This window comes from Rhinoraja longicauda, chromosome 25, assembly GCF_053455715.1.
Source record: "Rhinoraja longicauda isolate Sanriku21f chromosome 25, sRhiLon1.1, whole genome shotgun sequence".
NCBI classification, from domain to species: domain Eukaryota; kingdom Metazoa; phylum Chordata; class Chondrichthyes; order Rajiformes; family Arhynchobatidae; genus Rhinoraja; species Rhinoraja longicauda.
In genome coordinates this window covers 3939175-4010723 of record NC_135977.1, presented here as the reverse complement: position 1 = coordinate 4010723, position 71549 = coordinate 3939175, and the positions used below count along the sequence as shown (strand labels likewise).

Here is a 71549-nt window from a genome sequence, read left to right as displayed (position 1 = left end):
AGGGGATATGGGCCAAACGTAGGCAGGTGGGATTAGTGTAGGTGGGGCGTGTTGGCCGATGTGGGCAAGTTGGGCCGAAGAGGCCTGTTTCCACGCTGCATCACTCTGACAGAAATAGAAATAAGAAGGGATGATTTGGCAGCCATTCAAGAGGCAAGGATTGGGAGTCACACCTGAGCATTGAAAGGTGAGTGACGTTTACATAGGTCAGGCTGATCAGAGGCAGGGGAGGAGGGGTGGCACTGTTAGTTAATGATGGATTAAGGGCTAAAGGGAGGAATGGCATGCAGGAGAGCAGGATGTCGAAGCGGTTTGGGCGGAGATAGTAAAGGCAAGATGACAATTGCAGGAGTGGTGAAACCAAACTGTAACCACTCCCACATTAGGACAAGGTGTTCAGGAATCAATAATGGGTTATGGAATATAGTACATAAATGAATAATACTGCTAATATGTACTCGAACACAATACTCCAAATGCAAGGCCTTGCCAATGTCTTGCACAATATCACATACTGTAACAATAGACAATAGGTGCAGGAGGAGGCCATTCAGCCCTTCGAGCCAGCACCGCCATTCAATGTGATCATGGCTGATCATTCTCAATCAGTACCCCGTTCCTGCCTTCTCCCCATACCCCCTGACTCCGCTATCCTTAAGAGCTCTATCTAGCTCTCTCTTGAATGCATTCAGAGAATTGGCCTCCACTGCCTTCTGATGCAGAGAATTCCACAGATTCACAACTCACTGACTGAAAAAGTTTTTCCTCATCTCTGTTCTAAATGGCCCACCCCTTATTCTTAAACTGTGGCCCCTGTAACGTGCCAACTTCTGTGTGTGGGAAGGAACTGCAGATGCCGGTTCACACCAACGATAGACACAAAATGCTGGAGTAACTCAGCGGGACAGGCTGCATCTCTGGAGAGAAGGAATGGGCACGTTTCGGGTCGAGGCCATTCTTCGGACTGAGTCACGGGAGAGGGAAAGAGAGATATGGAAGGGTAAGGTGTGAGAACGAGAGATCAAAGAGGGTGAAGCTCAAGGGGGAGTGTAGAATGGATCATTATTAGCTGGGGGGAAGGTGACAACGAGGCACATAATTTGTATAAGAAAATAACTGCAGATGCTGGTACAAATCGAAGGTATTTATTCACAAAATGCTGGAGTAACTCAGCAGGTCGGGCAGCATCTCAGGAGAGAAGGAATGGGTGACGTTTCAGGTTGAGACCCTTCTTCAGACTGAGGCATGTAATTTAATCAGGAGGACAGTAGAAGCAGTCGGAGGATTGGGGTGGGGGAGGGACGGAGAGAGAGGGAAAGCAAGAGTCACTTGAAGTTGGAGGTCATTATTCATAGCACTGCCTAAGTGAAATATGAGGTGCTGTTCATCCAATTTGTGTTTGGCCTCAGCCTGACAGTGGAGGGGGCCCAGTCACAGGGAAGAGTTTGCAAATTCCGCACGCACAGACATCACATGAGGTCAGGATGAATGTGGAAAAGTACAGGACAAGAACAGGCCATTCGGCCCACACTCCGAACCCGGGTGCTGTCTTTGTGGAGTTTGCACGTTCTGCCCCTATCCTGTGGAGTGAATCGAGCAGCAGGTTGTCTACATTGTGTTATTGGTCACAACCAACCCCCGGTCATTCCTCCTTCTCCCCACCCCTGCCCCCGCCCCCGCCCGGCATAAGGTACAGGAGCTTGGAAGCGCGCACCACCAGACTCACAAACAGCTTCTTCCCCTCTGTTATTACTCAGGCTTCTGAACGGCCCTTCCATAAGCCAGGGCACTGTCCGATTCACCTCTACCCCATTGCGGACATTGGACTTAGTCTCTGGAACTGGTGCGCTACAATGCTGAGAACCATATCCTGCTCTCTGTATCTTCCCCTTTGCTCGATCCGTCGTTACTGGATTGTGAACTGATTAAACCTAAATTTGCATTTGGCACTGACTTGAAGCAGGAACGCCCGGTGACTTGACCTTCTCTTCCACTCTGCCTTTAGTCCTGATGCGTGAGGGAGGATGCCTCAGCCTAGAGTGAGGTTGATAGTGACCGGCGACGACTTTGGTTACTGCCGGAGGAGGAATCGTGGTATAATGGAATGCTTCAAAGCCAAAGCCATCTCCAACGCATCCTTGCTGGTGAATGGGAGCGCTGCCAAGGAAGCTGCTGCCATGGCTACCAGGTGGGTTTGACAGAAGCATATTGTCTACTAGGTGGTGCAGCGGTACAAATACTCCCTCGCAGCGCCAGAGACTGGGTTTGATCCCGACCACGGGTGCTGTCCGGATGGAGTTTGTACGCTCTCCCTGTGACCCGCCTGGGTTTTCTCCGGGTGCTCCGGTCTCCTCCAGCATCCCCAAAGACGTGCGGGTTTGTAGGCCAGATTTTTTTTAGATTTAGATTTAGAGATACAGCGCGGAAACAGGCCCTTCGGCCCACCGAGTCCGCGCCGCCCAGCGATCCCCGCACACTAACACTATCCTACACACACTAGAGACAATTTTTACATTTGCCCAGTCAATTACCCTACATACCTGTACGTCTTTGGAGTGTGGGAGGAAACCGAAGATCTCGGAGGAAACCCACGCAGGTCACGGGGAGAACGTACAAACTCCGTACAGACGGCGCCCGTAGTCAGGATCGAACCTGAGTCTCTAGCGCTGCATTCGCTGTAAAGTAGCAACTCTACTGCTGTGCCACCGTGCCACCCTACATTAGTAGAAACGAAGACCTGTAGATGCTGGTTTATTACACTAAGGATAGACACAAAATGCTGGAGTAACTCAGCGGGTCAGGCAGCATCTGCAGAGAAAAATGATGAATGGCGTTTCGGGTCGGGACACCTTCAGATTGCTTCTGTAAATTGCCCCTCGTAGGTAGCTTACAGCCCAACGGTATTCACATTGAAACGTCGCCTATCTATGTTATAGACAATAGACAATAGGTGCAGGAGTAGACCATTCGGCCCTTCGAGCCAGCACCACCATTCAATGTGATCATGGCTGATCATTCTCAATCAGTACCCCATTCCTGCCTTCTCCCCATACCCCCTGACTCCGCTATCCTTAAGAGCTCTATCTAGCTCTCTCTTGAATGCATTCGGAGAATTGGCCTCCACTGCCTTCTGAGGCAGAGAATTCCACAGATTCACAACTCTCTGACTGAAAAAGTTTTCCCTCATCTCAGTTCTAAATGGTCTACCCCTTATTCTTAAACTGTGCCCCTTGTTCTGGACTCCCCCAACATTGGGAACATGTTTCCTGCCTCTAACGTGTCCAACCCCTTAATAATCTTATACGTTTCGATAAGATCCCCTCTCATCCTTCTAAATTCCAGTGTATACAAGCCTAGTCGCTCCAGTCTTTCAACATATGACAGAGCCATTACCCGATAGCACCAGAAACCTGGGTTCCATCCTGACCTCGGGTGCTGTCAGTGTGGAGTTTGCCCGTTCTCCGTGACCGCGTGGGTTTCCTCCAGGTGCTCCGGTCTCCTTCCGCATCCTAGAGACGTGCGGGTTTGTAGGTTAATTAGCTTCTGTAAAATCCCTCTAGTGTGTACAGAGTGGATGCGAAAGTGGGATAGCATAGAACTAGAGTGTACAGGGGTGATCGCTGATCGGCATGGACTCGGTGGGCCGAAGGGCCTGTTTCCAGGCTGTATCTCTAAACTGAACTAAACGAATGAAGTACGAAGAGTGTAATCCACCATTTATTTGTGTAGGATGTTGTAGGAGGCACGGTGGCGCAGCGGTAGTGTTGCTGCCTTACAGCGAATGCAGCGCCGGAGACTCAGGTTCGATCCTGACTACGGGCGCCGTCTGTACGGAGTTTGTACGTTCTCCCCGTGACCTGCGTGGGTTTTCTCCGAGATCTTCGGTTTCCTCCCACGCTCCGAAGACGTACAGGTTTGTAGGTTAATTGGCTGGGCAAATGTAAAAATGATCCCTAGTGTGTGTAAGATAGTGTGAGTGTGCGGGGATCGCTGGGCGGCGCGGACCCGGTGGGTCGAAGGGCCTGTTTCTGCGCTGTATCTCTAAATCTAAATCTAAAATCTCAATATAGTTATGTTTCTCTCTCTCTCGAACAGAAACAAGGTTCCTCTCGGCCTTCACGCCAACCTCTCGGAGGGCTTACCTGTCTGTGAACAGCTCAGAATGGGCTCCTCCCTGGTCAACAAGGACGGGTTCTTCCATGGAAAAATGGGAATTAGGGAAGTGCTGAAGAGTGGACTCATCAACCTAGCTGAGGTATGTGTTCAACCCAAAGCCTGGTGTCCATGGTACACAGTGTTTAACAGCAGCTCTGTGACATTTGTAATATCTCTACAGTAAAACACGACTGCAGATGGACAATAGACAATAGGTGCAGGAGGAGGCCATTTGGCCCTTCGAGCCTGTACGCACCGCCATTCAATGTGATCATGGCTGATCATTCACAATCAGTACCCCGTTCCTGCCTTCTCCCCATACCCCCCTGACTCTGCTATCCTTAAGAGCTCTATTCACAATAGATGTATGAGCTAACCTTGCAGTACAGCACAGGAATGGGCCCTTCAGCCCACAATGTACGTGCTGATCATGAGGTCAAGTTAAACCAAACTCATCTGCCTGTATGTAATCCCGACCCCTCGATTCCCTTCCCTTCCCTGTGTCTATCCAAAAGCCTCTTCAACGCCATTATCGTACCTGCCTCCAGCACCACCACCCCTGGCAATGTGTTCCAGGCACCCGTCACACTCTGTGTGGAAAAATACACTCGACCTGCACCTCTCCGTTTAACTTTCCCCTCTCACCGTACAAACTCCGTACAGAAAGCACCCACACCCGTGGTCAGGATGGAACCCAGGTCTCTGGCGCTGTGAGGCAGCGACTCTACCGCTGCGCCACTGTAACGCCCAGTGATATGGTGGATGGCACACAAGCAAACGCTTTCACTGTATTTCGGTGACAGTAATCCAGTAGCGGCGCGGTGGCGCAGTGGCAGAGTTGCTGCCTCACAGCGCCAGAGACCCGGGTTCCATCCTGACCACGGGCGCTGTCTGTATGGAGTTTGTATGTTCTCCCCGTGACCCGCGTGAGATTTCTCAGAGTGCTCCGGTTTCCTCCGGCACTCAAGACGTGCAGGTTTGTGTTGTGGTGGTATTGTATCACAAGGACTACTTTGTTTGCCCTTGTACTAACATGTATATAAGAGAATGAGGTGATTTGGTGGTCACTCTGGTTCCAGGTGTGTTCCAGGAATAAGCAGCCTGGATTTAAGCTCTAGCTTTCTAACCTTTTAAACACGTATACTTGTGGTCTGTCCAGAGTCATAACAAAGGTATAACAGATACCGGACCTTAAAGTACTACTACAGTTTGTAGGTTAATTGGCTTGGTATAATTGTAAATTGTCCCTAGCGTGTGTAGGATAGTGTTAGTGTGCGGGGATCGCTGGTCGGTGCGGACTCGGTGGGCCGAAGGGCCTGTTTCCGCGCTGTATCTCTAAACAATAAACTCTAGCTGTGGGAAATGCTTTCAGTGTTCCTGGTGCGGTCTCACCAACGTCATAGATAGCTGCAACATGATGTCCCAACCCTGCTACAGTCACTGATACCGTGGCTTGTCACCACATCCTGTACCACTGGAACTAACTCAACATTATAATTGCGTGCAAGCTGCTTGTCGCCAGGGGCAGCCCAGAAGTCAAATCCCTTCCCACACAATACAATGTCATTCATTATCCCTTGCTACTCTTTCCATAACTCGATGAACATGACATTTATTCCCACCAGGATTGGTGGTGTGAATGACCAACACAAATAGCGTTGTGTAGGAAGGAACTGGAGATGCTGGTTTACACCGAAGATAGACACAAAATGCTGGAGTAACTCAGCGGGACAGGCAGCATCTCTGGAGAGAAAGAATGGTGACGTTTCGGGTCGAGTCACTTCTTCAGTCTGCCCGTCCCGCTGAGTTACTCCAGCATTTTGTGTCCAGCTTCGGTTTAAACCAGCATTTGCAGTTCCTTTCTGGATTATCCATTTTGCTGGTCCAATAGACGTCACGGCGGGTGCTGTCTGTGCGGAGTTTGCACGTTCTCCCCGTGACCTGCGTGGGTTTCCTCCGAGATGCTCCAGTTTCCTCCCACATTCCAAAGACGTACAGGCTCATAGTTTAATTGGCTTCTGTAAATTGTCCCGAGTGTGTGTAGGATAGCGTTAACGTGCGGTGATCGCTGGTCGGCATGGACTCGGTGGGCCGAAGGGCCTGTTTCCGCGCCGTATCTCTACACTAAACTGGACTTTAAAAAAATCGTAATAAATTCTAATAATTCAATGTAATAATTCAAGTTAGAGCTAGATAGAGCTCTTAAGGATAGCGGAGTCGGGGTACGGGGAGAAGGCAGGAATGGGGTACTGATTGAGAATGATCAGCCATGATCACATTGAATGGTGGTGCTGGCTCGAAGGGCCGAATGGCCTACTCCTGCACCTATTGTCTATTGTCTATAATAATGCATTGTACAATATATATTTTAAAAAGCAATTCAAAAGGTGGAGAATGGTTGTTTTAATGTTACTCTAAGAGATTTGTCCTTAAACACACACACGCACCAAACAATATAGGTGACTGTGTATTCATCTTTCCAAGCTCCAGGCACTGATTTAAGATAATTGACCAAAGATCCAAAGGTGAAATATAGAACATTTCTCATAATTTTCTCACAGTGGAAGCAAATTTAGCAGTAACTTTCCACAGGAAACTCTATAGTTCAGTTCAGAGATACAGCGCAGAAACAGGCCCTTCGGCCCACTGAGTCTGCGCCGACCAGCGATCCCCGCACATTAACACTGTCCTACATTGGGTCCATTTTACTTTTATACCAAGCCAACTAACCTACAAACCTGCATGCCATTGGAGTGTGGGAGGAAACCGAAGATCCTGGAGAAAACCCACACAGGTCACGGGGCGAACGTACAAACTCCGTACGGACAGCGCCCGTAGTCGGGATCAAACCCCCCAGGACTCTGGCGTTGTAAGGCAGCAACTCTACCGCTGTGCCACCGTGCTGCCCGTAAGGCTGTTGGGAATTAATGGAAAAGTCTTTCAAAGAACAGGCATGTGATCCAAATAGTCTCTTGTGTGATTCCTTAACCACAGAGCCAGGTTATGTGTGTGAATAATATTGATGGCATTTATTATTGGTTTGCGTTCACTCCATGTTTAAGAGGTGTTGCATTAGGATATCTGCCTTCTATATTTTCCTTTCAAGGAGAAAGTGAACAGGGCAGAGTTGAAAACAATTGCTATCAGCGACTTTGGAAAAGTTAATATTCCACCAGAGATAATCTCGCACACGAAGAAAGTTGATATGGTTGATAAGATTACTCTTGTGTTCCATGAACTTTATCGCTAATAACACATTTAGCCTGCTGATAGGGGAAATGCATAGTTGGAGTTTAAAAATATATTGGCTCAAAATCGTAGTCACGTAGTGTGGAAGGCCCTTCGACCTAACTTGCCCATCTGCACTAGTCCCTCAAAACCTAAGATAGACACAAAGTGCAGGGGTAGTTCAATGGGTCAGGCAGCATCTCTGGAGGAACAGAAGTGAGATGGTTGTGAAAGATTGCAGCAGGAACTGGATCGATTGGCCAGGTGGGCGGAGGAATGGTTGATGGAATGCAATACAGAGAAGTGTGAGGTGTTGCATTTTGGGACATCGAACAAAGGCAGAACCTAAACAGTGAATGATAGGCCTCTGGGTAGTGTTGTAGAGCAGAGGGATCTAGGAGTACAGGTGTATGGTTCCTTGAAGGTCGAGTCGCAGGTAGATAAGGTGGTCAAAAAGGCTTTTGGCACTTTGGTCTTCATCAGTCAGAGTATTGGGAGTATAGAAGTTGGGTGGTCATGTTGCAGTTGTATAAGACGTTGGTGAGACCGCATTTAGAATAGTGTGTTCAGTTCTGGGCACCGTGTTATAGGAAAGATATTGTCAAGCTTGAAAGGGTTCAGAAAAGATTTACAAGGATGTTGCCAGGACTAGAGGGTGTGAGCTATAGGGAGAGGTTGAGCAGGCTGGGTCTCTATTCCATGGAGCGCAGGAGGATGAGGGGTGATCTTATAGAGGTGTACAAAATCATGAGGAATAGATTGGGTAGATGCACAGAATCTCTTGCCCAGAATAGGGGAATCGAGGACCAGAGGACATAGGTTCAAGGTGAAGGCGAAAATATTTATTAGGAATCCGAGGGGTAACATTTTCACACAGGGGGTGGTGGGTGAATGGAACAAGCTGCCAGAGGAGGTAGTTGAGGCTGGGACTATCCCATCGTTTAAGAAACAGTTAGCCAGGTACATGGATAGGACAGGTTTGGAGGGATATGGGCCAAGCGCAGGCAAGTGGGACTAGTGTAGCTGGGACATTGTTGGCCGGTGTGGGAAAGTTGGGCCGAAGGGCCTGTTTCCACATTGTATCACTCTATGACTCTAAACGGGATGGGTGGCGTTTCGTGTCGAGACTCTTCAGACTGGAAGGACTCCCTCTAAACCATCTTATCCATGAACTAGTCCACACGTTTGTTTAAACGTTGCGATAGTACCTGCCTCCACTACCTCCTCTGGCAGCTCGTTCCATGCACCCACCACCTTTTATGTAAAATAAAAAGTTGCCCCTCAGGTTTGTGTTAAATCTTGTTCCTCTCACCTAAAACCTTTTGCTTTTGATCCCCCTACTCTGAGTAAAAGACTCTGCATTCACCCTATCTATTCCCCTCGTGATTTTGTACACCTCCCTAAGATCACCACTCAGCCTCCTGTGCTCCAAGGAATAAAGTCCTAACCTGCCCAACTTCTGCCTTTAGCTCAGTCCATCAAGTTCCAACCTGATTGAAAATAGCCAATGAAACAGAAAACTGCACAGATCCGTTTTTGTCGCATGTACTGAAGTGCAGTGAAATTCCTTTTTCGCATACAGTCCAGTAAAAAATATGACTATACGTAAGCACAATCACAAGTGTTTCGGAATAGTACACTTGTGTTTCCAAAGGGCGCCATGTTTTGGTTCATGAGTTCATAACTCGGCCATCAAGGCCCCTTGTCCCGGCCTGTCCTGAATGTGGGAGGAAACTGGAGCACTCGGTCACGGGGAGAACGTGTAAACTCCACAAAGACAGCACCGTGGTCAGTATTGAACCTGGGTGTCCGGCGCTGTGAGGCAGCCGCTCTATCGCCGCGCCGCCGCGCCGCCGTGCGCCAAAGTTGGGTCTCCACCTGAAACGTCGCCCGTTCCTTCTCTCCAGAGACGCTGCCTGACCCGCCGAGTTGCTCAGGCTTTTTGTGTCTGTCTTCGATGTAAACCTGTGCAATCTCTGCCTCAGAAGGCAGTGGAGGCCAAGTCTCTGAATGCATTCAAGAGAGAGCTAGATAGAGTTCTTAAGGATAGCGGAGTCAGGGGGTATGGGGAGAAGGCAGGAACGGGGTACTGATTGAGAATGATCAGCCATGATCACATTGAATGGCGGTGCTGCCTCGAAGGGCCGAATGGCCTCCTCCTGCACCTATTGTCTATAAACCGGCGTTTGCAGTTCCTTGCTCGCTTGTCCTTGTGGGCAGCTCCTCGGTCAAGCAGTCTGACATAGTGTGTTGTTTGTCTTTGCTTGCTAGATAGATAAGGAGCTGAGGCAACAAGTCGACCTGTTCTGTGAACTGACCGGTCACTTGCCCCATCATATGGATGGACATCAACACATCCACGTGTTGCCAGGTAAGAGAGCGTACATGGCCCCCTCCCGCTTCCCAAAGCACTGATACCGCGCGGCACGGTGGCGCAGCGGTAGAGTTGCTGCCTCACAGCGCCAGAGTTCCGGGTTCCATCCTGACTACGGGGCGCTGTCTGTACAGAGTTTGTACGTTCTCCCCGCGACCTGTGTGGGTTTTCCCCAGGATCTCCGTATGCCACCCGCACGTTTGTCCCGCCCCTGCCATCAGTCTGAAGAAGGGTCTCGACCCGAAACGTCACCCATTCCTTCTCTCCCGAGATGCTGCCTGACCTGCTGAGTTACTCCGGCATTTTGTGAATAAATTCAATAAATTCCTCAGCAGTGGTCAGCTTTAGAGACATTTGCAGTTCAGTGAAATGTTCATTGAAGCTGTACATGCTGTGCGGGCGTGTACCTCCAAGTACAGTTCCCCACAGATCGATCTGCAGTTGATTAACATTCAACCACGGTGGTAATTAGGATCATTCACGAGCTGCTCACGGCGCACCTTACTGCACCCCACCTGCAGCACAGATGGTAGAGACAATAGACAATAGGTGCAGGAGGAGGCCATTCGGCCCTTCGAGCCTGTACGCACCGCCATTCAATGTGATCATGGCTGATCATTCTCAATCAGTACCCCGTTCCTGCCTTCTCTCCATACCCCCTGACTCCGCTATCCTTAAGAGCTCTATCTAGCTCTCTCTTGAATACATTCAGAGAATTGGCCTCCACTGCCTTCTGAGGCAGAGAATTCCACAGATTCACAACTCTCTGACTGAAAAAGTTTTTCCTCGTCTCCGTTCTAAATGGCCTACCCCTTATTCTTAAACTGTGGCTCCTGGTTCTGGACTCCCCCAACATTGGGAACATGTTTCCTGCCTCTAACGTGTCCAACCCCTTAATAATCTTATACGTTTCGATAAGATCTCCTCTCATCCTTCTAAATTCCAGTGTATACAAGCCTAGTCGCTCCAGTCTTTCAACATATGATAGTCCCGCCATTTCGGGAATTAACCTAGTAAACCCACGCTGCACGCCCTCAATAGCAAGAATATCCTTCCTCAAATTTGGAGCTGCTGCCTCCCAGCGCCAGGGACCCGGGTTCCATCCTGACTACTGGTGCTGACTGTACAGAGTTTGTACGTTCTCCCCGTGACCTGCGTGGGTTTTCTCCGGGTGCTCCGGTTTCCTCCCACACTCCAAAGATGTGCGGGTTTGTAGGTTAATTGGCTTCTGTAAATTGTCCCTAGTGTGTGGGATATTGCTCGTGCCTGCTGGTCGGTACGGACTCGGTGGGCCGAAGGGCCTGTTTCCACGCTTTATCTCTAAACTAAACGTGCCAGGCTTTGTCCTGCCCCAGCACCAGGGAGGTTGAACTCTCCACCAGCTTTCTCCCCACTACTACAATCAGTTTGAAGAAGGGTCCAAGATTGCACATTGCACTTGGAGTTTTGATTGAACTCTTCGGCTAATGAACCCACAAACCCGCACGCACGTCGTTGTGATGTGGGAGGAGAGCGGAGCGCCCGGGGGGAACGCCACAGGTACACGGGGGCTAGTGTTGGATGACGTGTGACACAACGGTGTTGTGCTGTGTGGGCTGCAGGTATCCGAGACGTCTTTGCCCAGGTGCTGTCAGATTACGGCATCGTTTACACCCGCATCCCAATCGAGCCTGGCCTGCACTGCTGCGACAGCATAACTCAGCAGCTGATGGACTTCTACCTGCAGGTTGAAAAAGATGCATTCAATTCCATCGATGTCTTTCAGCGACATGGGATTAGGTAAGCAACAAGTAAAGCAAAGAGCTATAGGTTCAAGGTTCAAGGTGAAGGGGAAAGATTTAATGAGAATACAGAGTGGAAACAGGCCCTTCAGCGCTACTTGCCCACACCGGCCAACATGCCCCGTCCACACTAGTCCCACCTGCCCACACCGGCCAACATGCCCCGTCCACACTAGTCCCACCTGCCCACACCGGCCAACATGCCCCGTCCACACTAGTCCCACCTGCCCACACCGGCCAACATGCCCCGTCCACACTAGTCCCACCTGCCCACACCGGCCAACATGCCCCGTCCACACTAGTCCCACCTGCCCACACCGGCCAACATGCCCCATCCACACTAGTCGTCGTCCCCGCCCTCGTTAGCTCCATATCCCTCCAAACCTGTCCCATCCATGTACCTGCTTAACTGTTTCTTAAATGTTGGGATAGTCCCAGCCTCAACTACCTCCTCTGGCAACTCGTTCCACACACCCACCACCCTTTGTGTGAAGGTATTTATTCACAAAATGCTGGAGTAACTCAGCAAGTCAGGCAGCATCTCAGGAGAGAAAGAATAGGCGACGTTTCTTCAGTCTGAAGAAGGGTCTCGATCTGAAATGTCGCCCATTCCTTCTCTCCTGACCTGCTGAGTTACTCCAGCATTTTGTGAATAAATACCTTCAATTTGTACCAGCATCTGCAGTTATTTTCTTACATTTCTTACCCTTTGTGTAAAAATGTTACCCCTGAGATTCCCATTAAATCTTTCCCCTTCACCTTGAACCTATGTCCTCTGGTCCTCGATATGTCTACTATGAGCAAGACTATCCGTCTCTATCCAAACTATTCCTCTCATGATCTTATACACCTCTGTAAGATCACCCCTCATCCTCCTGCGCTCCAATGAATAGTCCCAGCCTGCTCAAACTCTCCCTGTAGCTCAGACCCTCGAGTCCTGGCAACATCCTCGTAAATCTTCTCTGCGCCCTTTCCAGCTCGACAACATCTTTCCTATAACATGGTGCCCAGAACTCTAAATGTGGTCTCACCAACGTCTTGTACAACTGCAACATGTCCTCCCAACCTCGATACTCAGTGCTCTGTCCTTATCCAAGGACCTGTTTTTTTGTGCATTAACCAGCATCTTCAGTTGTTTCTTTCAACAGCTTACACAATGACACTCAGTTACAGTGGGCAGTCATCAATAACGGACATTGTTCACCCCTATGGTCTGTTGTATTCCATAGTAATACAGTCCATTACTGTACTGTTCTGTACTTTAGTTTAGTTTTAGATACAATAGACAATAGGTGCAGGAGGAGGCCATTCGGCCCTTCGAGCCAGCACCGCCATTCAATATGATCATGGCTGATCATTCCTGCCTTCTCCCCATACCCCCTGACTCCGCTATCCTTAAGAGCTCTATCCAGCTCTCTCTTGAATGCATTCAGAGAATTGGCCTCCACTGCCTTCTGAGGCACAGAATTCCACAGATTCACAACTCTCTGGCTGAAAAAGTTTTTACTCATCTCTGTTCTAAATGGCCTACCCCTTATTCTTAAACTGTGGCCCTTGTTCTGGACTCCCCCAACATTGGGAACATGTTTCCTGCCTCTAACGTGTCCAACCCCTTAATAATCTTATACGTTTCGATAAGATCTCCTCTCATCCTTCTAAATTTCAGTGTATACAAGCCTAGTCGCTCCAGTCTTTCAACATATGACAGTCCCGCCATTCGGGGAATTAACCTAGTAAACCTACGCTGCACGCCCTCAATAGCAAGAATATCCTTCCTCAAATTTGGAGACCAAAACTGCACACAGTACTCCAGGTGCGGTCTCACTAGGGTCCTGTACAACTGCAGAAGGACCTCTTTGCTCCTATACTCAACTCCTCTTGTTATGAAGGCCAACATTCCATTGGCTTTCTTCACTGCCTGCTGTACCTGCATGCTTCCTTTCAGTATAAGAAAATAACTGCAGATGCTGGTACAAATCGAGACCCGAAACGTCATCCATTCCTTCTCTCCCGAGATGCTGCCTGACCTGCTGAGTTACTCCAGCATTTTGTGAATAAATTGCTTCCTTTCAGTGACTGATGCACTAGAACACCCAGATCTCGTTGTACGTCCCCTTTTCCTAACTTGACACCATTCAGATAATACTCTGCCTTCCTATTCTTACCACCAAAGTGGATAACCTCACTTATCCACATTAAACTGCATCTGCCATGCATCCGCCCACTCACACAACCTGTCCAAGTCACCCTGCAACCTCATAGCATCTTCCTCACAGTTCACACTACCACCCAGCTTTGTATCATCTGCAAATTTGCTAATGGTACTTTTAATCCCTTCATCCAAGTCATTAATGTATATTGTAAATAGCTGCGGTCCCAGCACCGAGCCTTGCGGTACCCCACTTGTCACTGCCTGCCATTCTGAAAGGGACCCATTTATCCCCACTCTTTGCTTCCTGTCTGTCAACCAATTTTCTATCCATGTCAGTACCCTACCTCCAATACCATGTGCTCTAATTTTGCCCACCAATCTCCTATGTGGGACCTTGTCAAAGCGTGGAAGCAGGTCCTTCAGCGCACAGAGCCCACACCGACCAGCAATCCCCGCACACTAACACCATCGTACACACAATAGAAACGCTTTACATTTATACCAAGCCCATTAACCTACAAACCTGCACGTCTTTAGAGTGTGGAAGGAAACCGGAGATCCCGGAGAAAACCCACGCAGGTCACGGGGAGAACGTACAAACCCCACACATATAGCACCCGTAGTCGGGGTGGAACCCGGGTCTCTGGCGCCGTGAGGCAGCAGCTCTACCCGCTGCGCCACCGTGCGATAGTCTTTTCCATGTTAACAACACCATCACCTGCACATCTTAGCTCTGCCTTCCATCTGACCTTATTGAGAGCTGTGTTTTAATGGCGCCCAACAGGTGGCCCGACATCTACATCGGCCTGACCACGATGGGGAGAAACATGTCGGTGCCAACCATCCAGACCACCATAGAGAACGCCATCGCCACCAGGAACGCCAAGCAGCATCGCCTGTTGGACATCTTCCCCACCGGTGCCCAAAGGCCAGACGACACAATATTGACCATAGAGCTGATGGTCCACCCTGGGTACTCCAGCTTCCCTGAGGAAGGTGGGTGTGGGCAAGGGCCTGATGGCTTCTCGCTCTCCGCTGACCGCTTCCACGAACTCGAGACCCTCCAGGCACCCAAGCTGCTGAAGTACTACGAGCAGAGGAGCATTCAACTGTGTGCTTTCAGTGACCTGTAGGTGAAACGGAAGCCCTGTCTCCCCAACCTCTTCCAGCAGCCTGGCAGAGGAGGGAGGGAGGGGAGAGGGGGGAGCTGAGCTTCCAGACGGGAGAGAAGGCACAATGATCGCCTCAACTCCCTGCAAATCAATCCCCATTCCATGCAGACAATTGAACGTGGCTCCTCGGAGCAGTGGAACTGCAAGCAATGAACCTTGTTCCTCAGGAGAGGCAGCAAAGTGCAGGGTTTATTCTCACGAGTTTAACCGGACCTCCGGCACTGCTGGTTCATCTCTCGTTCCTCGACAGCAGGTGAGATTGGCCGGGGTCCAACCATTACTTGAAGCAGTCACACTTGAAGCAGTGTGTTCACTTTGAATTGTTCACTTTGCAGGCAACGAGAAATTAAATTTGCAATACTGTGTGGGTCTTAGTTTAGTTTAGAGATACAGCGCGGAACAGGCTTTCGGCCCACCGAGTCCGTGCCAACCAGCGACCCCCGCGCACTAACGCCACCCTACACACACCAGGGACAATTTACATTTACACCGGACCAATTAACCTACAAACCTGCACGTCTTTGGAGTGTGGGAGGAAACCAGAGCACCCGGAGAAAACCCACGCAGGTCACGGGTAGAAACAGGTACAGGCAGCGGCCGTAGTCAGGATTGAACCCGGGTCTCTGACGCTGTAAGGCAGCAACTCTACCGCTGCTCCAACGTGCACGCCCACCAGGTCTACTTCACACGTACCATCCACAAGAAAGTCGAGTAACAAGACAGGCGAAACTTAACTTGCACAGAGAAATGCAAATGATTTATATTTGACCGAGAGATTGGTTGAGAGACGCAACATGGAAACGGGCCCTTCGGCCCACTGTGTCCATGCTGACCATCGATCACCCGTTCACAATAGTTCTATGTCACTCCCATTTCTTGCTCATCAGTTTATTTCACTTTAGAGATACAGTGTGGAAACTGGCCCTGCAAGCCCACTGAGTCTGCACCAAGCAGTGATCACCCCATACACTAGCACTGTACTGCACACACTAGGGACAATTGTACAGTAGCCAATTGACCCACAAACCCGCACGTCACTGGAATGTGGGAGGAAACCGGTGCACCTGAAGAAAGCCCACGCAGTCGCAGGGGGAGCATGCAAACTCCACAGACAGCACCCGGTAGTCAGGGTGGTACCCGGGCCTGTGACGCTGTGAGGCAGCAGCTCTACCCGCTGCACCACCGTGCCGTCCAGTTATGAATCATTTAATAATTCTGCGGATGTAATCATGACAGCTTTGTGCAATAACCTGTTCAAATTCAGAATGAAGGCAAGAGACATGATTGATTAATGATTTTTTTAAATATTAATTCTCGGTTATCACTTTGGTGCTATTAATCAGATTGTGACTTCTGTAATGTGCAATATCTTTCTGGTTTACATAGATAGACAATAGGTGCAGGAGGAGGCCATTCGGCCCTTCGAGTCAGCACCGCCATTCATTGTGATCGTGGCTGATCGTCCACAATCAGTACCCCGTGCCTGCCTTCTCCCCATATCCCTTGATTCCATTAACCCTATCTAACTCTTTTGAAGTTTCATGATGCAAAACACTAATGCAATATGCAAGCCCTCAATTAACATGCAAATTTCGTATTTGCATCGTTACACTTTAACAAGCACACAGAACAGCTACAGCACAAAGAACAGATCATTCGGCCCGCACCATCCATGCCAAACATGATGCCAGGTTAGACTGCCCAGCCTCTTTGGCATATAATCCATATCTCTCCATCTCAACGTGCCCTGGGACTCTGGCATGTGGGCATGTTGTTCGCTTAGCATCAAACAAAAAGACCACAGCAAGTTCCCACAAACTGCAGTGAGATAATCACTAAAGTAATTCCCAAGCTGTCGGATCCGAGTTAGGCCATTCAACCCATCAAGTCTACCCCACCATTCAACCATGGCTGATCTATCTCTCCCTCTCAGCCCCATTCTCCTGCCTTCTCCCCATATCCCCTGACACCCGCACTAAACAAGAATCTTATTGATCTCTACTTTTAAAATATCCATTGACTTGGCCTCCACAGCCTTCTGTGGCAAAGAGTTCCACAGATTCACCACCTCTGACTGAAGAAATTCCTCCTCGTCTCCTTCCTAAAGGTACCTATTATTCTGAGACTATGGCCTCCAGTCCTAGACTCTCCCACTAGTGGAAACATCCTCTCCACATCCACTCTATCCACGCCTTTCACTATTCTGTACGTTTCAATGAGGTCCCCCCTCGTCCTTCTAAACTCCAGCGAGTACAGGCCCAGTGCCAACAAACGCTCATCATAGGTTAACCCACTCATTCCTGGGATCGTTCTCGTGAACCTCCTCCAGACACTCTCCAGAGCCAAACAGCTCACAATATTCCAAATGTCTGTTTTATTGCGATGTTGATCGAGGGAGAAAGTATTGGACAGCGTTGAGAATGGCTTCCGTGTTCTGAACTGCCAAAACAGCAAGTGAATTGCCTCAATTTAATGTCTTGCCTCTTGTGGTGTGTGTGTCCCTAATATTGCCCTGGCCAGTCTCAACCTGAACCTCCTAGACTTATGATGGAGACAAGTTTGTGCTAAACAAACTACGACTGATAACCATAAATAAATTCCCGAGACACTACACCGATGAGCCAAAACATTATGACCACTGACAGGCGAAGTGAATAACATTGGTTATCTTGTTACAATGGCACCTGTCAAGGGGTGGGATATATTAGGCAGCAAGTGAACGGTCAGTTCTTGAGGTTGACGTGTTGGATGCAGGAGAAATGGCCAGGAGTAAAGACCCGAGCGACTTTGACAAGGGGCCAAATTGTTCTGGCCAGACGACTGGGTCAGAGCATCTCTGAAACGGCAAGGCTTGTGGGGTGCTCCCTGTCAGCAGTGGTGAGTACCGACCGACAGTGGTCGGAGGAGGGACAAACCACAAACCGGCGACAGGCAGGGTGTTGGATGCCCAAGGCTCATCGATGCGCGAGGGCAACGAAGGCTATCCCGTCTGGTCCGAACCGACAGAAGGTCGACTGTGGCACAAGTCACAGAACATTTTAACGGTGGTCACGGGAGGAATGTGCCACAATACACAGTGTATCGCACCCTGCTGCGTATGGGGCTGCACACGGAGGACCAACAGCATATTAGGCAGGTGGTCATGATGTTTTGGCTGATCAATGTTTTGGCTGATTGGTGTACATTTCTTCTGAGCACAAGGTTACTTCATAACCAAAGTGAACAGTTTTGTACCTTGGGTTGACAAGGATGTTGATTTGCTTAAATTAATTCAACGTGATACCTGGAAATATATTTAAACATAGATTTGCGTAATATTTAGCTATGAGACAGAGAAAGATTAAATGTATCATGACGTTTGGGGGGGAAATACAATCGTCTCAATAAAACTGGCGAATAAAATTCAACTTGTTTGTCATCTTTAATGCTGAACCTTGATTTAAACCCCATTCTCCTGCCTTCTCCCCATTACATAGAAACATAAAAAATAGGTGCAGGAGTAGACCATTCGGCCCTTCGAGCCAGCACCGCCATTCAAATATGATCATGGCCGATCATCCAGAATCAGTGCCCCGTTCCTGCTTTCTCCCTGTACCCCTTGACTCCGTTAGCCCTAAGAGCCACATCTAACTCAGAGAATTCCACAGATTCACAACTCTGGCTGAAAAAAAAATTCCTCATCTCAGCCCTAACTGCTGATGCCTGTACCAATCAAGAATTTGTCAATCTCCACTTTAAAAATACCCATTGACTTGGCCTCCACAGCCGTCTATATTAGAGATACAGCGTGGAAACAGACCTTTCGGCCCACCGGGTCCGTGCCGCCCAGCGATCCCCGCACATTAACACTATCCTACACACACTAGGGATATTTTTACATCTATACCAACCAACCTACATACAAACCCGTGCGTCTTTGGAGTGTGGGAGGAAACCGAACATCTCGGAGAAAACCCACGCAGGTCACGGGGAGAACATACAAACTCCGTACAGACGGCGCCCGTAGTTGTGATGGAACCCGGGTCTCCGGCGCTACATTCGCTGTCAGGCAGCAACTCTACCGCTGCGCCACCGTGACCGCCCACTGTGGTGTTGGACATTCCTACCCCGGGATAAAAGTTCTGGCTGTCTACGCCTCTCAAAATTTGACATACTTTAGACTTTAGAGATACAGTGGGGGAACAGGCCCTTCGGCCCACTTGGTCCGCGCTAATCAGCGATCACCCTGCACGCTAGCTCCATCTTACACGCTAGGAACATTTAAAATTTTTACCAAAGCCAATTGATGTACAAACTTGTGCGTCTTTGGAGTGTGGGGGGAAACCAGAACATCCGGAGAAAACCCACGCGGGTCATGGGGAGAACGTACAAACTCCGTTCAGACAGCGCCCGCAGCCAGGATCGAACCAGGGTCTCTGGCGCTGTGAGGCAGCAACTCTACCGCTGCACCACCTTGCCGGCTTTGCTTTGGTCAAGTTTCCCCTCAACCGCCGAATAGCACTAATTTCCCACACCCGACGCACTCTACGTAATCTCTGGTCCTGCCACCGTTAACCAGCGTTGATTTCTGACCCCAGTGTTGACTGTTCTACTCCAGCCTTCCCCTTAGAAAAGATGGACACAAAATGCCGGAGTGACTCAGCGGGTCAGGCAGCATCTCTGGAGAGAAGGAATGGGTGACGTTTCGGGTCGGGACCCTTCTTCAGACTGAGAGTCGGGGGGGAAAGGGAAACGAGAGACATAAACGGTGATGTAGAGAGACATAGAACAAATGAATGAAAGATACGCAAAAAAGTAACGATGATAAAGGAAGCAGGCCCTTAGAAAACGTGTCTGATTCCACGTAATGAACTGCCATCTGGTGGTGTTGCCCGATACTGCGCCCACACTCACACACATACACACAAGTAATGCACAAGCAAAATGAAGGCACAAAACACAAAGTGCTGGAGGAACGCAGCGGGTCAGGCAGCATCTGTGGAAGGGGAACAGACGGAGAACATTCCAGACCGGGTCCAAAGAAGGGTCTGTCTATTTGGGCAGCGGAGTGGTGCAGCGGGTAGAGCTGCTGCCTCACAGCGCCTGAGACCCGGGTTCAATCCTGACCTCTGTTTGTGTGGAGTTTTACGACGTTCTCCCTGTGACAGGTTAATGTGAGGCCCTCTGTAAATTGTTCCCAGTGTGGGAGTGGATGGGAGTGGATGAGAAAGTGGGATGACATTGAGCTAGTGTGAACGGGTGATCGATGGCATGGACTCGGTGGGCCGAAGGGCCTGTTTCCTTGCTGTATCGCCAAACTAAATGAAATTTATCTTCCCAGATGCTGCCTGACCCGCTGAGTTCCTCCAGCACTTTGCATTTTGTGCATGCAAACTAAAGTAGCACAAAATGAGAGGGGGAAAGTTAACGTGAGAGGGGGGAATGTTTAAAGACTAGACCAAGTGGACCCGTTCGCCCCAAACCTCTCCCACATTGGTGCAGCACCATCTCCTCTCCCCCTCCCTCCCTCCTCCCCCCCACCCTCCCGAGGAGATAGATTTAAAATTTAAAATGTGAATAACTTTAAAAATATAACACCGATTTCAATGAAACCTTCCATTAGCACCAAAGGGACAACGGTGAGTAAGGTGGGCCTAAAATTGTCACGCTATCTTGAACCGTTTTTGGCTGTAGTTCAGGAACAAACAAAGAAAGAAACAAGAGTTTTACTATATAGATGTGTGGGGGGTGTTTTATTTTAACAGAGGGGGGGGGGGGGGGGGGGGGGTGGGTGCCTGGAACGTGCTGCCAGGAGTGGTGGTGGAGACAGATACAATAGTGACATTGAAGAGGCTTTTGGACAGGAGCATGAAAGTGCAGGAATAGAGGGATATGGCTCACAAACTGGCAGGAGAGATCAGTTTAACTCGGCATCATGTTCAGCACAAACACTGTGGGCTGAAGGGCCCATTCCTGGGCTGTACTGCCCTATGTTCTATAAGTCAATACCAGCTGGAGTTTTGAAAATGCTGATAATAAAGATCGATTTAGAAAATACTCTGCAAGTTGTGGACGTTGCCCAGCCAATCACACAGACCAGACTCCCCTCCATTGACTACATCTCTTCACGCTGCCTCGGAAAAAAAGCAGCCAACATCATCAAAGACTTGTCCCTGTCCCACCCCGGTCATTCCTTCTTCTCCCCGCTCCCGCCCGGCAGAAGGTACAGGAGCTTGATAGCGCGCACCACCAGACTCACGAACAGCTTCTTCCCCTCTGTTGTCAGGCTTCTGTACGGCCCTTCCATAAGCCAGGGCACTGTCCGATTCACCTCTACCCCATTGCGGACATTGGACTTTGTCTCTGGAACTGGTGCGCTACAATGCTGAGAACCATATCCTGCACTCTGTATCTTCCCCTTTGCTCCACCTGTTGGACGAGTTTGTCTTGATGTGTAGTTTAATCTGATTAGATATCATGTCATAACACTTTGGTACACGTGACAATAATAATTTTTTAAACCTAAAGATGCTTCCGACCAGAATCAACCGCAGTTTGTGAGACTTGTTGCTTCACAGGATAGAGTTAATATAGACAGCCACAACTAAAATGCAATGGTGCATCGTGCAGAGAAATCAGTCTAATAGAGTCACACAGCGTGGAAACCGGCCCTTTGGCCCAACTTGCCCATCCCGACCAACATGCCCCATCTACACTAGTCCAGCCTGCCTGCATTTGGCCCATATCCCTCTAAACCTGTCCTATCCATGTACCTGTCCAGGTATCTGTTTAATATTAGAGTAGAAAGGAACTGCAGGTGCTGGTTTATGCTGTAGATAGACACAAAGTGCTGGAGTAACTCAGAGGGTCAGGCAGCATCTCTGGAGAAAAAGGATGGGTGATGATTCGGGTCGGGACATCACCCATTGGTTCTTCAGTCTGAAGAAGGGTCCCCTCTTGGCCTGATCCACTGAGTTACACCAGCATTTTGTGTCTATTGAATGTTAGTATCGTTCCTGCCTCAACTACCTCCTCTGGCAGCTCGTTCCGTACACCCACCACCCTCTGAGTGAAAAAGTTACTCCTCAGGTTCCTCGTGAGTCATACAGCACGGAAACAGGCCCTTCGGCCCAACTCTTAATGATAGCGTCGTCATGGGGTATGGGGAGAGGGCAGGAACAGGGTACTGATTGTGGATGATCAGCCATGATCACATTGAATGGCGGTGCTGGCTCGAAGGGCCAAATGGCCTCCTCCTGCACCTATTGTCTATTATCTAACTCATACATGCTGACCAAGATGCCCCATCTAAGCTAGTCCTGTTTGACTGCGCTTAGCCCATAATCCTCTAGCCTCTAGTCATATATCTGTCCAAATGTTATTGTACACAACTACTTCCTGTGGCAATACAGTGCGAAGAAAATCAGCCCGCATTTCGTACACTTTCATGTAATGATGCATTGTCTTTCCGCTGGCTGGTGAGCACGCAAAGGCTTTTCACTGTACCTCGATCCACGTGACAATCAAATACACTAACTTTACCCTGCTAAAGCAGATAATGAAAACCCAATCCAGTTACAAGTTCGTATGTGCACATCCTCAGGATTTCAAAACAGAAGCAAAAATACTGGACGAATTAGTTCATTAGGTCATAAGTGATAGGAGCAGAATTAGGCCATTCGGCCCATCAAGTCTACTCCGCCATTCAATCATGGCCGATCTATCTCTCCCTCCCAACCCCATTCTCCTGCCTTCTCCCCGTCACCCCTGACACCCGTACTGATCAAGAATCTATCTATCTCTGCCTTAAATATATCCGCTGACTTGGCCTCCACAGCCTTCTAGCTGTGCGCAGCATGTCAGGCAGGTTGGAGGGGAGAGAGATATTTTTGGTTTTTAAGTTAGAGATACAGCGCAGAAACAGGCCCTTCGGCCCACCAAGTCCGCACCGACCGGCGATCCCAGCACACTAACGCTATCCTACACACTAGGGACAATTTTACATTGATACCAAGCCAATTAATCCACAAACCTGCACGTCTTTGGAGTGTGGGAGGAAACCGAAGATCTCGGAGAAAACCCACGCAGGTCACGGGGAGAACGTACAAACTCCGTACAGACAGCGCCCGTAGTCGGGATCGAACCGGGGTCTCTGGTGCTGTGAGGCAGTGACTCTACCCGCTGCGCCACCGTGGTCAACATATCAGGTCAACAATAGTCCATCAGTTGATAACTGCATGGCTTTGGTTTCAGAATGGCAGCACCCGCAGCTTTCAAACAGGGTGGTGAAGTGGCTCGTTCTGCTGCCTCACGGTCCCAGGTTCGATCCTGACCTCTGGAGTTTTCATCCCTTCCAGACATCGCAGGCTAGTTTAGTTTATTGTCACGTGTACCGAGGTACAGCGAGGAGCTTTTGTTGCGTGCTAACCAGCCAGTGGAAAGACAATACATGATAACAATCGAGCCGTCCAGTGTACAGATACATGATAAAGGGAATAACGTTTTGGGGCAATAACGTCTGATCTAAGATAGTCCGATGGTAGTTCAGCACTGCTCTCTGGTTGTGGTAGGATGGTTCAGTTGCCTGATAACAGCCGGGAAGAAATTGTCCCTGAATCTGGAGGTGTGCATTTTCACACTTCTGTACGTCTTGCCCGATGGGAGAGGGGAGAAGAGGGAGTGGCCGGGGTGAGACTGGTCCTTGATGATGCTGCTGGCCTGGCCGAGGCAGCGTGAGGTGTCGATGGAGTCAGTGGGAGGGAGGTCGGTTTGTGTGATGGTCTGGGCTGCGTCCACAACTCTCCGCGATTTCTTGCGGCCTTGGATGGAGCTGTTCTCAACGCAGGCTGTGATGCATCCCGACAAAATGCTTCTTACGGCACGTGTGCAGAAGTTGAGAAGTAGAAGTGTCTTTCACGCATCCCCAAAAAAAATCGCTGTTGATTAATTACTAGCGTGTGTTAATAGCAAAATAGACCATAGAGCAGATGTGCACAAGATTGAGAAGAGATAAGAGAACGGGATGTGCTGGAGTAACTCAGCGGGACAGACAGCGTCTCTGGAGATGGAACGGGTGACGTTTCGGGTCGAGACCCTTCTTCAGACATTCTCACAGAACGGGATGTCATTGTCACAGGATCGATGGGCCAAATGGCTTTCACCTGATCTCGACCCGAAACGTCACCCGTTCCTTCTGCCCAGAGTTGCTGCCTGTCCCGCTGAGTTACTCCAGCATTCTGGGTCTATCTTGGCTTTCACCTGTGTCGTTACAACTTTAAGACTTGATTATTTAAATGTTATTTGAGCAACTGGGGCTGAACAGTTGTTTAGTGCGCGGTGGCACAGCGGTAGACTTGCTGCCTCACAGCGCCAGAGACCCGGGTACGATCCCGACCACGGGCGCTGTCTGTGTACGGAGTTTGTACGTTCTCCCCGTGACCTGCGTGGGTTTTCTCCGGGTGCTCCGGTTTCCTCCCACACTCCAAAGACGCGCAGGTTTGCAGGTTAATTGGCTTCGGTAAAATTGTAAACTGTCCCTAGTGTGTGTGGGATAGTGTTAGTGTGTGGAGATCGCGGATCGACACGGACTCGGTGGGCCGAAGGGCCTGTTTCCGAGCTGTATCTATAATGTAAACTGGTTCAGGAACAGATGATATAATTAGTCACACAGCGTGGAAACAGAAAATCCAGCCTAATTTGCCCACATCGACCAACATGTCCCAGCTACACTAGTCCCACCTGCCTGCGTGTGGCCCATATCCCTCCAAACCTGTTCTATCCATGTACCTGTCTAAATGTCTCTTAAACATTGTGATAGTCCCTGCCTCAACTACCTCCTCCGGCAGCTCGTTCCATGCACCCACCACCCTTTGTGTAAAACAAAAGTTGCCCCTCAGGTTCCTATTAAATCTTTTCCCCCCCTCACCATAAACCTGTGCCCTCTGATTCTCAATTCCACTACTCTGGGCAAGAGACTCTGTGCGTCTACCCGATCTATTCCTCTCATGATTTTGTACACCTCTGTTAGATCACCCCTCATCCTCCTGCACTCCAAGGAATAAAGACCCAACTCAATCAACCTCTCCCTGTAGCTCAGGCCCTCAGGTCCTGGCAACATCCTCGTAAATCTTCTCTGCACCCTTTCCAGTTTAAGATGCACACGTTGACACCTCAAATAGTCCCAAATACGGTGTCCCTTACTTAGCAGCGATGGATTCCTGTTTTGAGTACAACATCGCTACTGAAAATATGTTCTAGATGCCCCATGCAAACGAGACTTCTGCAATGACTTCATTTCCTTCATAAAAAATGACGGATAAATTTATTACGTTTGGCGGATGAATAAACCACAGGACTGAGGAAAGGAAAAGGTAATGAGAGGGAGAGAGAGAGAGAGAGAGAGAGAGAGAGAGAGAGAGAGAGAGAGAGAGAGAGAGAGAGAGAGAGACAGAGACAGAGAGAGAGAAAGACAGACACACAGAGACAGATACAGAGATACACACACACACACAGCGAGAGACACAGAGATAGAGAGACACAGAGACAGAGAGAGGGACAAAGAGAGAGAGAGGGACAGAGAGAGAGACCGAGACAGAGAAAGACAGACACACAGAGATAGATACAGAGATACACACACACAGCGAGAGACAGAGACAGAGACAGAGACACAGAGAGAGAGAGGGACAGAGAGAAAGACAGAGACAGACAGACAGAGAGAGAGAGAGACAGAGACAGACAGACAGAGAAAGACACAGAGAGACAGAGAGTGAGGTGAGAGAGGAGGGAGACAAAGAAATGGAAAAGGCGGAGGGAAAGGCAGGGAGCAGGGGGTTGGGCTGGAGAGAAAGAGAGAGCTCAGATATCCAGTAATGCACTGCATGGTTTTATTTGAATCCCAAAGTGCTCAGAAGTTTGTCAAATCCAGCTTCATTCACAATTTTCTTTACAAACCCAATTGAGACAATTACACTTTATCCAGACTAATTTTAATGTTGGCTGCTTAAAAAATGATTTGGGGTGCTGAAGTTTAAAGGGTTGTTGTTCCCATTTTACAGACAGTACCTGCAGGTTAACAGTGTTAAAATGTACACGAGTCAAAATAGGATACAGTTTCAGAGCTAATTATCCACTTCAATGGTTAAAATGAAGCCCAGATTATGTACTTTGGCTAACCTTTATCAACCGATATTTCAGCCGTGTGAATACGCTTCCGAATACCTTTACCAGAATGCTCAAATTCCATCCTATTTTCTATTCCTTCCTAGAGTAAAACACGGAAATATGTTTAAGATACAAGGACATTGAGCAAGAGAAGGCTTGCCTTGTGAAACGCTGGCTTAGCCAGAAGGTAACCGGAGCAGTGGTAGTTTTGCCAGCAGTCGGTATATTGTCTAAAGGCCAAATAGAAATAGATGTTTTCATCTTGTTTTATAAATGGAGAATGATTGGAGTACTTCTTTTTTAAGTGTGACAAAAGTCCTGAAATTAAACACCCCAAACCCTTACTCGTATACTGAGGCTATGATGTCAAATACTTTTTTTTTTTTTAACCCCTCAACTGAATGAACTGAACTTAGGACGCATTTCTTTAGCGGATTGAGCGTGAGAGGGAGCGAGAGGTGGCGATTTGGCTCACATTTCCCCAGTTTTTCACAAATTTCCCAGGAACTGAACCAAATTGGATCGCGAGGTTTCAAAAGAGAAGAGAGAGAGAAAAAAAGAGAGAAATTTCGACCATCTCTACGAATGGTAATATATATATATTTTTGTTTTGGTTAGGCAACACCATACCTAAACTAGTGACGCCGTTTTGAGCAGGGTCTATTCCACAGGTGTACAGGGAGGTCTCTGAATCTTGTTAAGCGAGCAAAATGAACCAAAAATGGGGGGGCACAAAGATGGGAAGAGCGGCGGGAAGGAGAGAGTGGAGGCGGGTCGGTCTAATCGTGCTGACACTGCATTGATCTTACATTCCTATTGTGAGGGTTGGACTCTGGTATTATTAATACTGACCACGGGCGGCTCAAAAAAAAAATTTGCTACAGGTTTACGGCGCGGCGGTTAGTTCCCATGTTTACGAGTGGCCCCTCGCACTGCACGTGTTTGTACGCGCTGCGGGTGTGCAAGGAAGGGTGAGCAACAGTGCAGCGAAGCCAACGTGGCCCGAAGATGTTGGTTGCGAGCACCTCCTCCAGCAGTCGGTTACCTCAAGCGTGGAACGGGAATAAGAAAACTGCTTCAAAACAAAAAAGGAGAAATGAATCCCTGCTTTTACGTTTATCCGCAAGCAAAAACCGTGGGCTTCCTATTTTATGAATAGCACTGCATTGTAACACGAGTTAAATTATATTGGAACAAGCTGAATTTATTCTCTCCAACAACATGAGCACCCTGCCCGCCCGCCCCACGTTCTAAACGAGTTGCAGGGCAGGTTCACTTGCTACTGATTTTCGCACAAAAACAGCGTGAAGTAAACAGTTTTGCTTTTAACGTTCACCCATCTCCTTCAGGACTTTTTTGTGTGTCACTTTTTTTTGGTTCTCACTAAAGACATTTGTTCGGGGTGGGGGTGGGGGTGGGGGGAGTTATTTGATGGAGGGGAAAATATCCGAGGGGCCATAAACGGAGGCGTGGAGTTGAGAGGAACAAAACAAGAACAAGAACAAACAAAAACGACCTGGAGCTGAAGAATAGAGTACCATCTGTTGTAAGGAACGTGTGGAATTGTGAGAGAGAGAAAAAAGCTGTTTACTAAGCAGTGATTTTGTGTTTTTTTTAAACTAGAAAGCAGAACTAGACTGTCTTATTTAAAGTTTTAATCCCATCTGAACAGTCATTATCTAAACCGTTTCTGATTATATGAAAACTGTAGAAAGTTAGTAACAGCCACAAGTAAGCATCAAGGGTGGTGCTTGTATGTGTTCATCAGAGTCCTGCTGGATGGTGTGTTTGAAATGTACTGCCCGCAATCTGGTATCGGGAAGGCAGCGTGACACAAGTAAGTCTTAGTCCATTGGTCGCTTTTCTCCATATTTCTTAGTAAATTCTTCGGCGTTCTTAAAGAATTTTTTACGGTCCTTAGAGTATTCTTCAGCTAGGTCGGCTCTTAGAGGGTGCTCGGGCTGAGGGTCATTCACAAGTGCGATGAGCGACTGGATAACTGCAAACAGAACACAGGCAGGGAGCGTTAAGACGAGCAGAAAAGTGAAGAAAACACTCAGATGACAACAAAAAAAAGGGGGGGGGATGGCAATACAATGTCAGAGGATGATTGATATATTAGAGTCATAGATTGATACAGTGTGGAAACAGGCCCTTTGGCCCAACTTGCCCACACCGGCCAACAATGTCCCTAGTCCCTTTGGCCTGCGCTTGGTCCATAACCCTCTAAACCTGTCCTCTGCATGTACCCGTCCAACTGGTTCTTGGACGATGGGATGGATAGTCCCAGTCCCAGAATATTAATTCTACCTTCTTACTTAAGAGCGGTTACAAGTAGTTCTGATCTGGTAGGCAGACAATAGATGTTCCAGGACAGTGTTATGTGGCTCTATTTGTCTTAAATTAAGGGTTGGAGAGGCTAGATGCGGGAAGATTGTTCCCGATGTTGGGGGAGTCCAGAACCAGGGGTCACAGCTTAAGGATAAGGGGGAAGTCTTTTAGGACCGAGATGAGAAAACATTTCTTCACACAGAGAGTGGTGAGTCTGTGGAATTCTCTGCCACAGAAGGTAGTTGAGGCCAGTTCATTGGCTATATTTAAGAGGGAGTTAGATGTGGCCCTTTTTGCTAAAGGGATCAGGGAGTATGGAGAGAAGGCAGGTACAGGCTACTGAGCTGGATGATCAGCCATGATCATATTGACTGGCGGTGCAGGCTCGAAGGGCCGAATGGCCTACTCCTGCACCTATTTTCTATGTTTCTATGTTTCTAAATTCATTAGTTATAGGAGGAGAATTAGGACATTCTGCCCATCGTCTACTCTGCCATTCAATCATGGCTGATCTATCTCCCCCTCTCAACCCCATTCTCCTGCCTTCTCCCCGTAATCCCAGACACCCGTACTAATCAGAATCTGTCCTGTGAAATTCTGAGATAAAAATTCTGTGGAGTTCAAGACCCGAGCTAAAAAATCTAGCTTACAAATCGACGACACTTCATTGCCTTACAGGGGATTTAGGAGTTTCACTTCCAAATCAGAAATGTGATTTTTAGTTGTTAAAAACGTATTACTTGTTGCAAAGAATTTTCAGCAAGGAAGCAAGGCCAAGTCCAACGACAAAGCCATTTGACCTCGGTCATCGAGTCACAGAGTGATACAGCGTGGAAACAGGCCCTTTGGCCCAACTCGCCTACACCAGCCAACATGTCCCAGCTACACTGGTCCCACCTGCCTGCGTTTGGCCCATATCCATCTGAACCGGTCCTATCCATGTGTCCATACCTCCATGGTCAATGACATACTTTAAAAATTTCTTATTTGCAGATCACTTTCCTCTCCTTTGATAACCGGCCACAGATTTTTTGGGGGATCTCAGCACTAACCCCAATCTTAGCTTACTATACGCCCCAATTTTGTTTTCTCATATTAACAATGTCGACTTTCAGCTGTCTTTGGCTTGGGTTCAAATGCCTTAGGTACTTAGGACTCGAGAACAGCTTCTTCCCCTCTGTTAGGGGAAGGCTTCTGAACGGCCCTTCCATAAGCTGGGGTAATGTCCGATTCACCTCGACCCCAATGCGGGGCCCTTCAGATTGATTGTGTTGGGGGGGGGGGGGGGGGGGAGAGAAGGCTGGAAGAGAGATGGGGTGGGACAAAACCTAGCAGTTAATAGGCCAAGACAGGTGAGAGGGGAGGGGGACTTATTTGGACAAAGGCCAGAGATGAAAAGACAAAAGATGGGGGGCAAAAGGAGTGAAGAGTTGCAAATTCTGAAGCGAGAGGAAGGAATGTGTAAGGGGAGGGGATAAAATGTTGCGAGTCCAGATAGGGCACCGAGGAGGGGGGGGGATGGTGAAGAAGGGGATGGGGCTATATGGGCGGGAAGACGGGTGGGGTTATATCGTGTCAAAAGCAGGTCGAACGGATAACACGTTACACGTTACAGGAGTAGAATTAGGCCATTCGGCCCATCTAATCCACCCCGCCATTCTATCATAGCTGATCTCTCCCTCCTCATCCCATTTTCCTGCCTTTTCCCCATAATCCGTGACACCCGTTTTAATCAAGAATTTGTCTATTTCTGCCTTTAAAAATATCCACTGACTTGCCCTCCACAGCCCTCTGGTGGCGATGAGTTCCACAGATTCACCACCCTCTGACTAAAGAAGTTCCTCCTCATCTCCTTTCTAAAAGAGCGCCCTTTAATTATGAGGCTGTGACCTCTGGTTCTAGACTCTCCCACCAGTGGAAACATCCTCTCCACATCCACTCTATCCAGGCCTTTCATTATTCTGTAAGTTCCAATGAGGTCCCCCCTCAACCTTCTAAACTCCAGCTCAAAGGAACGACCAACAAGTCTGAAGATAGACACTAAAAGCTGGAGTAACTCAGCGGGACAGGCAGCATCTCTGGAGAGAAGGAATGGGTGATGTTTAGGGTCGAGACCTTCATCAAGACTGGTTAGGGATAAGGGAAACGAGAGATATAGACGATGTGCAGATGAAGAATAATGAATGAATGATATGTATTTATTGGGAGTAACGATCATAGAGGAAACAGGCCATTGTTAGCTGTTTGTAGGGTGAAAATGAGAAGCTAGTGTGACTTGGGTGGGGGAGGGATAGAGAGAGAGGGAATGTCGGGGCTGCCTGAAGTGAGAGAAATCAATAGACTGGTCTGTTATAGAATTCTCACGTGGGTTGTGGAATGGCTCCCCCTTCTGTCTGTGAACGTGGGAGATCCACAAGTCAGAATGCATGAGCAAGATTATCTGCACGATGAAGCCAAGTGCAGTCGGCGTACAATAGAGACATAGAAAATAGGTGCAGGAGGAGGCCATTTGGCCCTTCGAGCCAGCACCGCCATTCATTGTGATCATGGCTGATCATCCACAATCAGTAACCCGTGCCTGCCTTCTCCCCATATCCCTTGATTCCGCTAGCCCCTAGAGCTCTATCTAACTCTCTTTTAAATTCATCCAGTGAATTGGCCTCCACTGCCTACTGTGGCAGAGAATTCCACAAATTCACAACTCTCTGGGTGAAAAGTTTTTTCTCATCTCAGTTTTAAATGGCCTTCCCTTTATTCTTAGACTGCGGCCCCCTGGTTCTGGATAAAGCAGATAAAAAGGACTGCAGATACTGCCTTACAAAAATAAAAGACACAAAGTGATGGAGTAACCCAGCAGCTCTGGAGGACACGGGACAGGTGACGTTTCGGGTGGGACTCTTCTTGAGACTGATCAGTTCTCCAGAGATGCTGCCTGACCCGCTGAGTTAGTCCAGCACTCTGTGTCCTTCGTGTGGCATATAAAGCAGCTTGAAACATAACTGGCATTTTTATATTTTTCTCTAAGAAAACTCTTGTCAACCTCATAAACTGTAACTGGAATAGAGCAAAATCATGGAAAACAAAGTTATGGGTAGACACAAAATGCTGTAGTAACTCAGCGGGTCAGGCAGCATTCTGGAGAGAAGGAATAGGTGACATTCCGGGTCGAGACACTTCAGACTGAGAGCCAAGGGAGAGGGAAATGAGAGATATGGAAAAAGTAAAGAAAGCAAGAAAGCCAACTCAATACTAGCATTTGTTTCTAGAGGGCTTGTATACAAAAACAGGGATATAATGCTTAGGCTCTATAAGGCGCTGGTAAGGCCGTATTTAGAATATTGTGAGCAATTTTGGGCCCCATATCTGAGGAAGGATGTGCTGGCTCTGGAGAGGCTCCAGAGGAGGTTTACAAGAACGATCCCAGGTATGAGTGGGTTAACACATGATGAGCGTTTGTCGGCACTGGGCCTGTACTCGCTGGAGTTTAGAAGGATGAGGGGGGACCTCATTGAAACTTACAGAATAGTGAAAGAGTGGATGTGGAGAGGATGTTTCCACTAGTGGGAGAGTCTAGGACCAGAGGGCACAGCCTCAGAATTAAAGGACGTTCTTTTAGGAAGGAGATGAGGAGAAATTTCTTTAGTCAGAGGGAGGTGAATCTGTGGAATTCTTTGCCACAGAAGGCTGTGGAGGCAGTGGATATTTTTTAAGGCAGAGATAGATAGATTCTTGATTAGTCCGGGTGTCAGGGGTTATGGGGAGAAGGCAGGAGAATGGGGTTAGGAGGGAGAGATAGATCAGCCATGATTGAATGGCGGAGTAGACTTGATGGGCCGAATGGCCTAATTCTGCTCCTGTGACATTATGACCTATGAAAAGGTACAGACAACAAATGAATGAAAGGCATGTAAACGTTACGGGTAAGTCAGAAGAAGGATTATTTCACTCTGTAGTTTGATCTCACTCACCTTGGTCAGCTTTGGTTGCTGGTTTCCAGTTTTCAGCACTAATGACTGGGAGACAAACTTGTCCTTTTTCATCAACGTTGGGATGATAGATCTTTGTCTTGAATGTAATTTTGGGTGGTTTGAAAGGATATTCTGATGGAAAACTTATTTCAATCCTGAATGCCCCTTTGTCATATGGAGGGTTATCCTGGGAGAGAAGAACACAAATTAATAAGCCGGCAAAATCACAGAACTGTAGACAAGAGAATAAACGTTCCTTCATGAGAGTAAAAACGGTGTCATAAGCTGATAAGTTGTAGGAGTAGAATGAGGCCATTCGGCCCATCAAGTCTACTCTGCCATCCAACCCTGGCTGGTCTATCTTTCCCTCTCAACCCCATTCTCCTGCCTTCGCCCCGTAATCCCTGACACCCGTTCCAATCAAGAATCTGTCAATCCCCACCGTTGACTTGGCCTCCACAGCCGTCTGTGGCAAAGAATTCCACAGATTCACCACCCTCTGGCTGATGTCTGAAGTTGGGGCTCGACCCGAAACGTCACCCATTCCTTCTCTCCAGAGATGCCGCCTGACCCGCTGAGTTACTCCAGCATTTTGTGTCTACCTTCCAAATCAATTCTTTGATCAGTTACAGTCCGTAGAATAAGTACAGCTCGGGAAGTAGGGGATGGGGGTAGCCCACAATGTTTGTGCCGAACGTGTTGGCAAGTTAAACTGATCTCACCTGCCTTGCACATGGTCCATATCCCTCTATTCCATGTGCCCATTTTAAAGCTTCATAAACACCACTATCATCGCTGGCTCCACCACCACCCCTGGCAACACATTCCAGCCCCACCGCTGTGCGTAACATCTGCAATGTTTCAAACATCTGACTTCTAACAATGTAACACCTAGCTTGGTGTTAGCAATGCCAAAAGAGTCCCAACTAGCATGAGAAACAACTGCAAGAAACTGAAAGTCATCCAAAACTATTTATAGCACCAATTTTTAAAAAAAAGACAGACTTAATGACGTTACACTCCAGGTAAAAAATATCCAATGGATATTCTGAGCCTTTCCTTTCATTCCTACAAATAATTGTGTAAATTGCCCTCAACATTAAAATAGATTGCTTTCTCAGCAGCTTCAGATTAACAGCTAACAGATATTCCAGTAGCATTATCACAATATTACATTAACAAATTTAGTCAGTGAATGTCCGGGCCCTGCATCAAGATCACCACAACAGCAAATCTTTCATGTTGCATAAAACAAATGGTGCGCAGAGCAAAGAAGAATAATTCACTTAAAGTTCTCTCTATATGGATAGAATTAAGATAGAGGCATTTAAGACACTTTGGAAAGGCAAATAGATGTGCAGGGAATGGAGGGATATCGATTATGTGCGGGGAGTTAAGGGTTGGGCTGGGCATCATGTTCGACACAGACGTGGTGGGCCGAAGGGCCTGTTCTTGTGCTGTGCTATATTCCATGAACCCAGGTCTCTGGTGTTGTGAGGCATCAGCTGTACTAGCAGCTCTACTGTGCTGCCTGACAATCGAGTTCTATATTTAGTGCCTTCCCCACTGGACTCTCCTGAAAGCTGTGGCTTCATCTCCAGATGGAAAGAGCAGTGCAAAGTGATGAATAATATAAAATAAACATGTAGCCACTGGCTACTTAGCACCTTTAGCTGTTACCTCTCGCTGTGTTACTTCCAGTCCCGTGGCTTTCATGCATGAACTGTCCAAATACAGATCTACTGTCAAATAAAGTCAGCTGCAAAACGATGGAAGGTGGTTCCCGACCTGAAACATCGCCCATCCATGTTCCCCATTGATGCTGCCTGACCGACTGGGTTACTCCAGTACTTTAAAAAGACAAAGTACTGGAGTATCTCAGCAGGTCAGACAGCATCCCTGGAGACCAAACGCAGGCTCAGCGATCGTTTCGCTGAACACCTCCGCTCGCTCAGTCCACCGAGGCCAACATGATCTCCGGTTGTCAAACACTTTAATCCCCCCCTCACATTCCCACACTGACCTTTCTCTCCTTGTCCTCCTCCACTGTCAGAGTGAGGCCCAGCGCAAATTGGAGGAACAGCACCTCATATTTCGCTTGGGCAGCTCACAACCCAGCACATTGACTTCTCTAACTTCAAGTAACCCTTGCTCTCCCTCTCTCCCCATCTCTCGCCCATCCTAGTTCTCCGACTAGTTTGAAAGTCCTTCTGATGACATTGTGTGCCTCATTCTCACCTTTCCCTACCTAACAATGATCTATTCTACATTTTCCTTGACCTTCGTCCCCTTTGACCGTACCCATATCTCTCGTTTCCCATCTTCCCTAACTCTCAGTCTGAAGAAGGATCTCAACCTGAAACATCACCCATTTCTTCTCTCCAGAGATGCTGTCTTTCCTGCTGAGTTACTCCAATATTTTGTACCTGTCCCTGGAGAACATGGATAGTTGATGTTTCGGGTCGGGACCCTTCTTCAGACTGACGTTTAGAGTTACCCACTGAGTTACTCCAGCGCTGTGTCTTTTTTTTGTTGTAAACCTGCATCTGCAGTTCCTTGTTTCTAGTCCAGCACTCCAACACAACCAGCATCTGCAGTTCCATGTGTCTCCAAAGTTGGCTGAAAATACATGACTGGTTCTGATTGCCCCTGACCTTTCACTCCTTCCCGACATTGCTAATTTATGGCTTTTTTCAGCAATATTCTTAGTGTAGTTCAGAGATACGGTGCGGAGACAACACCTGCAGTCAGGATGGAACCCGGGTCTGTGGCGCTGGAAGGCAGCAACCCCTCTACTGCCGCGCCACTGAGCTGCCCTGGTGAGGTGTTGATGGCACACAGATGAGATAAATGGGTATAATCTAATCGCCGTAATGCAAGATGTGCAGGCTGTTCTGTTCCAACGCAATCTCTGCACTCCCAAGAATACTTGCGCTCTGGACAATTGGGGCACTTTCCACGTCGTGCAGCCTTCTGGGTAAGTACCTCCACCATTGCCAGCTTGTTTATGATGCAAACGTGAGTAATAGACAATAGACAATAGGTGCAGGAGGAGGCCATTCGGCCCTTCGAGCCAGCACCGCCATTCAATGTGATCATGGCTGATCATCCACAATCAGTACCCCGTTCCTGCCCTCTCCCTATACCCCCTGACTCCACGATCATTAAGAGTATCTAACTCTCTCTTGAAAGCATCCAGAGAATCGGCTTCCACTGCCTTCTGAGGCAGAGAATTTCACAGATTTGCAACTCTCTGAGTGAAAATTATTTTCCTTATCTCCGTTCTAAATGGCCTACTAATAATCACACAGCCTAATAATCATACAGCATTGTGGAAATTAGAAACTGCCTTGATTGCACTAGGGACTGAGTAGAGAATTGTTTATGTAAGTGCTATTACTTCAGTCAGGGAGTGCCTGTGTTGAAGGATCAACAAGGTAAGGGGTGCTGTCTGTGCGGAGTTTGCACGTTTTCCCCACCACGTGTCTGGGTTTTCTCCGCGATCTCCAATTTCCCCCCACACTCCAAAGACGTGCAGGTTTGTAGGTCAATTGGCTTGGCATAAATGTAAAATGTAAAATTGTTCCGAGTGTGTGTCGGATAGTGTTGATGAGCGGGGATCGCTGGTCGGCGTGGACTCGGTGGGCTGAAGGGCCTGTGTCTCTAAACTAAACTCAACTCTTACTTCCTGATAATTTGGTAAATTGTCCTTTCATTAATATTGGTTAGTACCGTTCACTATTTTAAAGGCCATATTTGTCAAATTTAGATTAAAAAAGACCAGAAATTACTTCCAAAGAAACTGCAAGGTAGACAAACTGACAATCTGTCAGTTAGTGTCATGTGCAGCAGCTGATTATTCTTGTGTTTCAACTAGTTCAAATTTGCAGAGAACACTGAAAATTACATTAATTTGATGAAGTTACACATATTAACAATTTAAATCACAGTTCCTGTCCCCAAAGGGATTCATCTGCATTTGTTAATTAATTAACAGCGCTTCCCAATTTCACAGATGCACAGCCCACAGTCTACCATTTTGTACTGTTGTAAGATCACCTCCATTTTAAATATTTGTCGTTCAAGTTATATCAAACTAAAGCAAAATAGCCACTCAGCCACTTATGTAATTAATAATTGTGCACACGGCCAATGCATGTGTCAACATGATATTAATTAATCAGCGGATAGTCCATAGAGCTCAGAGGACCATCGGAACACAGCTACCAGCCTTGGAGGGCATCTACAACACACGATGCCTCAGAAAAGCCACCAGCATCCACAAAGACTCTTCATACCCCTGCAACATTCTGTTCGAATGTCTACCATCGGGCAGACGATACAAAGCCTTCTACGCCCGCACTTCCAGACTCAGGAACAGCTTCATCCCCAGGGCCATAGCTGCTATGAACCGGTCCTGCTGAGCCGGATGGTCACATCGCATAGTGAACCGGCACAGATCTACTTGCACTTTATTCTGTTTTAAAACTGTTCTAATTTGTTTCATTGGGTTGTTTAAATTAATACTGACTAGCTAATTAATTTATTGCATCGTATGGGAGGCGCATTCCCAATCTCGTTGTGCCCCTCATTGTACAATGACATTAAAGATATATTGTATTGTATTGTATATTATAAACACAATATTGAGCATCACAGTGGCGCAGCGGTAGAGCTACTGCCTTACAGCGCCAGAGACATGGGTTCGATCCTGACTACGGGTGCTGTCTGTACGGAGTTTGTACGTTCTCCCCGTGACCTGCGTGGGTTTTCGCCAAGATAATTGTTTTCCTCCCACACTCCAAAGACGTCCAGGTTTGAAGGTTAATTGGCTTGGTATAAATGTAAAATTGTCACAAGGGTGAGTACGGCAGTGTTAGTGCGCGGGGATCGCTGGTCGTTGCGGACTCGGTGGGCCGAAGGGCCTGTTTCCGCACTGTTTCTCTAACTAAACTGAACAAAACATAAAGATGGAGGAGAAATGCGTAGAAAAGAATTGCAGATGCTGGTTTAAACCGAAGATAGGCAGAAAATGCTGGAGTAACTCAGCGGGACAGACAGCATCTCTGGAGAGAAGGAACGGGTGACGTTTCGGGTCCAGACCCTTCTTCGTGTATGGGAAATTTTTACAGGGATGATTATAGTGCTAACAAAGCATTTGCCTCAGGTTTTATAGTTAGCTGTACTTGCCATGAGGTAGTGAATCACAGAGCAAGTTCCAGCAATTGCCCACATCTAAATGCAAAGGCACAGACGTTATTGGCAGATAAGCATTTGCGACAATGGTTCGGGCACTGAAAGACCCGAGGAAGGATGTCCTGGCTTTGGAGAGGGGAGCCAGCACGTGGCCAGACGCAGGGCCGATGCCATCTTCAAATTGGCTGCCGGTGGATGAATAAAGGCTAGCAGTGAGTCAGAGTACAGGAATCATCTGAATGGATTCAGCTTCAGACCGAGTCTGAAGAAGGGCCTCGACCCGAACGTCACCCATTCCTTCTCTCCAGAGTCCCATTGAGTTACTCCAGCATTTTGTGTCTATCTTGGGTGTAAACCAGCACCTGCAGTTCCTTCCTACACATTAAATGAGAGCAGTAGCTGATTGTTGATGTAAAGAAGGAACTGCCATGGATCCATTATACTGTCTTCATTGCCGGGGTGGAGGTGAAGAGAGTCAAGGGCTTCAAACTGTTCCTATCTCTGCGTGCATATCTCTGAAGATCTGTCCAGGGCCCAGCACATAGATGCCATCGCAAAGTAAGCTCATCACCGCCTCTACTTCCTGAGAAGTTTGTGGAGATTCCCTAGGTTGCCGAACACTCAAACTACTGAGTACGTAGACAGCATACTGACTGATTGCATCAAGTCTTAGTTCGGTAACTCGAATACCCAGGAATTAAGGTGGCTGCAGAAGGTGGTGGACATTGCCTGGTCCATCAGAGGTACTGACCTCCCCACCATCGAAGGGATCTACAGGAAGCGTTGCCTCAAGGAGACAGCTAACATCATCAGAGACCCACACCACCTTGGCCGCACACTCATCTCGCTGCGACCACTGGGAACAAGATACAAAAGCTTGAGAACCACCACCTCCAGGTTCAAACTGGGATTGTGGGTCAGTCTGAAGAAGGGTCTCGACCCAAAACTACATCAGTCTAAAGAAGGGTCGCGACCCGAAACGTCACCCATTCTTTCTCTCCCGAGATGCTGCCTGACCCGCTGAGTTACTCCAGCATTTTGTGTCTATCTCCAGGTTCAAGACAGCTCTTCCCAGCAACCATTAGGCTGTTGAACCACCCTGCTAAACCCTAACCACAAGCCTACCTCAGCAACAACCTACTATAGACTTTGATTTTGTTTGCACTACAAATCTTACTTTGGTGGTAAGAATAGGAAGGCAGAGTATTATCTGAATGGTGTCAAGTTAGGAACAGGGGACGTACAACGAGATCTGGGTGTCCTAGTGCATCAGTCACTGAAAGGAAGCATGCAGGTACAGCAGGCAGTGAAGAAAGCCAATGGAATGTTGGCCTTCATAACAAGAGGAGTTGAGTATAGGAGCAAAGAGGTCCTTCTGCAGTTGTACAAAGCCAGAGTGAGACCGCACCTGGAGTACTGTGTGCAGTTTTGGTCTCCAAATTTGAGGAAGGATATTCTTGCTATTGAGGGCATGCAGCGTAGGTTTACTAGGTTAATTCCCGGAATGGTGGGACTATCATATGTTGAAAGACTGGAGCGACTAGGCTTGTATACACTGGAATTTAGAAGGATGAGAGGAGATCTTGTCGAAACATATAAGATTATTAAGGGGTTGGACACGTTAGAGGCAGGAAACATGTTCCCAATGTTGGGGGAGTCCAGAACAAGGGGCCACAGCTTAAGAATAAGGGGTAGGCCATTTAGAACTGAGATGAGGAAAAACATTTTCAGTCAGAGTTGTGAATCTGTGGAACTCTCTGCCTCAGAAGGCAGTGGAGGCCAATTCTCTGAATGGATTCAAGAGAGAGCTAAATAGAGCTCTTAAGGATAGCGGAGTCAGCGGGTATGGGGAGAAGGCAGGAACGGGGTACTGATTGAGAATGATCAGCCATGATCACATTGAATGGTGGTGCTGGCTCGAAGGGCCGAATGGCCTCCTCCTGCACCTATTGTCTATTGTCTATAAATGCACTACCATGGCCTGGTTACCCAGTATTACAGATTATTAATCGATATTATTGTATATTTAATTGTTGTGATATTTAGTCAATGAACCTGCAAAGCCGCAGCATGTCAGAATTACATTGCTCATGACAAATGACAATTAAACACTCTTGGCTCTTAAATGGGTTTCCTAATGCAACCTGCCGTCTTTGCTTAAGTTGTAACGTGTAATAAAAGTTGAAAAATTATCACTTTATTTTAGACACTTTTTATTAATACAAACGATCTCACTTTTTTGCTTTTGTTTCTACGAAACTGCAGAAACTTGGCAATGATGTGAGAACAAAGGCTATTTTAAATTACATTGCATCATTTTAGCAAAGATTTGTTGAAATCTACTGAACATACTGGACTCCAGTGATTGCAATCGTCCCTGACTGCAGAGAGAATTGGAATGTGGAAGTAAAGTCATTCTCGTGTACTTAAAAAGGAAGAACTTAACTTAAACATAGCACACGAACAGGCCCTACGGCCCATAACTTGTGTGTCTAGAGGAGGTTTACGAGAATGATCCCAGGAATGAGTGGGTTAACATGTGATGAGCATTTGATGGCACTGTACTCGCTGGAGTTTAGAAGGGTGAGCGGGGACCAAATTGGAACTTACCGAACAGTGAAAGGCCTGAATAGAGTGGATGTGGAGAGGATGTTTCCACTAGTGGGAGAGTCTAGGACTAGAGGGCATAATCTCAGAATAAAAGGACATACCATTGGACAGATGAGGAGGAATTTCTTCAGTCAGAGGGCGGTGAATCTGTGGGATTCTTTGCCACAGCAGGCTGTGGAGGCCAAGTCCGTGGATATTTTTAAGCCGGAGATTGACAGATTCTTGATCAGTACGTGTGTCTTAGGAGTTATGGGGAGAAGGCAGGAGAATGGGGTTGAGTGGGAAAGATAGATCAGCCGTGATTGAATGGCAGAGTAGACGTGATGGGCGAGTGGTCTAATTCTGCTCCTATAACTTATGAAGACAAACAATGGTGTGAACTTGGTTTCTTATCAACTAATTCTCTATTAAAGACACAAGCCACAACTGGTGCATTTGGTATTAAATTTTAGCTGGGTATTATATTTAATGTTAAACAGCCTCTTTGAAAATTAAATCTAACATTGAAGCATCTCATTTTTCCAAAACAAAATTAATGCGACAGAGCTTAAAAAGTTTACGTTAGTGTCCATCTCCCAGCTCATTCTTAATGCTGTCTTAGTGATTCTTTACTGCACTTCATCTGTGATATACCCTTTTTTTAAAGTTTAGTTTGTTATCACGTGTACCGAGGTACAGCGAAAAGCATTTCGTTTAGAGCTACAGAGCGGAAATAGGCCCTTTCGGCCCACCGGGACCGTGCCGGGATTGTCTAAGCCAATTAACCTACAAACCTGCACGTCTTTGGAGTGTGGAAGGAAACCGAAGATCTCGGAGAAAACCCACGCAGGTCACGGGGAGAACGTACAAACTCCTTACAGACAGCGCCTGTAGTCGGGATCGAACCCGGGTCTCCGGCGCTGCATGGCAGCAACTCTACCGCTGCGCCACCGTGCTGCCCATTTGTTGCATGCCAACCAGTCAACGGAAAGACGATATATGTGATTACAATCGAGCCGTCCACAGTGTGCAGATACATGATAAGGGGAATAACGGGAATAACGTTTAGCGTAAGATAAAGTTCGATCAAAGATAGTCCAAGGGTCTCCAATGAGGGAGATGGTAGCTCAGGACTGCTCTCTAGGCTGGGGATCACAAATGTGCAATAACTGCAAGTTGCTGCAATGAATTCTGCATACATCTGTGAGGATTCTTCAATCTGTTTGGCTGATTTACTGCATGTCATAAACTGCAGATACCACAGTGCCCCAAAGGGAGTTTAGTACCGGAATAGACGCCTGATTAATTTGAGCCTCCACTCAAAATCCCACACTGACTCAGACAGCTGGCACCTACTGTTCTTTCACTACCAACTGCAAAATCTCAACCAATGCAGGAACGACACGGATGCAGCCAGAGCTGTATCCTTGACGTAGGTTGGTGCCTCACAGCTGCCAGAGACCCGGGTTCAATCCTGACTACAGGTGCCGTCTGTACGGAGTCCGTATGTTCTCCCTGCGACCGTGTTGGTTGTCTCCGGGTGCTCCGGTTTCCTGCCACACTCCAAAGACGTGCAGGTTTGTAGGTTCATTGGCTTCTGTAAATTACCATTCGTGTGTTGGATTAGAAACTAGGAATAATATAGAACTAGTGTATGGGGTGATCATTGGTCAGCATGGACTCGGTGGGCCGAAGGGCCCGTTTATCATGTACCTTTATCATGTATCTTATACACTGTGGAAGGCTCGATTGTAATCACGTATTGTCTATCCACTGGCTGGCTAGCACGCAACAAAAGCTTTTCATTGTACCTCGCTCGGTATATGTGACAATAAACGAAACAAACCAACTGTTTCTCTAAACTAAACCTAAAATAACCTAAAATATTTACTCGGAATAATCTCGGCTCAGAATTCCAGTAAGATGGTTGACAACAGAATGAGCTAATCAGGCAGGCTGTTTATGGCATTGTTCCACAGGCATTCTAGTAAACTGCATGCTCTCTGGTTATCCACTCAGGAGTTTTGAAACAGAACCATCTCCATAGGTTCTGTTGAAAATGAAAACTAAAAGGGAAGTTTAAATTAAAAGAAGCATGGTTTCACTTACACGAGCTGCAAGTTGATTTGAACTCATTGTAAAGTTCAAAAGTCCTTTAACTAAGGACTTAATATTCTTCCAGAATAAATTAAAAACCTACAAGCAGACTTTACAAAGTGAGAAATTATTCTTAAAGATTTTCAATCGCTGATGTTTAGTTTGAGTTGCTGCTTTACAGCGAATGCAGCGCCGGAGACTCAGGTTCGATCCTGACTACGGGTGCTGCACTGTAAGGAGTTTGTACGTTCTCCCCGTGACCTGCGTGGGTTTTCTCCGAGATCTTCGGTTTCCTCCCACACTCCAAAGACGTACAGGTATGTAGGTTAATTGGCTGGGTAAATGTAAAAATTGTCCCTAGTGGGTGTAGGATAGTGTTAATGTACGGGGATCGCTGGGCGGCACGGACTTGGTGGGCCGAAAAGGCCTGTTTCCGGCTGTATATATATGATGATGATGATAGACACAAAATGCTGGAGTAACTCAGTGGGACAGGCAGCATCTCTGGATAGAAGGAAAAGATGACGTTTCGGGTCAAGACCATTCTTCAGACTGAGAACCAGGAGAGAGGGACACAAGGGTATGGAAGGGTAAGGTGTGGAAACTTATGAAATTTTAGTTATGAATACTTTAGAAACACACGACAACCAAATCAGCGTACAAGGAATAGTAAAACTCTGAAGAATAACAATGAATAACTGCTGGCTTAAGTAAAATATACTGTTTGCATGCTTAGTACGAAACGTAAGGCTAAAGTAAATTTGTCGACTACAATGCAAGGATTTTTCCCTTCCCTTTTACAAGTGCTTTCCAATCGCAGATTTTTGTTGCATCCTTTCAGAAAACAACATATTTTACCCATGAAAAATACTGGCAATATATCTAGAAGATGGAGAGGAGGTGTTCAGACTGATGTCGGGGGGGGGGGGGGGGGGGGGCAAAGGAAGGATGTAGGTGGAGGCAGGAAGATAGAGGGAGAACTGGGAAGGGGGAGGGGAAGAGAGGGACAGAGGAACTATCTAAAGTTAGAGAAGTCAATATTCATACCGCTGGGCTGCAAGCTGCCCAGGCAAAATATGAGGTGCTGTACCTCCAATTTCCGGTGGGCCTCACTATGGCACTGGAGGAGGACCATGACAGAAAGGTCAGACTGAAGTGGGAGAGGGAACCTATGGGGATGGTTCTGTTTCAAAACTCCTGAATGGATATCCAGAGAGCATGCAGTTTACTTGAATGCTTGTGGAACAATGTGTTAAACGGCCTGCCTGGTTAGCTCATTCTGTTGTCAACCATCTTACTGGAGTCACCCATTCCTTCTCACCTAGATGCTGCCTGACCTGCTGAGTTACTCCAGCATTTTGTGATACCTAGAATCAAGAGAATTCACTCAAGGCACCAGGCCCTAAACTGTTTCACCACTTTGTTCATTCAAGTATTATTTATTCAGTTCATTCAGAGGTGGTGGCTGCAGCAGGTACGTTAGTGGCCTTTAAAAGACTTCCGGATAAGCCTATGGATATGCAGGGAATGGAGGGATATGGGTTATGTGCAGGCAGATAAGTGAAGCCATCATGATCATAGGTTCTTGGAGCAGAATTAGACCATTCGGCCTATCGTCTACTCCCCCATTCAATCGTGGCTGATCAATATTTCTACCTCAACCCCACTCTCCTGGTTTCTCCCCATAACCCCTGACACCCGTACTGATCAACAATCTGTCAATCTCTGCCCGAAAATATTCATTGACTTGGCCTAAAGAAACTCCTCCTCATCTCCTTTCTAAAGGCACATCCTTTTATTCTGAGGACATGGCCTCAACTCCTAGACTCTCCCACTAGTGGAAACATCCTCTCCACATCCACTCTATCCTGGCCTTTCATTATTCGGTAAGTTGCAATGAGGCTCCCCCTCAGCCTTCTAAACTCCAGCGAGTACAGGTCCAGTGCCTAAATGAGCTAACCCAATCATTCCTGGGATCACTCTCCTCTGGATAAACTTCCTCTGGACCTTCACACGTTGTGGGCTGAAGGGCCTGTTCTTATGCTGTACTGTTCTATGTTCATATTAAATTCTTCCTTTTTAAATACACTGGAATAACTTTACTGCTACATTCCAATTCCATGTGCAGTCAGGGACGATTACAATCACTGGAGTTGATTTCAACAATCACTGTTCAGTAGATTTCGACAAATCTTTGCGAAAATTACTCAACGTTTCTGGAAAAAACCCGTTGTTTTCACATCATTGCCAAGTTTCTGAGGTTTCACAGAAACGAAACTAAAAAGTGAGAGAGTCTGTATTAACAGGGTGGTGTGCGTCTCTGACGATATTAGCGGTCTGCTTGAGGCAACGTTTCCTGTAGATCCCTTCGATAGTGTGGAGGCCAGTACTTTTCAGGAAGTAGAGGCGGTGATGAGCTTTCTTTGCGATTGCATCAATGTGCTAGGCCCAGGACAGATCTTCAGAGATATGCACGCCCAGGGACAATTTGAAGCTCTTGACTCTCTACACCTCCACCCCATCAATGAAGACAGTATCATGGATCCATGGCAGTTCCTTCTTTAAGTCGACAATCAGCTACTGCTCTCATTTAACGTGTAGGTAGGAAGTGCAGGTGCTGGTTTGCGCCCAGGATAGACACAAAATGCTGGAGTAACTCAAGCAGCATCGGTGGAGAAAAGGAACGGGTGACGTTCGGGTCGAGACTGGTCTTCAGTTCTGACACCATTCAGATGATTCCTGTACTCTGACTCACTGCTACCCTTCATTCATCCAACTACGGTGGTAACATTTGAAGATGGCGTCGGACCTGCGACTGGCTACGTGGGTATAGAGAGCAAAGATAATAGAGCAGAGCACGATAGACCACTCGACCCTAAAAACCGTAGTACGTCACGGCCACAGTTTAGCAGGCAGAAACTTGCAGAAACATTTTTAAAGAAAAATAATAAAAATCTGTGAATTGATAGATGAGATATATTCTGCATTTTTATGGTATCATCACACATACTGTGCCCCCAAAACACTGAGTACACTGCGAGAGGCAGAGCGAACGGCGGGTTTTGATTACTAAAATGGCGGACGTTACGCTCCTTTGCGTACTACACTTCAGTATAGGTGAATTTAGATGGAGTGGGTCATCTTGCTCCTCTAGTATCTTTGATAGAGAGAGAGTAGAGAGAGTAGAGAGAGTAGAGTGAGGAGAGTGAGCAGAGGTGCTCCTGTGCAGATGGGCATCCAGGAAGAAGTGTTGTCACCAATTCACACTGACTGAAGATAGACACAAAGTACTGGAGTAACTCAGTGTATCACAGAATGCTGGAGTAACTCAGCGGGTCAGGCAGCATCTAGGAGAGAGGGAATGGGTGACGTTTCGGGTCAAGACCCTTCTTCAGATTGATGTCAGGGGGGCGGGACAAAGAAAGGATATAGGTGGAGACAGGAGACAGTGGGAGAACTGGGAAGGCGGAGGGGAAGAGTGGGACAGAGGACCTATCTAAAGTTGGAGAAGTCAATGTTCATACTACTGGGCTGTAAGTTGCCCAAGCGAAATATGAGGTGCTGTTCCTCCAATGTCCGGTGGACCTCACTATGGCACTGGAGGAGGCCCATGACAGAAAGGTCAGACTGGGAGTGGGAGGGGGAGTTGAAGTGCTCAGCCATCGGGAGATCAGGTTGGTTAAGGCGGACTGAGCGAAAAAAGATGGGTGACGTTTCGGGTCGGGACCCTTCTTCAGACTGAACAAGGGTCTCTACCCAAAATGTCACCCATCCCTTTTCCCCCAGAGTTGCTGCCTGACCCGCAGAGTTACTCCAGTACTTTGTGTCTATCTTTGGTATCAACCAAAAACTGTAGTTCCTTGTTTCTACATTCACACTGACTGAAGTCTGACGATGACGATCCATTTGCACAGAAATGAGTAGAGACTCAATTCCTTGAGTTTGATGATAAGTTTAAAGATCATTGAATACCATGATGTCGTTGATGAACAACAGCCTGACATACATGTTCTCATTGTCCACGGGGTTTAATGTAGAGTGGAGAGCCAGCAAGATCACCTTCCCCAATGATGTATTGTGGTGACAGGCGTATTGTAGAGAGTCCAGGTCCTTACAAGGCAGTTCATGAGTGATACGAGCAGAATTAGGCCATTAGGCCCATCAAGTCTACTCCGCCATTCAACCATGGCTGATCTATCTTCCCCACATAACCCCTGATACCCGCACTAATCAAGAATCTATCTATCTCTGCCTTAAAAATATCCATTGACTTGGCCTCCACAGCCTTCTGTGGCAATGAGTTCCACCCTCTGACTAAAGAAGTCAGGAGTTGATAAGCTTCACAAAGCCTCTCAAATCACTTCATCACACAGAATGTGAGTACTACCGGTCCTTAAGCCATTGCAAAATGTCACTTTGTGCTTCTTGGGACCAGTATTAAGCAGGTATTTTTTAAGTTAGACAGATTTTAAAGTTTAAAACTTTCATTTCTAAACACATTTTCCAAAATGCTGTGCGTATGATGTCACCACCGCGCACGCATGGCCTCTCTTCACTCGCACAAACAAGATGGATGCCGTTAGTGGAGCCGTCTGCCCGTAATCAGGGGCTCCCCTCTCCTCGCTTCTCCCCACTCTCCCAGTGCGCTTCCTCCTCCTCCCTGCACGCTCAGTAAGTAGCTTTCGTCGCCGACAGCTCCACGGAGGGGAGTGACCTCAGAAGTGAGGGGTTGAGGATGTCCACAAAAACACCAGCCAGTTGGTCTACACTGGTCTCCAGGTTTCCTCCCATGCTCCAAACACATGCATGTTTGTAGGTTCATTGGCTTCTATAAAATGGTAAATCGTCCCCAGTGCATAGGATAGTGCTGGTGTACGGGGTGATCGCTGGTCGGCGCGGACTCCGTGGGCCGAAGGGCCTGTTTCCGCGCTGTATCTCTAAGCTCTGACCCACACGGTCACAGGATGAACGTACAAACTCTGTGCAGACAACACCCGTAGTCAGGATGGAACCCGGGTCTCTGGCACGTTCCAATTGGGGTTCTGGAACTGAGAGACGCCAGCATGTATCTGCTGTGGATTGTCTAAATCAACGTTGATTCTTCAAAGGCAGTAACAGAAGGCCTACCGTGTCTGAATATTTTTCTGCGTGCATTCCTCCAAAACAAAAGTACATGGAAACTGGCGTCGTATCCAACACATAAACCAAAAGAACGACTTGCAGAGTTACAACACATCATTGTACAAGTGAACAATGGATTAATAAGCAGCAAGTGCAACGTTACAGAGCTGAATAAGGACTGCAATCATCTACGATAAGCCGTGGTGACAGGATAATGCGTCACCTTTTTCATGAAGTTCCAACTCTTCCAACTAAGAGTCATTTCTGCTGCACGGAAATGGGCCTTTGGCTCTGCAAGCCCTCACTCACTTCCAACCACCTATTTACACTCATCCCACATTAATCCCATTTTTTATTCTTCCCACCCACCTCTCATCAAGTTGCCCCAGATTCTACCACTCACCAACAGACTGGGGACAATTTGCAGTGGCCAATTAACCAACCAACCCACAGACCTTGGCGATTTGAGGGAAACCACAGCATCCAGAGGAAATTGCTATTGAGGCAGTGCAGCGTAGGCTCACCAGGTTAATTCCCGGGATGGCAGGACTGCCATATGAGGAAAGAATGGGTCAACTGGGCTTATATTCACTGGAATTTAGAAGGATGAGAAGGGATCTCATAGAAACATATAAAATTCTTAAAGGATTGGACAGGCTGGATGCAGGAAAAATGTTCCCCATGTTGGGGGAGTCCAGAACCAGGGGTCACAGTTTAAGAATAAGGGGCAGGCCATTTAGGACTGAGATGAGGAAAAACTTTTTCACTCAGAGAATTGTGAATATGTGGAATTCTCTGCCAAGGAAGCCAGTGGAGGCCAATTCACTGGATGTTTTCAAGAGAAACTTAGATTTAGCTCTAGGGGCTAACGGAATCAAGGGATTTGGGGAGAAAGCAGGAACGGGGTATTGATTTTGGATGATCAGCCATGATCATATTGAACGGCGGTGCTGGCTCGAAGGGTCGAATGGCCAACTCCTGCACCTATTTTCTACGTCTTTATGTTTCTATAAAACCTACGTAGTCACAGGTAGAACATGCAAACTCCATATAAACAGCAGCTGGCATTGTGAGGTAGTGACTCTACCAGCTGCACCACTGTGCCGCCCCATAAACCCCCTATTTTCCGGGATACTGTTACAGAGACTAGCATTGAGTTTAAATTCTGTGGCTGCCCTCATAAGAACTGCACTCATCGCTACATCAACGGTGCAAAAGAATAGCTACTCGCCCAGTAACATAACACTACTGCAACCTTTCTCCAACTCTTTATCAACGTTGTACCCAGCACTTTGCTAGGCATCCATTTTTCAATTCGAGTCAGAGTCATACAGCCTGGAAACAGGTCCTTCGGCCCAATCGAAAGATACTAGAGGAGCAAGATAGACCACTCGACCCTAAAATCCGTAGTATGTCACGGCGCCATTTTAGTAGGCAGAAACTTGCAGAAACATTTAAAATGAAAAATAACAAAAACATGTGAATTAATAGATGAGATATATTCTTCATTTTAATGGTATCATCACACGTACTGTTCCCTCAAAACACTGAGTACACTGTGAGAGGCATAGTTTTGCTCACTAAAATGGTGGACATTTCGCTCCTTTGCGTACTACACTTCAGTATAGGCGATTTCATCGGAGTTGTCCATCTTGTTCCTCTAGTATCTTTGGTCCAATCTGCTCATGGCAACCAATGTGCCCCTCTACGCTAGTCCAACCTGCCTGCGTTCACCCATATCCCTCTAAACATTTCCTATCCATATACCTGTCCAAATGTATTTTTAAACGCTGTGATAATACCTGCCTCAACTACCTCCTCCGGCAGCTCGCTCCATATAAGGGGTCTCGACCCGAAACATCACCCATTCCTTCTAACCAGAGATGCTGCCAATCCCGCTGAGTTACTCCAGCCTACCCTTTATCATAAGGAATAGAAGTAGAATTAGGCCATTTGGCCCATCAAGTCTACTCCGCCATTCAATCATGGCTGATCTATCTCTCCCTCCTAACCCCATTCTCCTGCCTTCTCCCCAAAAGTGTAAAAAAGTTGCTCCTTGGGTTCCTATTAAATCTTTCCCCCCCCCCCACCTACCTCCCCTTAAACCTATGTCTTCTGGTACTTGATACCCCTACGCTGGGTAAAAGACTGTGCATTTACCCTAGCTATTCCTCTCATGATCTTGTACATCTCTATAAGATTACTCATCATTCTCCTGTACTCCAAGGAATAAAGTCCCAAATTACATATAACGATGTCTTCATTCAAATACAGTAATCCAAATTAATTGAGGACTATCTTTCATAAGAACAATTGTATTCATGATCTAAACAGAAGTGTCAGGTCATGCTAACCCTTGAACATGCCACTGCACATTTAATGTAGCAAAAAAAATACGTTACTTCATAGAAAACCATCAAAAGCCTGAAGAAAGGTACAGAGAACATAGAATAGTACAGCAAACAGTGCCCATGTCGAGCATGATGTCAAGTTAAGGTGACCTGTACCTACATGTGGTTCATATCCCTCCATGTCTATGTGTAGGAAAGAACTGCAGATGCTGGTTTAAATCGAAGATAGACACAAAATGCTGGACTATCTCAGTGGAACAGTTTGGCAGCATCTCTGGAGAGAAGGAATGGGTGACGTTTCGGGTCGGGCCAACCATTCTTCAGACTGAAGTCTGAAGAAGGGTCTCGACCCGAAACGTCACCCATTCCTTCTCTCCTGAGATCCTGCCTGACCTGCTGAGTTACTCCAGCATTTTGTGAACTAAATACCTTCGATTTGTACCAGCATCTGCAGTTATTTTCTTACACTATTCTTCAGACTGATGTCAGGGGAGTGGGCGGGACAAAGATAGAATGTAGTCGGAGACAGTAAGCCCATCTAAAAGACTCTAAAATGCCACAGATAAGTTGCGAGGTGCACTTTAAAGGAATAAAATGAGGTAGAGGGGTTTAGGGTAGAAGGGACAGTTGGAGATCCAGTCAGCAAAAGGGAGAACAAATTATTTTGGGGATAATCAAGAAATCAGATTTGGAGAAACACGTCTCGTGCGCAGTTATAGGTCAAATGGTATTATGTCTGGGAGATATAATATTGAAGGATATTATCTACGGGAAAAGCCAATGTTGATTTGAAACATAGGAAAGAATATTAGTACTGGACATGCAATGGTAATAAAGAATATTAGTGCTGGAAATGCAAAGGGGCTAAAGTAAATAGCATTTTTGCAAGTTGGACAAAAGCGGTTTTTAATGACAAACATAGGAAAGGCAAATTGAGGGGTCATGAAGCCAGATTCATACTGCACGGAAACAGGCCCTTCAGCCTAACCAGTCCAGGCTGACCACCATGCCCCACCTCAGCTAGTCCCGCCTGCTTGCATTTGCCCCATATCCCTCTAAACCTTTTCTATCCATGTACCTATTAAATGTTGTTATGGCATTAACCTCAACTATCTCTTCTGGCTACTCGTTCCATATACCCATTGCCCTCTGAATTTAAAAAAACATGTTCCTTGGGTTCCTATTAAATCTTGCCTCTGTGCACTCCCCTTATCTTTTCAATTCTAAAGTGGCAGTACCGAAGTGTGTTGGAACAGTCCAATTTTAAGATGTGATGAGATTAGCCGGGGCTAGAAAAGAATATGTGAGGAACTGCAGACGCTGGTTTACACCGTAGACACAAATTGCTGGAGTAACTCAGCGGGATAGACAGATCCTGAAGAAGGGTCTCGATCTCAAACGTCACCAGAGACGCTGCCTGTCCCGCTGAGTTACTCCAGCATTTTGTGTCTATCTTCTAGAAATGAATGTTATGGTGGAAAAGGGCAATCTTAATGATGGTATGGTTATCTCCACAGAAGCTGTTTCAAGATCAAACGTGACACTCGTTAGGGAAGTGAGTACACAACTGATTTTTTTAAATTAGCACCAAATAATTGCACGGTCTTTTTTACCTTCTTTTCGACGTCAAACTGCGCTGAGCTTTAAACAGTGAATAAAAATTTGAAATCACAGAGAATTGTACAACTATCAGCTACAAAAGCGTATCACGGCGAATTCTTCAGTCTGCAGTCTACTTACAGGAACAATAAGTCCTTGCCAATAGAATACATTTGTGTCATCCACTAGGATATTACGGAAATTCTTCATTCTAGTCTTGCGGATTTCATCAAGTTCCTACGAGAAAAAAAAACAACACCGGTAGAATGCAGAGAACTCTTCCACAGCAGAGTATTCAAACCTGTCCCAATGCCCGAACTCATTGCCCGCACTGACTGAGTACAGAGACGATTAAGATGACCATCCCAGCCTTCCCCGAAGCTGAGCAGGTCAAAGCAGAAGACCACGTCTCACATAATGCATTCTGGCAGTCAGCAAGCCCTGCGATGACTAATTATTATCCAAGGTCTTTCAACTTGAACAGACCGAAGTAACTTCAAACCAAAACCAATTAGGAACACCTTAAAAATCCCAGAAATTAAATCAATAGAAATTTAAATAAGCCACACGCAATTTAAATAAGCTACTGAGCAATTTAAGCAGTTTATTTTGCTTCAAATCACACCATGGGATCTAGAATGGTTACAACACAGAGGACATTTTGATCAAGTACTAGAAAATGGAATCAAAGGATCATCAAAATGCTGGAGTAACTCAGCGGGACAGGTAGCATATCTGGAGAGAAGGAATGTCCTACACAATCTACTAACCCTTATGTCTTTGGAGTGTGAGAGGAAACCAGAGATCATACAGACTTCATGTTCTTTGATTTCTTCAGTGTATTCAAGACCATCCAGCCTGGGCTTTTGGGGGGCAAGCTGGAGCGCACAGGAGTGGATCACCACCTCACATCCTGGATTCTGGACTACCTCACCAACCGACCAGTGTGTGAGGACAAAGGACCTGGTCTCGGACAGGATGGTCTGCAGCACTGGGGTTCCGCAAGGAACAGTGCTAGCGCCATTCTTGTTCACCCTGTACACTGCGGACTTCAGGCACAGCTCTGCAGACTCCTATCTACAGAAGTTCTCTGACGACTCTGCCATCGTCGGCCTCATCACGGTCGACAAGGACAGGGAGTACAGAGAACTGATCACGGAGTTTGTGGACTGGTGCCAGCGGAACCGCCTCCGGATCAACGCGGGGAAAACCAGGGAGATGGTGGTAGATTTCCGCAGGCGCAGCCAGGTCCCCCCGACACCGGTGAACATCCAGGGAATGGACATCGAGAGGGTGGGTTCTTATAAGTACCTGGGGGTCCACCTCAACAATAAACTGGACTGGACTGAAAACACCGATGCGCTATACAGAAAGGGCCAGAGCAGACTTTATCTGCTAAGGAGACTCAGGTCCTTTGGAGTGCAGGGGGCACTCCTAAGGACCTTCTACAACACGGTGGTTGCATCGGCCATTTTCTATGGAGTGGTCTGCTGGAGCAGCAGCATCTCAGCGGTGGAGGGGAAGAGACTCGACAAGCTGGTCAGGAAGGCCAGCTCTGTCCTGGGTTGCCCCCTCGACTCAGTGCAGGTGGTGGGAGAGAGGAGGATGATGGCAAAGCTAACATCGCTGCTGGACAACGACTCCCACCCCATGCAGGACACTGTCACTGCACTGAGTAGCTCCTTCAGTGACAGACTCTTTCACCCCAAGTGCGTGAAGGAGAGATATAGGAGGTCCTTCCTTCCCGCTGCTGTGAGACTGCACAACCAGCACTGCTCCCAGCAGACCAGTCAACCAGAACAGCTAAGGAATACACAGAAAAATGATGACAATTTATGTATCTTTTATTTATAATGAATGATCTCTTGCTCTCTTGCTATCCACTTTGCTGCTGTAATACTGTAAATTTCCCCGGTGTTGGACGAATAAAGGAATATATTATTATTATCACCACTCGTTGTGATGGCGCTGAAAGGCAGCAACTCTACCGCTGCGCCACCGTGCCGCCCTAATATACTTATTCATGTAGAAACAAGAACTGCAGATGCTAGTTTACACAAAAGGAAACAGAGCGATGGAGTAACTCAGCGGGTTAGGCAGTATCGCTGGAGGACATGGATAGGTGACTTTTCTGATCTGGTCACTTCTTCATACTCATTCTTTCGCTGCTCCTTCCTGTTTTCTAGCACCTTGGATTGGCTTGCTGACTGAACTGTACAATTACAAAATGTACTTTCATAACAGATAACATCCTCACTTACACTCGTCAGCAGCCCTGGCCCATGACCACTCAAAATGGAGGAGCTTTCAAGACACTTCGAGAACCTTGAATCTATTTATTGGGATTCTGGCATAAATGGCAGATGAGGTACACCACCTCACCATCTACACAACCTTCTTGCCCAGTCAAACCTTGCTTGATCATGTATTGCAGAGTCTGTGAGATTCACACTAGCCACAAGTCACCTCAGAAACAAATCCTCAATATGTGGGGCGCAGGGCACGGTGGCGCAGCGGTAGAGTTCCTGCCTCACAGCGCCAGAGACCCGGGTTCGATCCTGACTACGGGTGCTGTCCATACGGAGTTTGTACGTTCTCCCTGTGACCTGCGTGGGTTTTCTCTGGATTCCTCACACACTCCAAAGACGTACAGGTTCGTAGGTTAATTGGCTTGGTATAATTGTAAATTATCCCTGGTGTGTGTGGGATAGCGTTAGTGTGCGGGGATCGTTGGTCGGCATGGTCTCGGTGGGCCGAAGGGCCTTTGTAATGCTATGACAATGTTAACAGTGTGACTTATGCAATAATTTTTTGTTTCGTTTAGAGATACAGCAACCCACCAAGTCCGCACCAACAAGCGATCCCCGCACATTAACGCTGTCCTACACTAGGGACAATTTACACTTATACCAGGCCAATTAACCTACAAAAAACGTGTACGTCTTTGGAGTGTGGGAGGAAACCGAAGATCTCGGAGAAAACCCATGCGGTCACGGGGAGAACGTGCAAACTCCGTACGGACAAGCACCCGTAGTCGGGTTTGACCCCGGGTATCTGGCGCTGTAAGCGCTGTCACTCTGCAACTATACAGCTGTGCCATCGTGACCGCCCCCATGGTGGAATTGTGAACATTCCTTCTGTTCACATTAGCTGCTGCTGCTGTTCCTGCTAAAAATTTCTACTGCTGTTAAAATTAACTGCGGTGGAATTATATAAAAAAAAGTTTTAATGTTTCCTTTGTAATGTATATTTAGGAGAAGAAATGTTAACTTAAACTTTAACCTTTGTTACTTCATCTCAATTCGCCACCATATTGGAAAACTGTAAATCACCCTGTCACTTATCTCACCCTGTCTAATTTAGATTTTTAGATTTAGAGATACAGCGCAGAAACAGGCCCTTCGGCCCACCGGGTCCGCGCCGCCCAGCGATCCCCGCACATTAACACTATCCTACACCCACTAGCGACGATTTTTTAAAAACATTTGCCCAGCCAATTAACCTACAAACCTGTACGTCTTTGGAGTGTGGGAGGAAACCGAAGATCTTGGAGAAAACCCACGCAGGTCACGGGGAGAACGTACAAACTCCGTACAGACAGCGCCCGTAGTCAGGATCGAACATGAGTCACCGGCGCTGCATTCACTGTAAGGCAGCAACTCTACCGCTGTGCCACCGTGCCACCATTTGGGAGGGGCCAATTTCCTTGTAGAACCATAGAAAATAGGTGCAGGAGTAGGCCATTCGGCCCTTCGAGCCAGCACCGGCATTCAATATGATCATGGCTGATCATCTAAAATCAGTACCCCATTCCTGCTTTCTCCCCATATCCCTTGGTTCCGTTAGCCCTAAGAGCAAAATCTAACGCTCTCTTGAAAACATCTAATGAACCAGTAAGGCAGGGATCAATCAGTCTTTCTGATGTGCATAATACAATGGTCGATATATCCACCATTGTGTGGCTATCAGTGTCATAGAGTGTGGAAACAGGCCCTTCGGCCTAACTTGCCCACACCGGCCAACATGTCCCAGCTACACTAGCCCCACCTCCTATAATTCCTGAATTTCTTCTGGAAATTTAGTGTATCAGAAATCAATGCTGCATATCTGCTGCGGTGTGAATGCAAAGGAACATGATTCAAATTTGTTGCCATTTATTATCTATGCATGCTGTTGTTGTTTCCCCCCCCCCCCCCACCTTGTCCTTACAGAAAGTTGGACCTTTGTACATGATGATTAATTTACTGATCTTCCCTTCTGCGCAAAGCGCAAGAACTTTGCGATTTGCGCAGAAGGAAAGATAAGTAAATTACTTATTAGTAATAAGATACGCTTATAAAAACAGGCAAAGAAACCTCTTAGGGGTTTGGGTCCTGCATTGGAAGGCAATGGTGAGGAAATCTGAAGATGGGTCTCGACCTGAAACGTCACTCGTTCCTTCACTCCAGAGATGCTGCCTGACCCGCTGAGTTACTCCAGCATTCTGTGTCCACCTGCAATGGTGAGGAAAGTCCACGCTCAATCAGAGGAGAACCCCACCATTCAGTTTCCACTGCGAGAAAATGTGGGATTATGACAGAGGCCAGTAAAAGCTGTTCACAAGTTATAGGAGTAGAATTACGCCATTCGGCCCATCGCGTCCACTCCGTCATTCAATCATGGCTGATCTCTGCCCCCTTCTCCCATTTTCCAGCCTTCTTCCCATAACCATTGACGACCGTTCTAATCAAGAATTTGTCAATCTCCGCCTTAAAAATATCCACTGACTTGGCCTCCACAGCCCTCTGTGGTAATGAGATCCACAGATTTACTATCCTTTCAATAAAGAAGTTCCTCCTCACCTCCTTTCTAAAAGCGCACCCTTTAATTCTGAGGCTGTGACCTCTGGTCCTAGACTCTCCCACCAGTGGAAACATCCTTTCCACGTCCACTCTATCTATGCCTTTCATTATTCTGTAAGTTTCAATGAGGTTTACAAGGTTGTTGCCAGGACCAGAGGGTGTGATCTATTGGGAGAGGTTGAGTAGGCTGGAACTCTATTCCTTGGAGCACAGGAGGATGAGGGGTGATCTTATAGAGGTGTATAAAATCATGAGAGGAATAGATCGGGTAGACGCACAGAGCCTCTTGCCCAGAGTAGATGAATCGAGGACCAGAGGGCATAGGTTTACGGTGAAGGGAAAATTATTTAATAGGGATCTGAGGGGTCACTTTTTCACACAAAGGAATAAGCTGCCAGAGGAGGTAGTTGAAGCAAGGACTATCTACGGCTATGACTCGGGGGCAGGTTTCTGAGTGTTAATTTTACAAGTGGCAAACATTAGCAGCTAAGAGGTCACTATTTTCATATTTTGCTAACCAGAAGCTGAAACAGAAATTTCACAATAAGCAATAGAGCTGGAATTAATATTGTGTATTATTTTCCAGTCACCAACATGTGCAGGACTGTGCTATGCACAACAGGGATGTATTGACAGTGGAGAGTTTTGTGGGGTGGACATGGAGCTTTGGTTCATGTATAACCAGAGCAGACTTCCTTCATTTCAATCTGTATCACATTGTAGAATACGGTACAATAACAGTCACAAATAGAATTTGATAAAATCACTTTACAATGAAGCCAAGCCTGGTTTAAATTGCAGGTGATCAATTGGACATAATACCAATCAAATATACAAACTGACCGTAGTTTCAAGATGGCGCCCAACCCAGGCAGCTCTTTGTGTACTGGTCACGGGGGGGGGGGGGGGGGATCTTCAATCACGCATGATTATTGCTCGACTCTTTTAAATCTCTGGCCCTATCTTACTTTAACTATGCTCTTCTTGCCAAATGGCCTCCCTCTGCCCCTATTTTCTTTTTCTTAACCTCATCTCAGATCTGTACCTCATTGGAGACCCTCGGACTATCTTTGATTGGACATTACTGGCTTTATCTTGCATTAAACGTTATTCCCTTTATCATATATCTGTACATAGCGAATGCCTCGATTGTAATCATACGTTGTCTTTCCGCTGATTGGTTAGCACGCAACAAAAGCTTATCATTGTTCACCTCGGTACACGTGACAATCAATCAAACTAAACTATACAAACAACTTAGTTTAGTTTAGACATACAACGTGTATACAGGCCCTTCAGCCCGCGCCGACCAGCGATCACCCCATGCACTTGCACTATCCTACACACTAGGGACAATTTTACAATTACTGAATTACCAAAGCAAATTAGCCAACAAATCTGTATGTTTAGTTGTTTAGTTTAGTTTTACAGATGCAGCTTGGAAACAGGCCCATCGGCCCACCGGGTCCACGCCGACCGGCGATCCCCGCACATTAACACCATCCTCTATCCACTAGGGACAATTTTTACATTTACCAAGCCAGGTCACGGGGAGAACGTACAAACTCCGTACAGACAGCCCCCATGGTCGGGATCGAACCCGGATCTCCGGTGCTGCATTCACTGTAAGGCAGCAACTTTACCGCTGCGCCACCGTGGAGTGTGGGAGTATGGGAATTGAAGTATGATTTATGACAACGTTTGTATATATTTAATGGAAGAGACAGCGCCGGCCATCGAGTGCCAGATGACGCTGCATGAAGGTTGCACAAGGTAAAATGATAATCATAATGGTTATTGCAAAACGTGTTGTCTGTCTCCAGCAGTGGATGCAATCATTAAATGGAGGCACTGTTGACTTTTGCACCTGTTCTTGGATGGTTTTAGCACGGCGCCCCCAAAGGCAACACCTACGGAGCATGGAGTTTGGTTAGCAAGGGACTTGTAGGATTAGGGCAACAGTGATAGAATTATAAGAAAATAACTGCAGATGCTGGTACAAATCGAAGGTATTTATTTCACAAAATGCTGGAGTAACTCAGCGGGTCAGGCAGCATCTCAGGAGGGAAAAAATGGGTGACGTTTTGGGTCGAGACCCTTCTTCAGACTGATGTCGGGGGGGGGGAGACAAAGGAAGGATATAGGTGGAGACAGGAAGATAGAGGGAGATCTGGGAAGGGGGAGGGGAAGAGAGGGACAGAGGAACTATCTAAAGTTGGAGAAGTCAATGTTCATACCACTGGGCTGCAAGCTGCCCAGGCGAAATATGAGGTGCTGTTCCTCCAATTTCCGGTGGGCCTCACTATGGCACTGGAGGAGGCCCATGACAGAAAGATCAGACTGGGAATGGGAGGGGGAGTTGAAGTGCTCGGCCACCGGGAGATCAGTTTGGCCAACGCGGACCGAGCGCAGAATTAAGTCGTTTACTTTGGTTTAGAGATAAGGTGTGGAAACAGGCCCTTCGGCCCACCGGGTCCGGGCCGACCAGCGATCCCCGCATTCAGCCCAGACCCGGTCACAGGGAGAACACGTCTAAATTAGTACAGACAGCACCCATAGTCGGAATCGAACCCGGGTCTCTGGCGCTGTGAGCCAGCAACTCTACCTCTGCGCCACCGTGCCGCCCCTATCGTGTCACCTCCCCACTGCTGGGGTAAAGGCCTCTCTTCAGAAATGGAGGGGGGGACGGAGCAGGAGGGGGGATTCCAGTTGTGATGGTCCACGTGGATGAAAACCAATGGCAGTCTCAACTTCCAAATTAAAAGTATGATTGATGGCATTAATAAATATTTTATGGAAGTGGCAGTACCAGCTGCCAAATTACAGTGAAGGTCATGCAAGATGAATTGAACTTACATAACCATTATGGACAAAGCACGTAGTTCTGCTGAGAGCACAGAAGCAGCCAGGGTCCACATTAAAATGCTGAACAAAAATTGTAACAGCCTCTGCTTTACTATGTGAGCCAGTTAACCAGCAAGGATTAAATGAGATCCGAGAATGCATGGCTCAACGATTGAAGGGAGAGTAATGAATAAAGAGGGGGGTCCTTATGGGGTAGCTGGAGGTAGGAGTGGGGGAAGAGAGGGAATTCTGAACGCTAAAGAGAACTAAACAAGGCAATAGTGTTGTGTAGCAAGAAGGGTCTCGACCCGAAACGTCACCCATTCCTTCTCTCCAGGGATGATACTTGTCCCGCTGAGTTACTCCGGCATCTTGTGCCTATTTTTGGTGTAAACCAGCATCTACAGTGCTGTGCAGCAAATGGACAAAAATTAGTAAGGGACAATGCACAAATATATAAGAGCATACTTCAAATTATCTTCAAGGGTAGGGAAAATTGGTACAAAGATGGAATTGAAGGCCCTTTAACTGAATGTGCAGCATAACAATGGAAGTGACTTAATGACAAGCAGAAATGGGAATAATTTAACAACATTACAGACTCATGGTTGCAAAGCGACAAAGCTTGGGAGTTAAATATTCCAGCAGATTTTGTTTAATTTTGTTTACTATTGTCACTAAACAAAATCTGCTGAAACATTTAATTCCCCAATTTTGTCGATTTGCAACCATGTTCCTGTCGTGCTAATAAATTGGGCTAGCAAAATGGATAAAGAAGAGGGCAGTTCATTTTACATAGGATTTTACATAGGATTAAGGCAGTTGAGGGGTTGATGGTATAATGGGTTAATTATGAGGCTGATGTTTATCCTGAACGGTGTTCACAAGTTATAGGAGTAGAATTAGACCATTAGGCCCATCGAGTCCACTCTGCCATTGACATCATGGCTGATCTCTGCCTCCTAATCCCATTTTCCTGTCTTCTACCCATAACCCTTAACATCCGTTTTAATCATGAATTTGTCTATCTCTGCCCTAAAAATAACCACTGACGGCCTCCACAGCCCTCTGTGGCAATGAGTTCCACAGATTCACCACCCTCTGACTAAAGAAGTTTCTCTTCACCTCCTTTCCAAAAGAGCGCCCTTTACTTCTGAGACTGTGACCTCTTGTCTTAGACTCTCCCACCAGTGGAAACTTCCTCTCCACATTCACTCTATCTATGCCTTTCATTATTCTGTAAGTTTCAATGGGGTTTAGAGGTATTGGGGGCAAAAGCAGGCAGGTGGGACTAGTGTAGATGGGGCATGTTGGCCCCCATGGGCAAGCTGGGTCGAAGGGCCTGTTTTATTATTCTGTAAATGTCGAGACCTCAGGGTCATTGTCTCAAGACAAGGATAGAAGAGAAGAAATGTCTTCACTCACTCTTCACTCACGAGATTGGGAATCTTTGGAATTCCGATCAAATGGGCTGTGGTAGTTCAGCTGTTGTGTTTGTGCAAGTCTGAGATCAATAGATTTTTAGATATTAATGTGGGAATCCAGAGATCTGAGGTTAGTAGGGAAGAATAACGGAAGCGAAAGATAAGATGTTGTGATGAAGTGCTTCGAGAGGTTGGTTATGAAGCAAATCAACTGCTGCCTCAGTGATGACCTCAACACAGAGGGTGCAGGAAAGAACTGCAGATGCTGGCTTAAACTGAAGGTAGACCCAAAATGCTGGAGTAACTCAGCGGGACAGGCAGCATCTCGGGATAGAAGGAATGGGTGACGTTTCAGATCGAGAACCTTCTTCAGACTCTTCTCGACCCGAAATGTCACCCAGGGAGTGAAGAAAGCTAATGGCATGTTGGCCTTCATTGTGAGAGGATTTGAGTTTTGGAGCAAGGAGGTCCTACTGTAGTTGTACAGGGCCCAGGTGAGATCACACCTGGAGTATTGTGTGCAATTTTGGTCTACTATTTTGAGGAAGGACATTATTGCCATTGAGGGAGTGCAGCGTAGGTTCACTAGGTTAATTCCCGGGAAGTCGGGACTGACATTTGATGAAAGAATGGAGTGACTGGGCTTGTATTCGCTGGAATTTAGAAGGATGAGAGGGGATCTTATAGAAACATATAAAATTATTAAGGGATGGGACACCCTGGGGGAGTTCAGAACCAGGGACTGCAGTTTAAGAATAAGGGATAGGCCATTTAGAACTGAGATGAGGAAAACCTTTTTCACACAGAGAGATGTGAATTTGTGGAATTCTCTGCCTCAGAAGGCAGTGGAGGCCGATTCACTGGATGCTTTCAAAAGAGAGTTAGATAGAGATACTGCCTGACCCGCTGAGTTACTCCAGGTTTTTGGGTCTATGTAAGGTAGAACGATCCATGGGAGATCTTTGGTCAGCATTGATTTTCTCTTAGAGTCTCGCTGAGTCACTTCTTAAGTACAGAATAAATTATGACATTAATTCAGCTTATTAATGGGTTACAAAGCTTTGCTTAGAAACCCACACATAAGTGGTGTATTTCTTACATTTTAACATCCAAACTACAATTGGTGACTGGACAAATTATGTCATTTTATTTACAAAATCCTCCTGAATATACAAATTAACGATGTGAATTTGAATATGAATCTTCTGGGACACATACATACATGGATCTCAGATCCAAGAAATGTGTTTAATATAGATTGAAATAGTATGGCAAAAATTAGAGCTAAAAGCTGGCAAATTATACATAGCCAGCACGATTCTGCTCAATGAAACACAGAATCAGGCAGTGTCGACGTTGGAACTGCGAGATCAATACTAAGTGAGATATACAGTGCCTTCCATAATGTTTGGGACAAAGACACATCATTTATTTATTTGCCTCTGTACTCCACAATTTGAGATCTGTAATAGAAAAAATCACATGTGGTTAAAGTGCACATTGACAGATTTTATTAAAGGTCATTTTTATACATTTTGGTTTCACCATGTAGAAATTACAGCTGTGTTTATACATAGTCCCCCCATTTCAGGACACCTTAATGTTTGGGACACACGGCTTCACAGGCGTTTGTAATTGCTCAGGTGTGTTTAATTGCCTCCTTAATGCAGGTATAAGAGAGCTCTCAGCACCCTGTCTTTCCATCACCTTTGGAAACTTTTATTGCTGTTTATCAACATGAGGACCAAAATTGTGCCAATTAAAGTCAAAGAAGTCATTATGAGACTGAGAAACAAGAATAAAACTTCAGTAAAACTGATGAATATAGAGGCATCAGCCAAACCTTAGGCTTACCAAAATCAACTGTTTGGAACATCATTAAGAAGAAAGAGAGCACTGGTGAGCTTACTAATCGCAGAGGGACGCCAGGCCAAGGAAGACCTCCACAGCTGATGACAAAAGAATTCTCTCTATAATAAAGAAAAATCCCCAAACACCTGTCCGACAGATCAGAAACACTCTTCAGGGTCAGGTGTGGATTTGTCAATGACCACTGTCCGCAGACGATTTTGTGAACAGAAATACAGAGGCTACACTGCAAGATGCAAATCACTGGTTAGCTGCAAAAATAGGATGGCCAGGTTACAGTTTGCCAAGAAGTACTTAAAAGAGCAACCACAGTTCTGGAAAAAAGACTTGTGGACAGATGAGACGAAGATTAACTTATATCAGAGCGATGGCAAAAGCAAAGTATGGAGGAGAGAAGGAACTGCCCACGATCCAAAGCATACCACCTCATCTGTGAAACACGGTGGTGAGGGTGTTATAGCCTGGGCATGTGTGGCTGCTGAAGGTACTGGCTCACTTATCTTCATTGATGATACACCTGCTGATGGTAGTAGCAGAATGAATTCTGAAGTGTTTAGACACATCCCATCTGCTCAAGTTCAAACAAATCCCTCAAAGCTCATTGGCTGGTGGTTCATTCTACAGCAAGACAATGATCCCAAACATACTGCTAAAGCAACAAAGGAGTTTTTCAAAGCTAAAATATGGTCAATACTTGAGTGGCCAAATCAATCACTCAATCTGAACCCAATTGAGCATGCCTTTTATATGCTGAAGAGAAAACTGAAGGGGACTAGCCCCCAAAGCAAGCATAAGCTAAAGATGGCTCAATATGGGCCTGGCAGAGCATCACCAGAGAAGACATCCAGCAACTGGTGATGTCCATGAATCAGACTTCAAGCAGTCATTACATGCAAAGGACATGCAACAAAATACTAAACATGACTACTTGCATTTATATGACATTGCTGTGTCCCAAAAATTATGGTGCCCTGAAATGGGGGGACTATCTATAAACACTACTGTAATTCTACATGGTGAAACCAAATTGTATAAAAAAATGCCTTTATTAAAATCTTTCAATGTGCACTTTAACCACATGTGATTTTTTCTATTACAAATCTCAAATTGTGGAGTACAGAGGCAAATAAATAAATGATGGGTCTTTGTCCCAAACATTATGGAGGGCACTGTAGAAAGATAATTAAAAAAACATGGGAGAACCGGGAAGAGAATGAACATAAACCTCTGAAGAAACTCCCTGTTTTTAGCTGGAGGTTAATAACGGTATTAGGTAACGACATTGAATAACGGACTAATTATAGCAGGTGTCCACTGGCCTCGCCAGTATTTTCCTGGAAAGACGGGTGTGATCTTAATTCAATGGAGGGAGGTGGGTGGAAGGGGAAGTGGGGGCAATGGGGTGGAAGGGGAAGTGGGGGCAATGGGGGGGAAGGGGAAGTGGGGGCAATGGGGGGGAAGGGGAAGTGGGGGCAATGGGGGGAAGGGGAAGTGGGGGATGCAGGGAAGGGAGTTGTGGGGTAAGGGGGATTGGAGGTTGGGGGTTTGAGGGGGGAAGGGGTTTGATTAGGAGGGGCGTTTGAGGGGGAGGGGGGTTTGGGGGAAAGGGGGGTTTGGGGAAAGGGGGGCGGGGAAAAGGGGGGGGTGGGGAAAAGGGGGCGGGGGGAAGGGAGGAGGGAAAGGGGGAGGGGGAAAGGGGGAGGGGGGGAAGGGGAGGGGGAAAGGGGGAGGGGGAAAGGGGAGGGGGAAAGGGGAGGGGGAAAGGGGGAGGGGGGAAAGGGGGAGGGGGAAAGGGGGAGGGGGAAAGGGATGGGGAGGGGAAAGAGGGTGGGGGGAGGGAGGTTGGGGAGGGGAAAGGGAGGTTAGGGAGGGGGAAATGGGAGGTTAGGGAGGGGGAAATGGGAGGTTAGGGAGGGGGAAATGGGGGGTGAGGGAGGGGGAAAGGGGGGGTGAGGGAGGGGGAAAGGGGGGGTGAGGGAGGGGGAAAGGGGGGTGAGGGAGGGGGAAAGGGGGGTGGGAGAGGGGGAAGGGGGGTGGGGGAAAGGGAAAGGGAAAAGGGGGGTGGGGAAAGGGGGGGTGGGGAGGGGGAAAGGGGGGATGGGGAAAGGGGGGTGGGGAAAGGGGGGAGGGGGAGAACGGGGGGTGGGGGAGGGGGAGAAGGGGGTGGGGAGGGGGAGAAGGGGGGTGTGGAGGGGGAGAAGGGGGGTGGGGAGGGGGGAGAAGGGGGGGTGGGGAGGGGGAGAAGGGGGGGTGGGGAGGGGGAGAAGGGGGGGTGGGGAGGGGGAGAAGGGGGGGTGGGGAGGGGGAGAAGGGGGGGGTGGGGAGGGGGAGAAGGGGGGTGGGGAGGGGGAGAAGGGGGGGTGGGGAGGGGGAGAAGGGGGGGTGGGGAGGGGAGAAGGGGGGGTGGGGAGGGGAGAAGGGGGGTGGGGAGGGGGAGAAGGGGGGGTGGGGAGGGGAGAAGGGGGGGGTGGGGAGGGGAGAAGGGGGGGGGGTGGGGAGGGGGAGAAGGGGAGGGGGAGAAGGGGGTGGGGAGGGGGAGAAGGGGGGTGGGGGAGAAGGGGGGGTGGGGGAGAAGGGGGGGTGGGGGGTGGGGAGGGGGAGAAGGGGGTGGGGAAGGGGAGAAGGGGGGTGGGGAGGGGGAGAAGGGGGGGTGGGGAGGGGAGAAGGGGGTGGGGGAGGGGGAGAAGGGGGTGGGGGAGGGGAGAAGGGGGGTGGGGGAGGGGAGAAGGGGGGTGGGGGAGGGGAGAAGGGGGGTGGGGAGGGGGAGAAGGGGGGTGGGGAGGGGGAGAAGGGGGGTGGGGGAGGGGAGATGGGGGAGAAGGGGGTGGGGGAGAAGGGGGGGTGGGGAGAAGGGGGGGTGGGGGAGGGGGAGAAGGGGGTGGGGAAGGGGAGGTGGGGGAGAAGGGGGGGGTGGGGGAGGGGAGAAGGGGGGGTGGGGGAGGGGGAGAAGGGGGGTGGGGAGGGGGAGTGGGGAGAAGGGGGTGGGGGAGGGGGAGAAGGGGGGGGGGAGAAGGGGGTGGGGGAGAAGGGGGGATGGGGAGGGGGATGGGGAGGGGGAAAGGGGGGTGGGGAGGGGGAAAGGGGGGTGGGGAGGGGGAAGGGGGGTGGGGGGGGAAAGGGGGGTGGGGGGGAAGGGGGGATGGGGTGGGGGAAAGGGGGGTGGGGAGGGGGAAAGGGGGGGTGGGGGAGGGAGAAGGGGGGGTGGGGGAGGGAGAAAGGGGGGTGGGGGAATGGGGGGTGGGGGAAAGGGGGGTGGGGGAAAGGGGGGGTGGGAGGGGAATGGGGTGGGAGGAGGGAAATGGGGTGGGGAGGGGGAATCGGGTGGGGGAGGAGGAAGGGTGTGGGGGGAAAGGGGGTGGGGGGAAGGGGATGGGGGAAAGGAGGTGGGGGGGAAGGGGGGTGGAGGGAAGGGGGTTGGAGGGAAGGGGGGTGGGGGGAAGGGGGGGTGGAGGGAAAGGGGGGGTGGAGGGAAAGGGGGGATAGGGTGAGGGGGGAAAGGGTGGTTGTCGGGGAAGGGGGGTTTGAGGGGGGAAGGGGGGTTTGAGGGGGTGAAGGAGGGTAAGGGTGTTTGAGGGGGAAAAGGGGGGTTGTGGGGAAGGGTGGTTTGAGGGGGGAGGGGAGTTGAGGTGGTAAGGGGGGAAGGGTGGTTGAGGGGGAAGGGTGGTTGAGGGGGAAGGGGGGTGGGGAGAGGGGGGGTGGTGGAAAGGGGGGTGGGGGGAAAGGGGGTGGTGGAAAGGGGGGTGAGGGGGGAAAGGGGATTTGAGGGGGAAGGGGTTTGAGGAGGGTTGGGGGTTTGAGGGGGAAGGGGGGTTTGAGGGGGAAGGGGGTTTGAGGGTGAGGGGGTTTGAGGGGAAGGGGGTTGAGGGAGAGGGGGGGGTTTGAAGGGGAGGGGAGTTGAGTGGGAAGGAGGGTTGAGGGGGAAGGGGGTTGAGAGGTTGAGAGGGGAGGGGGGTTGAGGGGGGGGGAGGGGGGTGGGGGGGAAAGGGGGTGGGTGGGAAAGGGGGTGGTGGAAAAGGGGGGTGGGGAGGGAAGGAGAAGGGGGAGGGAAGGAGAGGGGAGGAAAGGGGAAGGGGAGGAAGATGGGGGGGAGGAAAGGGGAGGGGGATGGGGGAGGAAAGGGGAGGGGGATGGGGGGAGGAAAGGGGAGGGGGATGGGGGGAGGAAAGGGGGAGGGGGTTGGGGGGAGGGAAATGGGATGGGGGAGGAAAGGGGAGGGGAGGAAGGGGAGGGGGTGGGGGGAGGAATGGGGAAGGGGGAAGAAAGGGGAAGGGGGGAAGAAAGGGGAAGGGGTCGGAGGGGAGGATTGTGGGTGGGGGGGTTGTGGGTGAGGGTGAGGTGGGGTGTTGTGTGAGGGGGGGGAGGGTGTTGTGTGAGGGGGGGGAGGGTGTTGTGTGAGGGGGGGGGAGGGTGTTGTGTGAGGGGGGGAGGGTGTTGTGTGAGGGGGGGGGGGTGTTGTGTGAGGGGGGGAGGGTGTTGTGGGGGGGGAGGGTGTTGTGTGAGGGGGGAGGTGTTGTGTGAGGGGGGGGGGGAGGGTGTTGTGTGAGGGTGGTGTGAGGGTGTTGTGTGAGGGTGGTGTGAGGGGTGTTGTGTGAGGGGGGGGGGAGGGTGTTGTGTGAGAGGGGGGGGGGGGAGGGTGTTGTGTGAGGGGGGGGGAGGGTGTTGTGTGAGGGGGGGGGTGGGTGTTGTGTGAGGGGGGGGGGGAGGGTGGTGTGTGAGGGGGGGGGGGAGGGTGTTGTGTGAGGGGGGGGGGGAGGGTGTTGTGTGAGGGGGAGGGTGTTGTGTGAGGGGGGGGAGGGTGTTGTGTGAGGGGGGGGGGGGGGGGGAGGGTGTTGTGTGAGGGGGGGGAGGGTGTTGTGGGGGGGGAGGGTGTTGTGTGAGGGGGGGGAGGGTGTTGTGTAGGGGGGGGGGGGGGGGGCGAATGCTGGGCGGTTCGCGTTGATGGAGCCGCGGTGACCGGTCACACCAGGCCCGGACTCCCTCCCTCCCCCCCTCTCGCTGCCTGCAGTCTCCCCGCATCTCTCCTTCCTCGGTTCGGGCCGCGGCTTCGGCGGCCGTTCGTCCCTCAGCCCTTCCTCTCCCCTCCCCGCCCCGCCCCGCCCCGCCCCGCCGCACCGCCGCCGCCATCTCTTGCTGACTGTCCCCGGGCCGGGCCGGGCCTGCCGTGGAGGGCCGTGCCTCACTCCCGTACCCGTACCCGCTCCCCCCTCGTCGCCCCCGCTCCCCATCGCCAGCAGCGGTTGCGGTTGCGGTTCCCCCCCCCCCCCCCCGCTCTCCCGCCTCCCCCCCCCCCCCGGGCTGGGCCGGGCCGCGCGCCGTGGAGGGCCGCGCCTCACTCTCACTCCCGCACCCGCTCACCTCACTCCCCCCCCCCCCCCCCCGTCACCGTCACCCCCGTCACCTCCCCCCCATCGCCAGCAGCGGTCCCCGTCGCGGTCCCCGCTCTCCCCCCTCTCGCTCCCCGGGCCGGGCCGGGCCGGGCCAGGCCGCGCCGCCGTGTACCTTCATCAGCCGCTTGCTGCCCGCCATCTTGCCTCTCCCTCGCTTCCCACAATGACCCGCCGCCGCTTCCGCCCCCCCTCCCCCTCCCCTCACACACTCACTGGCAGTGCGGGGCGGCGCCGCCGGGGGCGCTGGCGGCAACCCAGCCTCACTCTGTGGGGGGGGGGGGGTGTCTGTGTGTGGGGGGGGGGTGTCTGTGTGGGGGGGGGGTGTCTGTGTGGGGGGGGGGGTGTCTGTGTGGGGGGGGGGGTGTCTGTGTGGGGGGGGGGGGTGTCTGTGTGGGGGGGGGTGTCTGTGTGTGTGGCTGTGGATGGGTCTGTGTGGGGGGGGGGGTGTGGGGTGTCTGTGGGTGGGTGTGTGTCTGTGGGGGGGGTGTGTGTCTGTGTGGGTGTGTGTCTGTGTGGGTGTGTGTCTGTGTGGGTGTGTGTCTGTGTGGGTGTGTGTCTGTGTGGGTGGGTGTGTGGAGGGGGTGTGGGTGTGTGTCTGTGTGGGTGTGTGTCTGTGTGGGTGTGTGTGGGTGTGTGTCTGTGTGGGTGTGTGTCTGTGTGTGTCTGTGTGGAGGGGGTGTGGGTGTGTGTCTGTGTGGGTGTGTGTCTGTGTGGGTGTGTGTGGGTGTGTGTCTGTGTGGGTGTGTGTCTGTGTGGGTGTGTGTCTGTGTGGGTGTGTGTGGGTGTGTGTCTGTGTGGGTGTGTGTCTGTGTGGGTGTGTGTCTGTGTGTGTGGGGGTGTGTGTCTGTGTGGGGGGTGTCTGGGGGTGTGGGTGTGTCTGTGTGTGGAGGGGGTATGGGGGTGTCTGTGTGGGTGTGTGTCTGTGTGGAGGGGGTATGGGGGTGTCTGTGTGGGTGTGTGTCTGTGTGGAGGGGGTGTGGGTGTGTCTGAGTGGGTGTGTCTGTGTGTGGGGGGTGTGTGTCTGTGTGTGTGTCTGTGGGGTGGGTGTGTGTCTGTGGGTGTGTATCTGGGGGTGTGTCTGGGTGTGTATGTGGGTGTGTGTGTGTCTGGGTGCGTCTGTATGTGGATGTGTGGCTGTGTGTGGGTATCTGTGAGGGTGGGTGGGTGTGTGTCTGTGGGTGTGAGTGTGTGTTTGTGGGCCTGTGTGTGTCTGTGGGTGTGTGTATCTGTGTATATGGGTGTGCCTGTGTGTGTGTGGCTGTGGATGTGTGGGTGTGTCTGTGTGGGTATCTGTGTTTGTGTGTCTGTTTGTGGGGGGTGTGTCTGTTTGTGGGGGGTGTCTGTGTGTGGGTGTCTGTGTGGGTGTGTCTGTATGTGGGTGTGTCTGTGTGGGGTGTGTATATGGGGGTGTGTGTGGGTGTGTCTGTGTGTGTCTGGGTGTGTCTGTATGTGGGTGTGTCTGTGTGGGGTGTGTCTGTGGGTGTCTGTCTGGGTGTGTGTGGGTGTGTGTGGGGTGTGTCTGTGGGTGTCTGTCTGGGTGTGTGTGGGTCTGTGTCTGTGTGGGTGTGTGTGTATGTGGGTGTGTGGCTGTGTGTGGGTCTGTGTGTGGGTGTGGCTGTGTGTATGTGGATGTGTGTGTCTGTGTGGGTGTATCTGTGTGTTTCTCTCTGTGGAGGGTGTGTGTGGGTGTGGCTGTGTGTGGGGGGAGGTGTATGTGGGTGTACCTGTGTGTGGAGGGTGAGTATATGTGGGTGTGTCTGTGTGTGTGGGTGGGGGGGGGGTATGTATGTTTGTGTACCTGTGTGTGGAGGGTGAGTGTGTGTGTCTGTGTGTGTGGGGGGGTATGTATGTGGGTGTGTGTGTGGAGGATGTGGCGTGTGTCTGTGTGTATGGCTGTGTATGTCTGCGTATGTGGGTATGTCTGTGGGTGTGTCTGTGTGTGTGCGGGTGTGTCTGTGTGTGTCTGTGTGTGGGGGGGTATGTATGTGGGTGTGTGTGTGGAGGGTGGGTGTGACTGTGTGTCTCTGTGTGTCTATGGCTGTGTGGGGTGGGGGGTGTATGTGGGTGTACCTGTGTGGAGCGTGAGTGTGGCTGTGTGTGTGTGGGGGGGGGAGGTGTATAGACAATAGACAATAGGTGCAGGAGTAGGCCATTCAGCCCTTCGAGCCAGCACCGCCATTCAATGCGATCATGGCTGATCACTCTCAATCAGTACCCCGTTCCTGCCTTCTCCCCATACCCCCTCACTCCGCTATTCTTAAGAGCTCTATCCAGCTCTCTCTTGAAAGCATCCAACGAACTGGCCTCCACTGCCTTCTGAGGCAGAGAATTCCACACCTTCACCACTCTCTGACTGAAAAAGTTCTTCCTCATCTCCGTTCTAAATGGCCTCCCCCTTATTCTTAAACTGTGGCCCCTTGTTCTGGACTCCCCCAACATTGGGAACATGTTTCCTGCCTCTAATGTGTCCAATCCCCTAATTATCTTATATGTTTCAATAAGATCCCCCCTCATCCTTCTAAATTCCAGTGTATGTGTGTGTGGGGTGAGTCTGTCTCTGTGTGGGTGGTGTGTGTGTGGGGGGGGGGTTGTGTATGTGGGTGTGTGGCTGTGTGGGGGTGTGTGTGTGTCTGGGTGTGTGTGGCTGTGTGTGTGTGGCTGTGTGTGTGTCTGTGTGTGGGGTGTCCTTGTACACCAGTCATTGAAAGTAAGCGTGCAGGTACAGCAGGCAGTGAAGAAAGCACGTTGGCCTTCATAAAGCGAGGATTTGAGTACAGGAGCAAAGAGGTCCTTCTGCAGTTGTTTGGGGCCCTGGTAAGACCACATCTGGAGTATAGTGTGCAGTTTTGATCTCCTAATTTGAGGAAGGATATCCTTGCTATTGAGGCAGTGCAGCGTAGGTTCACGAGGTTAATCCCCGGGATGGCAGAAAAGATTGGAAAGACTGGGCTTGTATTCACTGGAGTTTAGAAGGATGAGAGGGGATATTATAGAGACGTATAAAATTATAAAAGGACTGGACAAGCTAGATGCAGGGAAAATGTTCCCAATGTTGGGGGAGTCCAGAACCAGGGGCCATACACAGTCTAAGAATAAAGGGGAGGCCATTTAAAACTAAGGTGAGAAGAAACTTTTTCACCCAGAGCGTTGTGAATTTGTGGAATTCTCTGCCACAGAAGGCAGTGGAGGCCAATTCACTGGATGAATTTAAAAGAGTTAAACAGAGCTATAGGGGCTAGTGGAATCAAGAGATATGGGGGAGGCAGGCACAGGTTACTGATTGTGGATGATCAGCCATGATCATAATGAATGGTGATGCTGGCTCGAAGGGCCTAATGGCCTCCTCCTGCACCTATTTTCTATATATATATATGCCCTTCGTAATATTTGGGACAAATACCCATCATTCATTTAGTTGCCTCTGTACTCCACAATTTGAGATTTGTAATAGAAAAAAAATCACACATGGTTAAAGTGCACATTGACAGATTTTAATAAAGGCCATTTCTATACATTTTGATTTCACCATGTAGAAATTACAGCTGTGTTTATACATAGTCCCCCCATTTCAGGGCACCATGATGTTTGGGGCACGGCAATATCATGTAAATGAAAGTAGTCATGTTTAGTATTTTGTTGCATGTCCTTAGCATGTAATGACTGCTTGAAGTCTGATTCATGGACATCACCAGTTGCTGGGTGTCTTCTCTGGTGATGCTCTGCCAGGCCTGTATTGCAACCATCTTTAACTTATGCTTGCTTTGGGGGCTAGTCCCCTTCAGTTTTCTCCTCAGCATATAAAAGGCATGCCCAATTGGGTTCAGATCGGGTGATTGACTTGGCCACTCAAGAATGGACCATTTTTTAGCTTTGAATAATTCCTTTGTTGCTTTAGCAGTATGTTTGGGATCATTGTCTTTTCTTAGAATGA

The 71549-nt window shown here is 48.6% G+C and overlaps 2 protein-coding genes across 4 annotated transcripts in view; one reads left to right on the top strand and one right to left on the bottom strand.

The window, feature by feature from the left end:
* Window positions 1-18252, top strand: part of ydjc (YdjC chitooligosaccharide deacetylase homolog) — a 25413-nt gene extending 7161 nt beyond the window's left edge. For 2 of the 3 annotated variants that reach the window (XM_078421300.1, XM_078421299.1), the window contains 5 exons: window positions 2006-2188; window positions 4096-4255; window positions 9655-9754; window positions 11359-11536; window positions 14475-18252. In XM_078421300.1, coding sequence (XP_078277426.1) covers window positions 2025-2188; window positions 4096-4255; window positions 9655-9754; window positions 11359-11536; window positions 14475-14823 — 951 coding nt within the window. In that variant the 5' untranslated portion in view covers window positions 2006-2024 and the 3' untranslated portion in view covers window positions 14824-18252. Of the gene's footprint in view, window positions 1-2005; window positions 2189-4070; window positions 4256-9654; window positions 9755-11358; window positions 11537-14474 lie in introns of those variants that run through there. The other variant, XM_078421301.1, reaches the window with a different exon arrangement.
* A 7450-nt stretch (window positions 18253-25702) lies between these two features.
* On the bottom strand, window positions 25703-67795 carry LOC144605670 (ubiquitin-conjugating enzyme E2 L3). The gene is made up of 4 exons (XM_078421151.1): window positions 67731-67795; window positions 51395-51490; window positions 32301-32487; window positions 25703-28000 (listed from the first exon to the last, which is right to left on the bottom strand). Exons 1-4 carry the CDS (start codon window positions 67755-67757, stop codon window positions 27846-27848), a joined length of 465 nt encoding a protein of 154 aa, XP_078277277.1. The 5' UTR covers window positions 67758-67795; the 3' UTR covers window positions 25703-27845.
* Window positions 67796-71549: the final 3754 nt, after the last annotated feature.

Excerpts from the sequence above, each read along its gene's own strand:
- LOC144605670 (XM_078421151.1), bottom strand. The coding sequence starts at position 67,757 with ATGGCGGGCAGCAAGCGGCTGATGAAG. Across the intron at positions 32,488-51,394 it reads GGCAAGGACTTATTGTTCCT|GATAACCCTCCATATGACAA; the intron begins GTAAGTAGACTG and ends CTTCTCTCCCAG. Across the intron at positions 28,001-32,300 it reads AGCAACCAAAGCTGACCAAG|TTATCCAGTCGCTCATCGCA; the intron begins GTGAGTGAGATC and ends TTCTGTTTGCAG.